The sequence below is a fragment of the Erinaceus europaeus genome, chromosome 2 (genome assembly GCF_950295315.1).
Source record: "Erinaceus europaeus chromosome 2, mEriEur2.1, whole genome shotgun sequence".
NCBI lineage: Eukaryota > Metazoa > Chordata > Mammalia > Eulipotyphla > Erinaceidae > Erinaceus > Erinaceus europaeus.
In genome coordinates this window covers 133032093-133088557 of record NC_080163.1, presented here as the reverse complement: position 1 = coordinate 133088557, position 56465 = coordinate 133032093, and the positions used below count along the sequence as shown (strand labels likewise).

Sequence of the window (56465 nt, the reverse complement as noted above, 5' to 3'; positions counted from 1 at the left end):
TGAGGTAAAAATTTTGAAATGATCACTGAACAGAGCACAGAAATTAAACAGAAGGAACTAGTGATCCATGAAACTAAAGACATTGCAGTGTTTTTTGAAATTGTACTCTCCATTGATGTTTAGCTTATGAAGGCTAGGAAGATAGCATAATGGCTCTCCAAAAGACTTTTGTGCCTGAGGCACCACTTTTAAACCAGAGCAAAGTAGTGCTCTGGTAAAAACAAAATGTGTGGAGGTCAGGCAGTGGCGCAGTGGGTTAAGCCCATGTGACGGAAAGCGCAGGGACCAGCCTAAGGATCCCTGGCTCCCCACCTGCAGGGGAGTCGCTTCACAGGCAGTGAAGCAGGTCTGCAGGTGTCTATCTTTCTCCCCCCCCCATCTGTCTTCCCCACCTCTCTCCATTTCTCTCTGTCCTATCCAACAACGAACAACATCAACAATGGCAATAATAACCACAACGAGGCTACAACAAGGGCAACAAAAAGGGGGAAAAATGGCCTCCAGGAGCGGTGGATTCATGGTGCAGGCACCGAGCCCAGCAATAACCCTGGAGGGAAAAAAAATGTATTATGTATTGGACAGTAATATTCATGGAGTTAGAGATTTATCTCTTCGGGTAAGGTGTCTTACCATGCAGGCTGTCCAAACTAGAGCTCTGGTGAGAGTTGCCACAGCTCTGGTATAGCAGTGAAATGATGCATGTGTGAAAACAGATGTCTGTACTGTTGACATTCAAACCAACCACTAGTTCCAGGTTTTTTTCTAATAATATATAATACATATAATAATAATTTATCCAAAAGTAAATACTTTTTTTTTTTTTGCCTCCAGGGTTATTGCTGGAACTCCGTGCCTGCACTACGAATCCACTGCTCCTGGAGGCCATTTTCCCTCTTTTGTTGCCCTTGTTGTTTATTACTGGATAGGACAGAAATTGAGAGAGGAGGGGGAAGGCAGAGGGGGTAGACCTGCTTCACCGCCTGTGAAGAGATCCCCTACAGGTGGGGAACCGGGGGCTCGAACCAGGACCTTACACCAGTCTGCCAGTTCTTGCGCCTTATGCGCTTAACCCGCTGTGCTACCGCCTGGCCCCAAGTAAATACAACTTTTTAAAAGGTGGAACCAGGCAGTGGTGCACCTGATTAAGCACTCACATTGCAATTTCAGCTTCCCTCCTCCCATACACTTTACCTATTTCTATCCCTATTTCACAATTAGAACTACTGTAGAGAAGTCCCTTGCCCTACTGAACACTGGTGCCAGAAGTGTCTGAGGCAAAATAATCCAACAATAGAGGCTGGAGAAAATGAAGACAGAAAGTAATAAATATCTTCTTAGCAGATCCTCCCCTTGACCTTCACTTCCCTCTAGGTGCTTGAAAGTTTTCTGGGGAAGCTCTCAGATTTTGGATTAGGAAAGCTGGGTGCTGGAGAATGGTAGTATCAGCCCCTTAGGTTCCCTTATTTTCAATGTATTGTTTTTGGAAGATGCTGCAATCTGAGGCAACAAAAAAAGGAACATTTATTTTCAAGCAGAAAAGCAAAATCAGATAAAATTACAGGGGATTCCCAGAAACCTGGTTTCTACGTCCAGGACTAAGAAACATATAGTGGTGGTGGGAACTGTGTGGAATTGTACCTTTATGTGGAATTGTATCTTACAGTCTTGTTAATCATTATTAAATTACTATTAAAAAAAAAACATGTAGAAAGCCCCTGATTTACTGTTGAATGCAAAGCATTAATTCCCCAATAAAGAAATAAATTATTAAAAAAAAAAAAAAAAAGAAAGCCCCTGATATCTAGTAGCTTGGGTAGTACTGGTAGAGAAACCTTACATCAGCCAGATGCTATCTGTTCTTCCCAAACCTTCCTTTTGGACTTGTCCCCAGAATTACTTTGTATAGTGAATTTTTTGGTAATAGCAGGGCCTTGTGCATATATAATTCCACTGCTCCTAGAAAACATTTTATTAAAAATTTCAGATAGAGGGCTGGGGAGACAGCATAATAGTTATGCAAAAAAACTTTCAGGACTGAGGCCCTAAGTTTCCAGGATCAAATCTTCTGCACCACTTTAAGTCAGAACTAAGCAGCATGTTGGTCTTTCTCATTATTTATTAATTTTGCTAGATCACTCCTCAGCTCTGACTTATGGGGTACAAAAAATTTAATCCGGGATTTCTGGGCTTCAATCATGAAAATATTTTGCGTAACTACTATGCTATCTCCCCCCCCATTCTCTCAAATAAATAAAAATATCAGACAGGAGTTGTGCTAGGTCTTAAGCCTGAATCTGTGCACATGGAAAGTTGTGCATTCTGCCTGGGGAGCCATCTCCTGACTTCCCAGAGCATTTACTTTTGTAACCAAGAGTTCTACTCAGCTTTGTCTTATGGTGGTGCAGGTGATTAAACCTGGGACCTCAGATCCTCAGGCATGGAAGTCTCTTTTGCATAACCATTATGCTATCTCCTAACTACAGTGCATCTGATTTTAAAAGCCACAAACCCTCTTTGGAAAAACAAGTAAGCCTTCTATTCTCCCTCTACAATATACTTCCAGTACATTTTTCTTTTACATCTAATACATCTAGTGCTATTCTGACACTTGTTGTGTAATGGGGCTGATGCAATAATCTTTGTCAGACGTTTCTTTTATTGGATAAAAACAGAAATTGAAAGGGAAAGGGGAGATAAAGATGGGGAGAGAGACACCTGCAGCATTTCTTCACTGGTCATGAAGCTGCAGGTGGGGAGCAGGGGCTTGAACCAAAGTCCTTTTACACAATAGCATATGCACTCAGCCAGGTGTGACACTGCCCAGCCCCTTGGATGCCCCCCCCCTTTTTTTTACTAGAGCACTACTCAGCTCTGGCTTATGGCGGTGTGGGGGATTGAACCTGGGACTTGAGAGCCTCAGGTATGAAAGTCTCTTTGCATAACCATTATACTATACCCCCACCCTCTTTCCTTCCTTTCCTTTTTCCTTTCCTATCCTATCCTATTACTAGATACAGAGAGGCAGAGAAAGTGAAAAGGATTGTAGCACCAAAGCTTCCTTCAGTACAGTGAGAGCTGGGCTCAAACCTAGGTTGTGTACATAGCAAAGCAGCACACTATCCAAATGAGCTATTTCACTGGCTCACCCATCTTTTTTTTTTTTTTTTCTAGTTCCATTATATTTTGTATGCATCTACAGGGCCTTTTTTTTCTAAAACAATGTTATCACTCCCTTTAAAAATAATCTATGGGGAGTCGGGCGGTAGCACAGCAGGTTAAGCGCAGGCGGCACAAAGTCCAAGGACCAGCATAAGGATCCTGGTTCGAGCCCCCGGCTCCCCACCTGCAGAGGGTTCACTACACAGGCGGTGAAGCAGGTCTGTAGGTGTCTGTCTTTCTCTTCCCTTCTGTCTTTCCCTCCTCTCTCCATTTCTCTCTGTCCTAGCCAACAATGACGACATCAATAACAACAACAACAACACAAAAGGGAATAAGTATTTTAAAAAATAATCTATGATAATAAATTTCACACAGTAGACTTAATAGTAACAATTCAAATACTGGGTGGGGAAGATAGCATAATGGTTATGCAAAAAGGCAATCATATCTGAGGCACTAAAGTCCCAGATTTAACCCTGGTACCCCCATAAACCAGGGCTGACTAATGTTTTGGATATATATATATTCAACCAGTCTTCATTTTTAAGATGTGATCGGGCATGTTCAGGGGAGGTATGGCTGAAGACTAGTCTAATTCATCTGCCCCATGTGGCCAAGCTGCTTTCTACACCACACTTTCAATACACTGTGCACTTAGGTTGTTTGAACCTATTTTTCCCTTCCTCTTGCGTGGAGCACTCTTCTTGTCACTTGGAACCCCATTTTCTTTTTTATAAACAAACTCTACTTGCATAAAATGTTCTGTAACTTCAGAAATATTTACCTTCCAAGTACTAATGACACAATGAATGTTTCCTGTTAAATAATAAAGGGAAACAGCAAAGAGAGAAGACCTTTTTCCAAGCCCATTTCTACTCCTTTCCCAGGACTAGAAAAATAGACTGTAAGGATTTTGTATTTGTTGACATCTATCGTCTCTCTAAGTAGTGTCATCTGGTTTATTAGCAAGGAAGCAAGTCATGTGAAGAGTCCTCTGGCAATTGAGGAGGGCTGTTGATATGTCAATTGCTTATGCTGAGGCAGTGCTAACTTTCTGAAATGATATAGTGATGCCTAGGTGAAGCTAGTCTATGAAATAAAATAATCTTCACTTACATTCAATTACTAGTAATAGCAACCAAGAACATGCTGCTGTTTCCCTCTAATAATCATAACATGAACACTTCATAATTTTGTTAACATCAATAACAAAGTACATCAACAGTTGATTAGATCTTATGCATACAGCCATGGATAACACTAGAAAAAGAAAGTAAAAAAAAGACAATAAAATCCATTTGTAATGGATTATGGAAATAAGCAGAATTTCCCATTAGATAAAAATATTTTCCCAATTGTTTCTATGTCCCATAGCAGTTTTGTCATTCTATACATAGGAATTTACTAACAATAGTAAAAGAAACCCTGGAACTGATACTCACCAAGGCCTCAATATATTTTTATCACTGATGTCCCAAGGCTGGACAAAGTCACAGATGTGGGCCATTAAGTCCTGGAAGCCAGGCATTGGCAGGAAAATACAGACTATGAAGGAATGTGAACTGTAATCTCACTGGGGTGATATTCCAGAAGCATCCATAACAGTCTTGCCTTTTTTCTTAAATTATTTTATTTATTTTCCCTTCTGTTGCCCTTGTTTTATTGTTGTAGTTATTGATGTCATTGTTGCTGGATAGGACAGAGAGAAATGGAGAGGAGGGAAAGACAGAGAGGGGGAGAGAAAGATAGACACCTGCAGACCTGCTTCACCACATGTGAAGCGACTCCCCTGCAGGTGGAGAGCTGGGGCTCAAACCAGGATCTTTACACTGGTCCTTGCACTTTGCACCATGTGCACTTAACCCAATGCACTACTGCCCGACTCCCACAGTTTTGCCTATTTAAAAGACATTCCTTTGGAAGTTGCTTCCTTGAAATTGCATTTGATCTAAAATTTTTACATAACTGCACAGGCATAATAAGACCCATCAAAGGAATTCTTAGGGGCCCAACCCCCCAGATTAAGACCACTGATACAGATTTCTACCAGGTACCTATTTACTTCTACTAATGAAAAGTTTCGTAACCATTTGCTCATATTATTGAAGACTCTGAAGAATATCCTTTCCCATTTTCTTGCTTAAGTTTGAGACTACTCAGTAGATAGGATGGTAAGAGAAGGTAGAGACATTGTCAGCTACAGCCTTTTGAGGAGCCTCTACTTCTTTAGTTACTGTCTTTGTTTTGAATTACTTCACACTTGGCCCACAAAACTTTGGGGTAGCATAGTTTCATCTCAGTAGACTCACCAGCTGGATCAAAGTTTGGCTAAAAGCATTTAAGACTCTACACAGGCAAGTACCCGTTTGGGCAATGTGAATTTGACCACCAATGGCTCCCTATAGTATCTGGAATATCAGAGTAAGGAAGACACCAGGGGATAGACATTGGCTCATTCCTTTCTCAGGAGATAAACCTAGCTCTGAAACACAGAAACATGTAAAAGGATGATCAGGGACTGAAATAATTCTCATCACAGAAATCCCTCTTCCAGGTTTGGTCCAAGGTAAAGTGTCCATTCTGTATCAAGGTCAAAGAGATAAAAAGGACTTATTTTGTCTGGGGTTTCATACTGCCCATGCAATTAAATTTCATCTCATCTATGCTTTGTCAATTCTGTAGGTACCAATTGCTTTGACTAAATGTGAGAAAGTGTCCATTTTACTATTATTTGCTGACTATATAGATGTCAAGCAAGAATGGAGAATAGGCCTTAGGTATTACTCTTGCCTTGGACAGATAAATGGCTATATTCCATCTATCCCCTTTATAGCACCTATTAATATTCCAAACACTTAAAACAATTGTTCAGAATGTCTTTATAACCAACATGCCAAATTTCTGAATTTGCCCTAGTTCTGACAAAAATTGCTTTTCTGGGATTCTGGAAACAGCAAGGGTCTATGTCTACTGCTATTAATATCTGATGCTACCTTGAAGTAGGCCATTGTAGAAGACCATTATAGACTTTAAACCACAGTTTTGACTGAGGATCTAAACTTCAAATCACCTTCTATTTGTTTGAAATACTAAGGGGTCAAGATGATATGAAGGATGTGACTTATGACCCAAGAGCCAGTGACACTAGGTGGTAAATGGTTTCCTGGCAAGCAAGGGTTACCACTAATTCTCCAAAATGACTTCTGCTCTACAGGACTTGTTCAAGCACAAGCAAGAGACACCAGTAATCAGATGTGCACTATACACAGACTATACCTGTTGAGAAGAACATGTCAAGCCCAGCAGCACAAACCTGCAAATAGCAGCCGTTGCAAGCTAGCATTTTTGTACATGCTAGCAAATTCCTGCTGTAGGCTTCAGGAGAGAGGGAGCTGACATTACTTAAGTGAGCTGCCCTACCCCAAATCCAAAATAGTAACCCAGGCCTCTTTTACTGTCTCACAACATGTTCCAAATGGATGGAATGTTTTAGATTGCTATATTATGACCTCTCTTTCTGTATTCCCTCTTCATATCTATTCCATTACCACCACATGGTCTAGAAATGGGCCCAAACATTATAGCAACAGAGTCAGGGGATCCTGAGAAAATGATTAGCCACAGTATCTAGATTAGCATCAAGATGGGGAAAATGCTGACCAAAAAAAGACGGAATTTCCAAAAGGTAAATTTCTGTGTATTCACGCCTAATCTTCAAAAGTTGTGTAAACATTTTTTCTCTACCTTCCCCCATCATTTTGTTCAATTTTGGTCAAGTCCAAACGTAATTTAAAATGAGGTAGGTAGTTTCTCTCTACTTCAGTCTTCATCTTGTGGTTGGTGACTGAAAAGGCAGATGCCATGAAATCACTTGTCTCCCATGCAGGGTCAGTGACAAGTTGGGCACCAGTGATTGGTGGGGCTTCTCAGTTGGCAATTTTCTCAATCTCATCCAAATCATCTGTGTCCAATCTTTCTATTTTCTTATCTGAGGAAAAAGAAAAAAAGATTCATGGATCAGTATGGGACTACCTTAGAGACACACACTGAGGGAGGGCCAGTACTACAGGGAGAGAGGATACACATGGGCCTCTGGTGCCTGACAAAAGTTCCTGACAGCACAGAGGGAGCCCCAGCCCCTCTGCCTGGTCATTGAAGGGGCTGTCACTATAGTCCCTGACCCCAAACTCTCCAGCTTCAGATGAGAAATAACAAATTATAGGAGAGGAGGGGAATGCAGGACAAGCCTCTCTCAGGGCCACAGGCAAGCCTGCCCTTTAGCTCTGCTTCCTCACCCCACCCTGACCTGTCCCCATAAGGAAAGTCCAGCAGAAGACATCCCCACAGACTCACTAAAATGCTCCTGGATTCTGTTCAGGATGTTCATGCTGTGCTTGCTGTCAACCATGTTCACTGCCAGGCCCCTCTTGCCAAAGCGGCCAGTGCGTCCAATCCGGTGCAGGTAGGTCTCATTGTCTGGATTCCCATCCTTGTCCACGGGGAGGTCAAAGTTAATGACGATGGACACCTGCTCAACATCGATACCTGCATGAAAGACAGGTGGAGAGGACTAAGGAAAGCAGACACAATCCACTGCTGCCCACACTCCGGTCACCATACCAGCTCTGGATGAAAGGAAAGTCTGGGATAGACCGGCTCTGAGATTTGGGGACAAGGGGCATGTTGCAGGATCCAGAGTGAAAAAGTAGGACCCTGGCAGGTAGGAGAGCCTCTGGTGGAGACAAGTGTGTGAGAGCAGCTATAAGCTCAGTGAATGTCCCTGGATGAGCAGGTGCCATTCTACACTTGAGACTCGAATGCCTTCTGTTTCCTTCTGCCAAATCAGCACTCCTGGGTCCTGTGAAAGTTCTTAATTGCTGAGGGAATCCAGTCTCTTTTAGAGAAGGAGGTCACCACCAATGGCAACTGCTTTCTCCCAAGCCATGGCAGTTTCTTGTATATGACAGCCTCTTCAGCTATTGGAACCTGGCAGCCCAAGATACACTCTCTCTCTTTTTCATTTTTTAATATTTATTTTACTAATGAGAAAGACAGGAGAGACAGAAAGAACCAGACATCACTCTGGTATATGTGCTGCCCAGGATTGAACTCGGGACTTCACACTTCAGAGTCCAATGCCTTATCCAATGCGCCATTTCCTGGGCCACGCGCAGGATACTCTGCTCACCTCGGGCACACACATTGGTGGTCACCAGAACCTTCTCTTTGCCCTCTCGGAAGCGCTCAATCACTGCAGCCCTCTGCTCCACCATCATTTCACCACTCAGCAAAGCTACCTGATGGCCTTCTTTAGAGAGCTCTGCTGCCAGCCAATTAGCTGTTTTGCGGGTCTGGAGTGAAAAGAATTGTTTTAAATAAAGATACTTGTTAAAAAAAAAAAAAAATCGAGCCCCCGGATCCCCACCTGCAGAGGGTTCGCTACACAGGAGGTGAAGCAGGTCTGCAGGTGTCTTTCTCTCCCCCTCTGTCTTCCCTTTCTTTCTCCATTTCTCTCTGTCCTATCCAACAACAATAACATCAATAACAACAACAATAAAAAAAAAAGGCAACAAAAGGGAATAAATATTTTAAAAAATGAAGATAACTGCAAAAAAGTGACTCATTGCCATTAAAATGCACAAAAGTTCCATTATGCTCAGCATGTTGTGCCTTTAATTTATCAGATAGAATCTTAGTTATTTTTTATTGACTTTTTTTTGCACTGCTCAGCTCTGGTTTATGGTGGTGCGGGGGATTAAACCTGGGATTATGGGAGCCTCGGGCTTGAGTCTCTGCATAACCAGTATGCTATCTACCCCCACCCTGCAATTGTAAATTCTAAATTGTCTCTAAAAAGTGGCCAAAAGAGCACTGCTGAGCTCTGATTTATAGTGGTGTGGGGGACTGAACCTGAGACTTTGGAGCCTTAGGCATGAGAGTCTCTTTGCATAACCATTATGCTATTACCCACACTCCCACTCTTTTTTTTTTCTATCAGCAGGGCTTCACTGCTCTGGGCTTACATTTTCAACAGAAAGATAGTGAAGGAAACAGAATAATGGTTATGCAGAAGATTTTCTTTTTTTTAAGTATCTTTTAAAAATAATTTATTATTTTACTTTATATTTAATTAGACAAACACCATAGCAGAGGCTGGATGGTAGTGCAGTGGGTTAAGCGGTTCAAGTACCCAGCTCCCTAACTGCAAGGAGGGGGGTCACTTCACAAGCAGAGAAGCAGGTCTACAGTTGTCTGTATTTCTCTCCCCCTCTGTCTTCCCCTCCTCTCTCCATTTCTCTCTGTCCTATCTAACAATGACAACATCAATAACAACAACAATAATAACTACAACAATAAAAAACAAGGGCAACAAAAGGGAAAATTAATAATAATGATACTAAAATTTAAAATTAAGGCATTCCTTTGTCTTGGTCTGGGAGCTGGCATAGTAGATAAAGCATAAGACTTTCAAACATGAGGACTTGAGTTTGACTCCTGATATTGTATGTGCCAGAATTATGCTCTGGTTCATTTTCGCTCGCTCGCTCGCTCTCTTTTACATTTTTTTTTATCTTTATTTATTTATTGGTTAGAGATAGCCCAAAATCTGAGAGGAAGGGGGAACTAGAGAGGGAGAAAGACAGAGATACCTTTAGCACTGCTTCACTGCTTAAGAAGATTCCCCCCTATAGGTGGGGACCAGGGGCTTGAGCCCAGATCCCATTGTAACATGTATGCTCAACCAGGTATGCCACCACCCAGCCCCCTGGTTCTCTCTCTCACTGGAAAAACAGCTCACTTGGATGAAGCACCTGCTTTGAGATGTGTACAACTCAGGGTCACACATAAGAAAGCAGGCACACTATTCACATGAGCTATTTTGCCCGATCCAGTCTCCCCTTAAAAATCATTGCAACCTGCAAATATACCTTGGGGCAGGTGACAGTCATCATTTCCTCTCTGGCCACACAGAGGGAAGCACGTCCTCCTCAGCACTTCAGTGGATCTGGCTGAGTGGGAGGGGAAAGACCTACAATCTCCAAGGTGCTCCTTGGCCACCCACCCCCATAGGCCTCCTGCAGCTTCTGTTATTTCTACTCACATGGCAGAAGATCATAGCTTGAGCAATGGTGATGGCCCCGTAGAGGTTACTCAAGGCCTGAAATTTCTCCTCTTTGTTATTACACACGACATAATATTGCTTGATGGTGTCCAATGTCTCCTCCTCACGCTTCAGTTTGATAATATTTGGTTCTGGGACAACTTTCTGGGCAAATTTCCAGACAGACTCTTCAAAGGTGGCAGAGAAAAGCAGCATCTGGCAGTTCCTGGGAAGCATCCTGCAAGGAGACGCACAGGTGTTTGGTACTACCATGGTCCTGTGGTTTTCACATCCACTGTGTCACCTACTGGACTACACCCAGGACACTCCGCTAACTTCAGGCACAGACATTGGTGATCACCAGAACCTTTGCCCTCTTCGAAGTGAGAGGAAGGACCAGAGCCTCCCCAGGCCTGTATGGTCAGCATCCCCAGGAAGTGACAAAGTAGAGGAGCCCAAGCACGGTAGGGAGGTGGTAGGAACAGAAATGGAGGCAACACTGGGAATGGTGTTAGAGTCCCTGTCTCTTTCCTCAGCCCCCTGCTACACAGAAACAGCCCATCAACAAATGCTTCTGAAAGTACTGGAATGAAGAACCTGACAGGAGCAAGGAGAGTTTGAAGTAAAAACAGAAGATGCTGCACTTAAGGAGAAAGAGAAGTCCCTCTTGGCTCAGGAGCTCCTACCTCTGGATGCGGATGCTTTGGTCTTGGTGGCCTTGAGTAGCTATCATCACATCAGCCTCATCCAGAACAAACACTTTGATCTTCTTGGGATCAATGAACCTGAGTTTAGAGCACCAGTCCAGGACAGTCCCAGGGGTGCCAATGACAATTTGTTCACTGATCTTCTGACCTCTTTCCACTGTGGAGACAAGATGGTTTCTATGGCTATTTCCATGGGCAACCTTGTTTCCCTACTTAAAAATACTAAAACTATAATGTATTTTAATGCAACTATAAATTTTTTAAATTTAAAATAGGTTTATTTATGAGAAAGAGAGAGAAGGCCAGACCACAAAGATTAAGAACCAAAGTATCATTCTGGCATATGCAGTACTTGGTCTCAAAGTCAGGACCTCATGCACACAAGCATGACCCACTACCCACTAGACACAACTTCCTGGTCTGCTATTTCTATATATATATATATATATATATATATATATATATATATATATATATATATATATATATATATTTAAATATCTATCTATCTAAATATCTATTTAAAATATCTATTTAAATATCTATTTATTCCCTTTTTGTTGGGAAAAAGGGAATTTTCATTGTTGTAGTTATTATTGATGTTGTTGTTGGATAGGACAGAGAGAAATGGAGAGAGAAAGGGAAGACAGGGGGAGAGAAAGATAAGACACCTGCAGACCTGCCTCATGTGTGAAGTGACTCCCCTGCAAGTGGGGAGCTGGGAGGGGGGGTGGTTCAAACCAGGATCTTTATACTGGTCCTTGCACTTTGCGCCGTGTGTGCTTAACCCGCTGCGCTACCGCCCGACTCCCGTTTCAATATTTTAAGGTTAAGATAACACTATAGGGGAGTCAGGCAGTAGCAACAGCGGGTTAAGCGCACACGGCGCAAAGTGCAAGGACTGGTGTAAGGAACCCAGTTCGAGCCCCCGGCTCCCCACCTGCAAGGAGATCCCTTCACAGGCGGTGAAGCAGGTATGCAGGTGTCTTTCTCTCCCCCTCTCTGTCTTCCCCTCCTTTCTCCATTTCTCTCTGTCCTATCTATCAATGATGACATCAATAACAACAACAATAACTACAACAACAATGAAAAACAACAAGGGCAACAAAAGGGAAAATAAATATAAAAAAATAAAGAAAAAAGAAAATCCTTACTTTAAAAAAAATGATAACACTATAATGTGGTCCAGGTGGTGGCACAGTGGATAAAGTGCTAGGCTCTTAAGCATGAGGTTCCAAGTTTGATCCCTGGCAGCACATGTACTAGAGTGATAGTCAGGTTCTTTCTGTGTTCTTCCTCTTATCCCTTTAATTAAAAAATACAATGTTGGGAGTCAGGTGGTAGCATAGCGGGTTAAGCACAGGTGGCACAAAATACAAGGACCAGCATAAGGATCCCGGTCTGAGCCCCAGCTCCCCACCTGCAGGGGAGTCACTTCACAGGCAGTGAAGCAAGTCTGCAGGTGTCTATCTTTCTCTCTCCCTCTGTCTTCCCCTCCTGTCTCCATTTCTCTCTTTCCTATCCAACGATGACGACATCAATAACAAGAATAATGACTATAACAATAAAACAAGGGCAACAAAAGGGAATAAATAAATATTAAAGAAAAAAAAAAAAACAGAAACAGTATCAGGCCAGGAATCAGCTCAAAGGTGCCATGGGTATGTGTGGCCCTGGGTTCACTCTCTAGCATTTCATCAAAAAAAAAATTAGACACACACACACACACAGACACATGTGTGTGTGTGTATGGTAAAGCAATTATGCCAAAATATTAATTTTGTGAATCTAGGTTGAGGGCACAAATATTTATTACTATTTAAACATCTGTGCATTTTTGAAACATTTCAAAATAAATAGTAATTCATTTAATAAATTGGAATTACATATCCATTACTCACCTTTGTTACCTCGAACAGCATAAGCCAGTTTCAAATCAGGGTAATATCTGCCCATCTGTTCAATTACTTTTCCCGTTTGAAGGGCAAGCTCATATGTTGGGGATAGACACAGACACTGGTAGAAAAGAGTACACAGTAAGAATATAAGATAATACCTCTTATATGGTGGGGAATTACCACTAGCATCTTAGTTATTCTTCTTTTTTTTTATTTTTTTATTTATTTATTCCCTTTTGTTGCCCTTGTTGTTTTATTGTTGTAGTTATTATTGTTGTTGTCGTCATTGTTGGATAGGACAGAGAGAAACGGAGAGAGGAGGGGAAGACAGAGAGGGGGAGAGAAAGATAGACACCTGCAGACCTGCTTCACCGCCTGTGAAGCCACTCCCCTGCAGGTGGGGAGCCGGGGTTCGAACCGGGATCCTTATGCCGGTCCTTGTGTTTTGCGCCACCTGCGCTTAACCCGCTGCGCTACAGCCCGACTCCCAGTTATTCTTCTTTTTTAAAATACTTATTTATTCCCTTTGTTGCCCTTGTTGTTTTAGTTATTGTTGTTATCAATGTCCTCATTGTTAGGACAAAGAGAAATGGAGAGAGGAGGGGAAGACAGAGAGGGGGAGAGAAAGATAGACACCTGCAGACCTGCTTCACCGCTTTATAAAGCGACTCCCCTGCAGGTGGGGAGCTGGGGGCTCAAACCAGGATCCTTACACCGGTCCTTGCACTTTGCACATCTTAGTTATTCTTCTATATATGGCTGAAGCAAAGAGCATGAATATTAATTAATGTGCACAAAATTTGATTACATAAGCTAGAATTCTTAGTGATTAGGACTCTGGTTGGGTAAAGATACTTGAAAACAGCTAATGGCCATTGGAGTACCAAACCCATCTGAGTAGTAATCTGAACTCTTATTAGAGAATACTTTGCTTTTCATTTTTCTCAGAGTTTTCAAAATTTCCAGATGGAATATACTTTTGTAGATGAATGAGGTTTTTCCTACAAGTCAAGGAGTCAAGTCTTTAGCAGTATCTCAGATAGCAAATCAAGGAAAGTGGAACAGGATTTTTGTTTCTATTAGGAGATCAACCATATTGTTTGTGCTTAACTTAATGGGCTCTAGTTTATATAAAGCTTGAGTTTAAATTTTTATTTCATTTATTATTATTATTATTACTTACTGAGAGAGAGATATCAGAGTGACACTCTGCCACTTTATGTATACCTAGGACTAAATTATGTATTCCTCCTCTGCCCTCTTAACTCCCATTAAGTGATCATTCCACTTATTAGTTGGAATTTTCCTTTTTAGCTACATGTAATCAAAAAAGCCAAATTCACTAAGTCCTTACCTGGGGGTATCTGTTTGCAGTTTCTACTTGGCTGAGCATGGCCAACACAAAGGCAGCTGTTTTACCAGTACCAGACTGAGACTGAGCAATTAAGTTCTGTGGGCTGTGCAAGAAAACAAACTGCTTAGGTGCTTAAATCTCAAATGTCCTTTGTTAATAAAATGAATACATCTTAATTAAATTACTCAATATAAGTGCATATTAGTCAAAATCAATTTCTAGAAGGAGGCAGCCTTGGATTCTGTACCAGTTTTTTATATATATGCTAGCTTCACAAATGACAGATTTTAAAAAATATATATTTTATTTATTTATTAATGAGAAACATAGGAGGAGAGAGAAAGAGCCAGACATCACTTTGGTACATGTGCTGCCGGGGATTGAACTCAGGATCTCATGCCTGAGAGTCTGATGCTTTATCCACTGTACCACCTCATGGACCACAACAAATGACAGATTTTTAAGGTGGAATTTACAAATATTCCATTTCTTTTATCTATTCTCAATACAGCAGACAGAAATTTCTTTTAAAATGTCCTTTAGGGGTGGGGGTAGATAGCATAATGGTTATGCAAAGAGACTTTCATGCCTGAGGCTCTGAAGTCCTAGGTTCAATCCCCGCATCACAATAAGCATGTCATGCCTCTGCTCAGAAACCTTCCAATCAGTCACCATTTCCTTCACAGTAAAAATTAAAATCCTTATAGTATCCTGCAAGAGTCTGATTACTTCTGATTATTTCTTCTTCTTATTATTATTACTTCTGATTATTACTGGTCTGATTACTTCTCTCTCTCTTACCTCTCAGGCTGTGAATCTGGGTCTTTGTGGCTAAGTATATGCTTTATGGGGTGAGCTATCTTCCAGCCTTTTTCAATATTTTAGTTTTTATTTATTTTGTTATTGTTACTGGGACTTCACTGCTCCAGATAGACTTTCTCAGATATAAAGACAGATACAGAAAGATGCCATAGCACCGAAGCTTCCTGTAGTGTGGTGGGGACTGGATTCAAATTTGGACAAAGCAAGTGTATTATCCAAGTGAGCTATCTTGCTAGCCTCTAAATTTTTCCTTTTTTAAATATTTTATTTATTTATTAATAAGAACAAAAAAGAGGAGAGAAAGAACCAGATGTTACTCTGATAAATGTGCTATCAGTAATGAACTTGGGACTTCATGCTTGAGAGTCCAATGCTTTATCCACTGTGCTATCTTCCCAGACCACCTATAATTTTTCTTTATTTTAATAAACCTTTTTAAAAATTTTTATATTTATTTGCTTTCTTGTTTGTTGTCCTTGTTTTTTTATTGTTGTTGTAGTTATTATTGTTGTTGTTACTGACGTTGTTGTTGTTAGAAAGGACAGAGAGAAATGGAGAGAGGAGGAGAAGACAGAGAGGGGGAGAGAAAGACACCGCCAGACCTGCTTCACCGCCTGTGAAGCGACTCCCCTGCAGGTGGGGAGCCGGGGGCTCGAACCAGGATCCTTATGCTGGTACTTGTGCTTTGCACCACATGTGCTTAACCCACTGCACTACCGCCCGACTCCCATAATTTTTCTTTAAAAAAATATCCATAGGGAGTCAGGTGGTAGCATAGCGGGTTAAGCGCAGGTGGCGTAAAGCACAAGGATCCTGGTTCAAACCCCCAGCTCCCCATCTGGAAGGAAGCTGCGTCACAAGCAGTGAAGCTAGTCTGCGGGTGTCCATCCTTCTCTCCCCCTCTCTGTCTTTCCCATCTCTCTCCATTTCTCTCTGTCTTATCCGACAACAACGACATCAATAATAACTACAACAATAAAACAACAAGGGCAACAAAAGAAAAAAGTAGCTATAAGTTTATGTAAAAAGTAAATCCAGGTATTAAATTTCAATAGTGTATGAGGTTACATATTATTCCTTTTTCTTATTTTCCAGTTTTCTAATTTTTATAGAATTCAGTATGAATTATTAGAATAGCTTTTTAAAATGACAAGAGAAAAGTAGTATAAAATGATGTCAAGACACATACGGTTCTGCAAGCATCAAAGGCAATGCATTTTCTTGTATCTTGGAGGGACGGTTGAAGCCCATGGTATAGACTCCCTGGAGAAGTTGTGGTTTCCTAGAAAAGTTGATGAAAGTTACAGTTTCTTTGGTTGTACTAACTAGATATCTGGGTAATAATTTTCTCTCTTATTTACTGCTGTTACATATACTTTACATACTTTTTAACAGCTTTTTTTTTTTTTCTTTACCAGAGTATTGCTCAGTTCTGGCTTATTATAGTGAGTAAATTGTGTTGAACTGAGCACAATATGCAAGGGCATTTCACTTATTAAATTTTATTTATTATCTCAGAGCAACTGAATTCTTCTTTAAAATATTTTATTGAGAGAGAGAGAGCTATAGAGAAAAAAGAAAAAGAAACAGCAGATAACTGCTAAGCTCTTGCTTAAAATGGTACCAGAAATAGGATTTGGTATTTTAGAGCCTCAAGCATGAAAGTCTGTTTTAGGCATGAAAGCATTATGCTGTCTCCACAACCCAAAGCAGCTAAGTTATTTTACTAAGCAGTATTAGCTAAGAAGTTCTACCATGAGTGGGAAAAAAAGATTCATAAAACAGGACTAATGGCGGCTGGGCGGTGGTAGCGCAGCAGGTTAATAAGGATCCCGGTTACAGCCCCTGGCTCGCCACTAGCAGGGGGGTCGCTTCACAAGAAGTGAAGCAGGTCTGAACGTATCTATCTTTCTCTCCATCTCTTTGTCTTCCCCTCCTCTCTCCATTTCTCTCTGTTCTAACAACGACATCAATAACAAAAACACTGAAGGATGATAAATGACATAGTGGGGGTTGTATTGTTAAATGGGAAACTGGGGAATGTTATGCATGTACAAACTATTGTATTTACTGTTAAATGTAAAACATTAATTCCCCAATAAAGAAATAAAAAAATAACAAAAACAATAATAATTACAACAAAGGCAACAAAAGGGAAAATAAATAAATAAGGTCTCTACAACAAATGGTGCTGAGAAAGTTGGATAGCCAATGTAGAAAAATGAAACAAGACCACCACCAAACACCATACATCTAGGTCAAATAAAATGATTAAAGATCTAGATGTCAGACCAGAAACTCTAATTTTTTTTTTTTGCCTCGAGGGTTATTGCTGGGGCTCAGTGCCTGCACCATGAATCCACTGCTCCTGGAGGCCATTTCCCCCCCTTTTGTTGCCCTTGTTGTTATAGCCTTGTTGTGGTTATTATTGTTGTTAATGTCGTTCGTTGTTGGATAGGACAGAGAAAAAGACAGAGAGGGGGAGAGAGACACCTGTAGATATGCTTCACCGCCTGTGAAGCGACTCCCCTACAGGTGGGGAGCCGGGGCTCGAACAGGGATCCTTACGCCGGTCCTTGCACTTTGCACCACATGTGCTTAACCCTCTGTGCTACCGCCCGACCTCCAACTCTAAAAATTTATAGAAGAAAATGTTTGTGAAACTTGATAGGACCTTCACATCAAAGATGTATTTGGATACTCAACCCCCTGGGGCATGGGAAATGAAAACAAGAGTAAAGAAATGGGATCACAGGGCTGGGTGGTAGTGCACCTGGTTGAGCTCATGTATTACAATGCTCAAGGACCCAGGTTGGAGCCCCCAGTCCCCACCTGCAGGGGGAAAGCTTTACCAGTGGTGAAGCAGGGCTGCAGGTGTCTCTCTGTTTCTCTCCCTCTCTGTCACCCCCCCTCTTGATTTCTGGCTGTCTCTATCCAATAAATAAATAATAATTAAATAAAAAGAAATGGGATCACATGAAACTAAAAAGCTTCTAGTGAGGGTTGATAGCATAAGGGTTATGCAAAGAGACTCTCATGCCTGAGGCTCCAAAATCACAAGCTCAATATCCCATACCACCATAAACCAGAACTGAGCAATGCTCTGGTTAAAAAAAAAGTTTCTATACATTAAAAGCAAACTCCACAAGGATAGCTAGGCAACCCAGTAAATAGAAGATATTTACACATCACACATCAGACAAGCAACTGATATCAAACATCTATACAGAATTGGTACAGAGCTACAAAAGAAGCAAAAATACCCCAATAAAAACGTGGATCAAAGAACAGTTTCTTCCTTTCTTTTTTCTTTTTTTTTTCTTTCCTCCTCCAGGGTTATTGCTGGGCTCGGTGCCTGCACCATGAATCCACCGCTCCTGGAGGCCATTTTTCCCCCCTTTTGTTGCCCTTGTTGTAGCTTCGTTGTGGTTATTATTATTGCCCTTGTTGACGCAATTCGTTGTTGGATAGGACAGAGAGAAATGGAGAGAGGAGGGGAAGACAGAGAAGGGGAGAGAAAGATAGACACCTGCAGACCTGCTTCACTACCTGTGAAGCGACTCCCCTGCAGGTGGGGAGCTGGGGGCTCGAACCGGGATCCTTACACCGGTCCCTGCATTTTGCGCCACATGCGCTTAACCCACTGTGCCACCGCCCGACCCCCCTTTTTTCATTTTTTAAAGTTTATTTACTGGATAGAGACAGCCAGAAATTGAGAGGAGAGGGTGATAGAGAAGGAGAGACAGAGAGACACCTGCAACACTGCTTCACCTTTTGCAAAGCATTCCCCCTACAGGTGGGGACTGGAGGCTCAACCCTGGGTCCTTGTGCACTGTTACATGTGTGCTAAAGCAAGTGCACCACCAACTGGCCCCCTAAACAGTTTTCTAAAGAAGAGATACGCATGGCCCACAAACTCATGAAGAAATGCTACTCTTGGGAGTCGGGCGGTAGTGCAGCAAGTTAAACGCATATGGTTCGAAGCCCAAGGATCAGTGTAAGGATCCTGGTTCGAGCCCCGGTTCCCCACCTGCAGGGGAGTCACTTCACAGGTGGTGAAGCAGGTCTGCAGGTGTCTGTCTTTTTCTCCACCTCTGTCTTCCCCTCCTCTCCATTTCTCTCTGTCTTATCTAACAACGACGACATTATAACTACAACAACAATTTTTAAAAAAGGGCAACAAAAGGGGAAATAAATAAACACAATTAAAAAAAATGCTGCTCTTCACTTATCATTAGAGAAATGCAAATTAAAACTACACTGAGATTCCATCTCACACCTGAGAGAATGGCTTACATAAACAAACCAGGAAATGACAGGTATTGGTGAGACTGTGGAGAAATAGACACTCTGCTACATTGTCGGTGGGAATACAAACTGGTACACTGCCTTTGGAAGACTGTATGGAAAGTTCTTAAACAAAGGAAAATGTAATTTACCTTATGATCTAACAATATCACTATAAGGCATTTATCCAAAAGACATGCAAACACTAAAGGGACATATGTACTCCTATGTTCATAGCTGCATTATTCACAATAGTCAAAGAATGGAAACAGCCTAAAGGCCCACTGGCAATTGACTGGCTTAAATTTTGGGACATGTATTCCATAGAATACTACTCTACAGGGGGTCGGGCGGTGGCACAGTGGGTTAAGCAAGTGCATGTAGCGCAAAACGCAGGGACCAGCGTAAGGATTCCGGTTCGAACCCCCGGCTCCCCACCTGCAGGGGAGTCGCTTCACAGGAAGTGAAGCAGGTCTGCAGGTGTCTATCTTTCTCTCCCCTTCTCTGTCTTCCCCTCCTCTCTCCATTTCTCTCTGTCCTATCCAACAACGAATTGCGTCAACAAGGGCAATAATAATAACCACAACGAAGCTACAACAAGGGCAACAAAAGGGGGAAAAAAATGGCCTCCAGGAGCGGTGGATTCATGATGCAGGCACTGAGCCCAGCAATAACCCTGGAGGAGGAAAAAAAAAAAAAAAGAATACTACTCTACAATAAAAAAGATGATATTGTGGGAGTCCAGCAGTAGCGCAGCGGGTTAAGCACATGTGGTGCAAAGCGCAAGGACTGGCCTAAGGATCCCGGTTCAAGCCCCTGGCTCCCCACCTGCAGGGAAGCTGCTTCACAAGCAGTGAAGCATGTCTGCATGTGTCTGTCTTTCTCTCCCCCTCTGTCTTCCCCTCCTCTCTCTCCATTTCTCTGTGTCCTATCCAACAACAATGACATCAATAACTACAAAATAAAACAACAAGGGCATCAAAAGGTAATAAGTAAACATTAAAAAAAAGATGATTGCATCTTTTGGGACAAAATGGATGGAACTGGAAGTGATTATGCTTAGTGAAATAAGTAAAGAGATGAAAGATAACTACAGATGGTTTCACTCATATGTGAAATCTAAAGATCTGATATACATAAACTTGTGAAAAAAAATAAAACAGAAGCAAGCAAACTGTTTCTAAGACTTGTGAGAACTGGGTGGGGGTATAGCAAAATGGTTATGCAAAGAGACTTTTATGCCTGCTCTCAAATCCCAGGTTCAGTCCCCCACACTGCCATAAGCCAGGGCTGAGCAGGGTCAAAAAAAAAAAAAAAAGGGAGTCGGGCTGTAGCGCAGCGGGTTAAGCGCAGGTGGCGCAAAGCACAAGGACTGGCATAAAGATCCCGGTTCGAACCCCGGCTCCCCACCTGCAGGGGAGTCGCTTCACAGGCGGTGAAGCAGGTATGCAGGTGTCTATCTTTCTCTCCTCCTGTCTTCCCCTCCTCTCTCCATTTCTCTCTGTCCTATCCAACAATGACAACAACAATAATAACTACAACAATAAAACAACAAGGGCAACAAAAGGGAATAAATAAATAAAATAAATATTAAAAAATTTAAAAAAATTTTTGTGAGAACTAGAGGGTGGGTATACAGAACTTTGGTGGTGGGAGTGTGATGTGGAACTATACAATGTAATATAACAATATTACAACCTTGTAACTATTAGTCACAAATAAAAAAAAAAAAAAAGTAAATCCATACTCACAGCCGAAGCTCCTCAAAGGACTTCACTGAGTAGAGAGGGGAGTTTGGATCCCGCTGTAGGACTTCCACTTGGTTTGTGTTGTCCACAAGGTTACTTCTAATCAGCTTGTTGAGTAAGGACTGTGCAGCTTTATCCTCTATAAGAGCAAAGGTGTTGTGTTTTTCTCTTTTTTATTACTTATTTTGTATAGAGACAGAGAGGTGTTGAGAGGGGAAGGTTGGAAAGGAGAAAGAGACACTTGCAGCACTGCTGCATTGCTTGTTTAGCCTCCCCTCTGAAGATGGCAACTAGGGACTTGAACCCAGGCCCTTACACACTGTAATATGTGTGCTCTACCAGCTGTACTACCACCTGGCCCCCTAACTAAGCAAAGCTTTTATTTTAAAGTTCATAAAACTCATGAATTCTTCTGAATTCAAGTACCATTAATATTTTCAGCATTAACATTCACTTGTACTAAGATATCTAACTGAAGGCACATTACAGTTTTGATTTAAGCTATAACTAAAATTGTTTTATGAAAGAAAATTGAGGGGTCAGGTGGTGGCACACTTGGTTAAGTGCACAAGTCACCATATACAAGGACCTGGGTTCTAGCCCCCATTCCCCACCGGCAGGAAGGAAGCTTTACAAGTGGTGAAGCAATACTACAGGTGTCTCTCTTTCTTTACTTCTTTTCTTGAAACCTCTCTGTGTCCTAGCAAATAAATAAATAAAATTAAGGAGTTGGGCGGTAGCGAAGCAGGTTAAGCGCACGTGGCTGCAAAGGACCAGTGTAAGGATCCCGGTTCGAATGCCGGCTCCCCACTTACAGGGGAGTCGCTTCACAGGCGGTGAAGCAGGTCTGCAGGTGTCTGTCTTTCTCTCCCCCTTTCTGTTTTCCCCTCCTCTCTCCATTTCCCTCTGTCCTATTCAACAACGAAGACATCAATAATAACTATAACAATAAAACAACAGGGGCAACAAAAGGGAATAAATATTAAAATTACCAGCAGCATCTTATTCTTTTTTAAAATATTTTAAAATTATATTTATTTATTTTCTCTTTTGTTGCCCTTGTTGTAGCCTTGTTGTGGTTATTATTGTTGTTGATGTCGTTCGCTGTTGGGGAGGACAGAGAGAAATGGAGAGAAGAGGGGAAGGCAGCGAGGGGGAGAGAAAGAGACCTGTAGACCTGCTTCACCGCCTGTGAAGTGACTCCCCTGCAGGTGGGGAGCCGGGGCTCGAACCGGGATCCTAATGCCGGTCCTTGCACTTTGCACCACGTGCGCTTAGCCGCTGCGCTACTGCCGAGACTGCCTCTTCTTCTTTTTTTAAATATTTATTTATTTATTCCCTTTTGTTGCCCTTGTTTTTTATTGTTGTAGTTATTATTAATGTTGTTACTGATGCATCATTGTAGCTATTATTGTTGTTATTGATGTCATCGTTGTTGGCTAGAACAGAGGGAAATGGAGAGAGGAGGGGAAGACAGGGGGAGAGAAAGACAGATACCTGCAGACCTGCTTCACCACCTGTGAAGCGACTCCCCTGTAGGTGGGGAGCCGGACACTCGAACCCAGATTCTTCCGCTAGTCCTTGCGCTTTGAGCCACGTACGCTTAACCCGCTGCGCTACCGCCAGACTTCCGGAATTTTAAGTATTTTATATTTAAAGTATAAAACATTCAGGAAATATTTATTTCCTCCTGCTGCTAAAGTTCATTAGTTCAAAATAAAATTTCTTTGAAATGTAAGCCACTAATTATTCACCAGTGATAATGTTAAACTTTTGTTAACAAGTCCTTCCCCTTAAAATCAGGACAAGTGCATGTTAAAAATGAAGCCTCAGGATGGGGGTAGATAGCATAATGGTTATGCAAACAGAATCTCATGGCCTGAGGCTCCCAAATCCCAGGTTCAATCCTCCACACCACCAGAAGCCAGATCTGAGCAGTGTTCTGGTCTTTCTCTCTGTAGTTCTCTTAAAATAAAATAAAATAAAATAAATAAAATGTCTTACAATTTATCCTTCTTAGAATATAGAACCCTCATGTATATATCTATGTGTTACCTTTATCTTCTTCATCTGTCTTCTCTGCAATAGTATTGGCCTTGACAACAGCACCTTTATCAGACACAAAGTCGTCATCATTTAAAATCACATCCCCCCCAAAAAATAAAATAAAATCACATCCCATACCCAAGAGCCAAAATAGTTCAAATTCTATGAAACACTAGAAATGTAAAGGCTTAAGGAACAAAAAGATAAATGAGGCTATCAAGACATAGATAAAACAAACAAACAAAACCATTTGATTGTGTTGGTGTATTCCACCAAATTAAATGACTCTGGGTGTGTGTGTGGGTAAGTGTTCAAGTCCTGGAACATAAGTCCTGGCAGAGGAGGACCTGGGGAGGGGGGAGAAGTATAGACTGCTATGTGGAAAACTGAGAATGTTAAGTAATAGGTTATGCATGGCTTGGAGGGGAAGAGAGAACTAGTCCTGGAAGAAAAAGGGGGCAATTGTGTACAAACATAGACAGATAGTTGTAGAGATGATGGTTAACCTACGTCTGCAACCTTGGGAGAACCGGACTGCAATGGAGGAATCAGGGATTCAGAACTTTGGTGATGGGAATGCTGTGGAATTATATCCCTGTTGACATGTAATTTTGTAAATTAATATTGAATCACTAATTTAAAAAAAGAATATATATAGATAGATAGTTATAGAAATAATAGTCAACCTCTATCTGTGATCTTGAGAGAACTACTGCCTTTTCCAATGGAGGGAATGGAAACACAACTCTGGTGGTGGGAAAGGTGTGGAATTATATTCTTGTTATCTTATAATTTTGTAAATCAATATTAAATCACTAATAAAATTATTAAAAAATAAAATAAAATAGAAATGTTACACATATACAAAATACTGTATTTTTTGTCAACTATAAACCATCAATCCCCTGAAAAAAGGAAAAAAAAAAAAAAAGGAAAGCTGGGGAGACAGCACAATGGTTATACAAAGAGACTTTCATGCCTGAGGCTCCAAGGTTCCAGGTTCAATCCTCCACCACAATAAGCCAGAGCTGGGCAGTGCTCTGGTCTCTCTCTCCCCCCTCTGTATCTCATTAGAATAAATAAAAAATATTTTTTAAAAAGCTACAAATTAAAAGTTAGAAGGTAAATATACCCAAAAAAAACCCCAAAGGCATGAAATACTGTTGTTTATATTCCAAATCTTATTCCAAGTTCTTTCAATCTACCTCCAAAACCAATGCTAATTTTCCTTAATCTTCTCTCTCTCTCTCTATCGCTCTCGCCCTCTCTCTGTCACCAGGGTTATCGCTGGGGCTGAGTGCCTACATGAGGAAACCACTGTTCTTGGTGACCATTTCCCCCCCCCCATTTTATTTGATAGGACAGATACAAGAGAGAGAGAGGAAGAGAGAAATATACACACTTGCAGACCTGCTTCACCATTCAGCATCCCCTTTATAAGTGGGGAGTGGAAACCTGGGTCTTTGTATGGTAATGGACTATGCCATTGTCTTTTGTGCCTCCCTCAATATTTCTCAAATGTTATAGCTGATTATACCAGTTAGTGATCAGAAACTACCTTGATGCTCAAAAGAGGAATATCTATACAAATCATATTTTATTGATACGTGAACACAATGACATTAATGATATCTATATAGTTAAATAGAAATATGCATTCAAATAATGTGATAATTATGAGAAATATACAGAAAAAGATTATAAGTGAATTCAAAGTGAGGTAAATGTCCTATTTTTTTCTATCATATTAGAACATTAACAAAAATTTAATGGAAAACTTTTGATTTTTGACAGATATGACTTCAGAGTACTGAAGTAGCTCTCAAGTAGCTCATATTTTATTCCATCTCCCACTGAGGATTATTGCTACTATTATTTTTTTTGAGGTGTTGGGACCCCAATCAAGTGCAATTTCACTGCTCCAAGGCTGACATTTTCATTCTTCTTATTTCACAGAGAGGGAGAGAGGAGAGAGACCCCCCCAGCACTGGAGCTTCTTCCCCCATGGTACTATGGTCCTTCCTCTCTGCGGTAATAAGGCTCGAATCTGGATTAGCCACATGGCAAGGCACAAACCCTACAAGGTCAGCTATCTTCTGGTCCCTGATTAAGGATGATGCTTATTTATTTAAATAATTTATTTAATGAGAGATAGCACAGTAAGAGAGACAACAGAATACTGCTCAGCTCTGGTGTCAGTGATTGAACCTATGATCTCTGGGGCCTCGGTCTTGTAAGAATGCCTAAACATTCCTCAGGTCTGAAGGTTATTTTTAAAACACAACATAATCTTCCACAGTATATTCACATGACTAGTAATAAATAATTTTTAGTCAGTTGGGCATCTTTATGTTTATATTCAGCACAACAGAAAACAAAACAATCGTAAGGCTGGGTGGTAGTGCACCTAGCTGAGGGTACACTTACCAAGTGCAAAGACCTGGGTTTGAGCCCCCAGAAGATTCATGACTGGTGAGGTTTGTGGGCAACTGTCTCTCTTTCCCTCTCCCTATCTACTCTCAATTTCTCTCCGTCCTATATAATAAAAATAAAGAAATAAAAATACAAAGGAGAAATTTCCACTAAGAGTGGTGGATTTGTCTCATAGGCACCAAACTCCAACAATAACCATGGTGGCAATAAAAAGGAAAAAAAAAAAAGTTTGACTTTTTACCAGTCCCATCTGATGTGTGTGTGTGTGTTGTGTGATTTTTCTCTTAGAACACAAAAACTAAAGGAAATCATATTTGTTTTCAAACTAGTTTCCAGTTACTCACCATTGGCATCTGGTTTGGTTTTCTCTTCTTTAAGATGCAAGTTGCTCAACTAAATGGAGAATATGGAGGGGAATTGTCAGGAAAACCACTTAAGGACTGGAGAGACAGCATAATGGTTATGCAAAAGACTTTCATGCCTGAGGCTCTGAGGTCCCAGGTTCAATCCCCAGCCAAGTCAGAACTGATCTCTCTGTATCTCTCTCATCAAAATAAGTGAATAAGGGGCTGCGTGGTGGTCCACCTGGTTGAGCGCAAATGCTACAATGAGCCAGTTTGAGCCCCTGGTCCTCATCTGCAGAGGGAAAGCTTTCCAATAGGTGAAGCCATGTTGCAAGTGTCTCTCCGTGTCTCTCCCTCTCTATCACCCCCTTCCCTCTTGAGTTCTGGCTGTCTCTGTCTAATGATTAAAGATAGTAAGAATAAAAAATAAAATAAGCAAATAAATACACATTTTAAAAAATAAAATAAGTTAAAGGATTTTTTTTTTTTACTAATTTGATAAAACAGAAAGAAATTGAGAGGGAAAGAGGAGCTAGAGTGGAAGCGCTGCTTCACCACTAGTGAAGCTTCTCCTGTACAGGTGGGAGCTGGGAGCTTGAACCCAGGACCTTGTACACTGTAACCTGTATGCTCAAGCAAATATGCCACCACCAGGTTCTACTTAAGATATTTAGAATCAGCACAACATCCTCAATGGACCTGGAGAGAAATGTGCAAACCTGAGTTCAAACCCTGGCAGCACATGTACCAGAGTGATGTCTGGTTCTTTCTCTCTCTCTCTCTCCTATCATTTCTCATGAATAAATAAAAATCTTTTTTAAAAATGCAGTCATACTTCAGACAGAACATGGAGGTGGGACAGCAATGAAAAGCATCTGTGTTGGCATATCGCACCAAAGTAAAAGACTCTGGCATGGGTGGGTGGGGAGAATACAGGTCCAAGAAGGACGACAGAGGACCTAGTGGGGGTTGTATTGTTCTATGGAAAACTAGGAAATGTTATGCATGTACAAACTATTGTATTTACTGTGGAATGTAAAACATTAATTCCCCAATAAAGAAATTTAAAAAAAGAAAAGAAATGCATCTGTGGGGTAGGAGTCAGCTCTGTTGCAGAACAGAACTGAGTCACAGGTGGGGGAGATAGCAAAATAGTTATGCAAACAGATTCTCATGCCTGAGGCTCCAAAGTCCTAGGTTCAATCCCCCCACACCACCATAAGCCAGAGCTGAGCAGTGCTCTGGTATTTCTCTCTCTCTCTCCATCTATCTCAAAAATAAAATAAAATATTTAAAAAAAAGAATTGAGTCACAGGACCATGGTATAGATCCAAGGTATCTTTGAGCTGGGTGTCTGATATTTTAAACTAGGTCATTGTGAGAGACTGTATGATCAAAACACTGTCAAGCTGAGGTGGGATAGAAAGGAAGGGACATGGAGCTCCGCTTCCCCAGAGCCCTGCCCCACACTAGGGAAAGAGAGAGGCAGGCTGGGAGTATAGATTGACCTGTCAATGCCCATGTTCAGCGGGGAAGCAATTACAGAAGCCAGACCTTCCACCTTCTGCACCCGATAATGACCTTGGGTCCATATTCCCGGAGGGTTAAAGAATAGGAAAGCTATCAGGGGAGGGAATGGGATATGGAGTTCTGGTGGTGGGAATTGTATAGAGTTGTACCCCTCTTATCCTATGGTTTAATAAATGTTTCCTTTTTATAAATAAAAAATAAGAAATAAAAGGAAGTAAGGGACAGGGAGTCTGACAAGTAGCACAGCGGGTTAAGCGCACATGGTGCAAAGCACAAGGACTGACGTAAGCATCCCGGTTCGAGCCCCTAGCTCTCCACCTGCAGGGAAGTCGCTTCACAGGCAGTGAAGCAGGTCTGCAGGTGTCTATCTTTCTCTCCCACTCTCTGTCTTCCCCTTTCTCTCTCCATTTCTCTGTCCTATCCCACAATAATGACATCAATAACAACAATAACTACAACAATACAACAAAAAGGGCAACAAGAAGGGAATAAATAATTTTTTAAAATTAAAAAAAAGAAAGGACAGAGAAAAAAAGCTTTCTTTCAGAAAAAGAATAAGGACTTTGATTAAACAAGTAAATTATGGATATTCTGGGAGGGTTTATCTCCCCTACAAGAATGAAAATACCCTTTTGTTTCTTAACATCTCAATAAAGGTAAAAAGGAAAATATCATAAAGATAGGATATATTTATTTCAGGGTATTTTTAATGAGGTTTTTTTTTTTTTTTTTTTTTAGATTTTATTTACTTATTAATGAGAAAAATAGGAGGAGAGAGAGAAAGAACCAGACATCATTCTGGTACATGTGCTGCCAGGGATCGAACTCAGGACCTCATGCTTGAGAGTTCAATGCTTTATCCACTGCACCACCTCCCAGACTACTGTGGTATGTTTTTCTATTTATTTATCTTTGGATCTAGTGCAAAGCAGGTGCTGTAATCACAGAATATTAAATGGAATTTATGACATCATCTACTGATAAATTAAAAAAAAAAATGAAAACCATCACAATTAAATAGAGCCCTCCCCTCAATTTCTGGGGCTTTTTGTTGTTGTTGTTGTTCTTTCCCGGATATATACACAGAGAAACAGAGGACAACAGCACAGAATTAAAGCTTCCTTCAGTGCAGTAGGGGCCAGGCTCAAACTTAGGTTGTGCACATTGCAAAGCAAACACACTATCCAACTGAAATTTGTTATTAGCTCTCTTTTTCTTTTTTGGTAAGATTTATTTTTATTTATTTCATATTAGAGTTTCACATTGAAAGAGACAAGGATAGGGATAGGGGTAGGGGGAGAGGGAGAGGGGTAGGGGGAGAGAGAAGGAGAGGGGGAGCGGGAAAGAGAGAAAGGGAGAGGGAGAGGGAGAGGGAGAGAGAGAGAGAGACAGAGAGACTGACCAGTATCACTCTGGTACATGTGATGTTGGGATGTTGGGGCTGGAACCAGGAGCCTCAGGTATAAAAATTTCTCTGACCTCCAAACAGCTATTTCTTTTTTTTCTTCTTTTTTTTTTAATGAGAAAGATAGGAGGAGAGAGAAAGAACCAGACATCACTCTGGCACATGTGCTGCCAGGGATCAAACTCTGGACCTCATGCTTGAGAGTCCAAAGCTTTATCACTGTGCCACCTCCTGGACCACCAAACAGCTATTTCTTAAAGCACTACCATCACTGGTTCTTTATTTTGAGACTCAATTCTAGCATTCTATTAAGTCCAAGAAGAACAAAGAATGAAAATTATTTGTTAGGTGGTTATCTGGGAATAGGAACCTTATTTTTATTGATGAAATTTTACATTAATTTATTATTTTTTGCTGGGGCCCAGTACTAGCACTAAGAATCCACTGCTCCTGGAAGCCATTTTTTCCACTTTATTGGATAGAATAGACAAAAATTGAGAGGAGGGGGAGATAGAGTGGGAGAGACAGAAAGAGAGATAGACACCTGCAGACTTTCTTTGCATTTGTGAAGCATCACCCCTGCAGGTGGGGAGCCAGGGGCTCGAACCTGGATCCTTGTGCAGGTCCTTGCACTTAGTACTATGTACACTTAACTGGATGTGCCATCACCTGGCCCCTTAATGAAATTTTAAAATGGAGTTTCTGGTGTCTCTTTTGCTGTTGGTAGTAGTAACAGGGGAAAAGTAAAGACTGGCCAAAAACAAGCAAAGAAACAAAAAAAGTCAATGGGATCTTAGGGCGGGAGTAGATAGTATAATGGTTAAGCAAAGAGATTCTCATGCCTGAGGCTCCAAATCCTAGGTTCAATCACCCTGCACCACCATAAACCAGAGCTAAGCAGTGCTGTGGGAGGGAGAGAGAGAGAGAGAGAGAGAGAGAGAGAGAGAGAGGGGGGGGGGGAGAGAGAGAGGATGAGAATAAAAGGAAATGTATAAAGGAAAAGTTAATAGCAGCAATGTAAATAAAACCAATAAATGTTTTGAGTACACTGTATCAGAATTTTGGAGAGGTTCTAGCAGAATCATAAAGCATTCAGTCCTCACTTGGATCTATCTCAAAGTCTTTAAGGCAAAAGAAGCAGGACTTTAGTGAAGTTCTGAAACTTACACTAAAAACAGTTAGTTCAGATACCTTCCTTTGCTCTATTTGTGTGAACCAAAAAGGAAAAAATTGTTTTTCTTAAACATCCATTGAAGAGCTGGGAAGATAGCACAGTAGTTAGGCAAAAGACTAAAAGACAGTGTCAGGTTCAATCCCCAGCATCACTGTAAGCCACGGCTGACCAGTGCTTGGTCTCTACCTCTCTTTCTCTCTCATTAAAAAATTAATTAATTAATTATTTTTAAGAAGTTCATTGAAAAAGGTTGTTAATTAGGGTCCCAAGCTGCTGAAGTAGCTCATTTGAGTAATGTGCCGCTTTGACATGTGCATAAGCCAAGTTCAAGCCTGGAGCCCATTACATTGAAGAAAGGTTCAGTACTAAGATCTTTTCTACTCTCTCTCTGCATCTCTGTTTCTTTCTTTTTTTTTTTTTTATCAGTAACAACAACAACAACAATAACTACAACAGTAAAACAAGGGCAACAAAAGGGAATAATAAATAAATTAAAATATTAAAAAATAAAATTATTTTTAACTTATTTTTTCTTTTTAAAATATTTTTTATTTGTTTATTCATGAAGATAGGAGAGAGAGAACCAGACAACACTGGTACATGTGCTGCCAGGCAGTGAACTCAGGACCTCCTGCTTGAGAATCCATGGCTATATCCACTGTGCCACCTCCTGGACCACCTTAATTTTTTTCCCCTTTTAACTTTTTTACCAGAGCACTGCTCAGCTCTGGCTTATGGTGGTGCTGGGGGTTGAACCTGGGACTACAGAGCCTCAAGCATGAATATTATTTTCTTTTGCATAAATATTATTCTCTCTCTCCAGCCCTTGCTTTTAAAATTAATAAAGGGTGTATAGCAGGCAATGGGGCCCTCTTGCTAGCTGGCTGTGTGCATCTCTGTTTCTATAAAATAAATAATTTTAAAAGTCCCAAGATTCAATTTTGTGAAATATATGGTAGTATGCTTTGATGAGGTAAATAAAATAGTACAGACTTGCTGAAAATGAAAGAAACCAGTATTATCTCAAATGTCATTATCACAGGGTACAACATAATGAAATTTCTCTTGTATCTGACAGCCTAAGGATACAAACTCAAGCAAAATAAAATGACAAAGCTACCTGCTCCTTACAGATTCTCTTAGATATATTAATAGGTTAAGATAATAATAATCTAAAAATAATCAGGCAAAAATTAGCCAAATAATCCAAAAATATTTGGAATATGTAGTCATAACTATAAAAGCTAATGCTATTAATTTTTCATAGTGTATATATTGTGTCTTGGGACACTAATGAAAGTTTGAAGCCAGCATGGGAAAATATTTTTATTATTTTAATTTTTTTAATTATCTTTATTTATTATTGAGAAATCAAGACAGAAGGGGAAGATAGGGAGAGAGGCAGAGATACACCTGCAGTCCTGCTTCACCACTCATGAAGCTTCCCCCAGCAAGTGGGTACTGGGGGCTCTAACCTGGGTTCTTATGCATTGTAATACATGTTCTCAATCAGGTGTACCACCACCCAGTCCCATGGGAAAATATTTTTATTATTATTTTTTTAACATTTTTTTCTTTATTGGGGAATTAATGTTTTACATTCAACAGTAAATACTATAGTTTGTACATGCATAACATTGCCCAGTTTCCCATATAACAATACAACCACTAGGTCCTCTGTCATCCTTCTTGGATCTGTATTCTCCCCACCCACCCACCCCAGAGTCTTTTACTTTGGTGCAATATGCCAATTCCAGTTCAGGGGTGGGTGTGTGTGTGTGTGTGTGTGTGTGTGTGTGTGATTTTTTTTCTGATGTTGTTTTTCAACTTCTGCCTGAGAGTGAGATCATCCCATATTCATCCTTCTGTTTCTGACTTATTTCACTCAACATGATTTTTTCAAGGTCCATCCAAGATCAGCTGAAAACGGTGAAGTCACCATTTTTTACAGCTGAGTAGTACTCCATTGTGTATATACACCACAACTTGCTCAGCCACTTATCTGTTGTTGGACACCTGGATTACTTCCAGGTTTTGGCTATTACAAATTGTGCTGCCAAGAACATATGTGTACACAGATCTTTTTGGATGGATGTTTGGGTTCCTTAGGATATATCCCCAGGAGAGGAATTGCAGGATCATAGGGTAGGTCCATTTCTAGCCTTCTGAGAGTTCTCCAGACTGTTCTCCACAGAGGTTGGACCAATTGACATTCCCACCAGCAGTGTAGGAGGCTTCCTCTGACCCCACACCCTCTCCAGCATTTGCTGCTGTTACCTTTTCTGATGTATGACATTCTCACAGGAGTGAAGTGGTATCTCATTGTTGTCTTTATTTGCATTTCTTTGACAGTCAGAGACTTGGAGCATTTTTTCATGTGTTTCTCGGCCTTTTGGATCTCTTCTGTGATGAATATTCTGTCCATGTCCTCCCCCCACTTTTGGATGGGGTTATTTGTTGTCTTGTTGTTGAGATTTGCAAGTTCTTCAGATATTCTGGTTATTAGCCTTTTGTCTGATGCATGGCATGTAAAGATCTTCTCCCATTCTGTGAGGGGTCTGTCTCTTGGTTTGGGTAGTAGTTTCTTTAGCTGTGCAGAAGCTTTTTAATTTGATGTAGTCCCATAGGTTTATGCTTGTCTTAGTCTTCTTTGTAATTGGATTCGTTTCATTGAAGATGTCTTTAAAATGTATGTGGAAAAGAGTTCTGCCAATATTTTCCTCTAAGTATCTGATAGTTTCTGGTCTAACATCCAAGTCCTTGATCCACTTGGAATTTACTTTTGTTTGGTGAAATACAGTGGTTCAGTTTCATTCTTCTGCATGTTTCAACCCATTGTTTCCAACACCATTTGTTGAAGAGACTCTGCTTTCCCCATTTAATAGTCTGAGCACCTTTGCCAAAGATTAGATGTCCATAGGTGTGGGTTACTATTATTTTTAAAATATTTATTTATTCCCTTTTGTTTCCCTTGTTGTTTTATTGTTGTAGTTATTATTGTTGTTATTATTGATGGATAGTACATTGTTGGATAGTACAGTATCATTGTTGGATAGGACAGACAGAAATGGAGAGGGGGGGGAAGACAGAGAGGGGGAGAAAAAGACTCCTGTAAACTTGCTTCACAGCTAGTGAAGTGACTCCCCTGCAGGTGGGGAGCCAGGGGCTCAATCAGGTGTCCTTACGCCAGTCCTTGTGCTTTGCGCCACATGTTCTTAACCCGCTGCATTAACGCCCAACTCCTGGGAAAGTATTTTTAAATCACTATTTCACCTTTATCTCTGTCTTTACAAGTTTTCTGTGTTTTTAATTATTATTATTAGTTGTAGTTGTAGTAGTAGTACCAGAGTACTGCTCTGGTTTATGGTGGTGCGTGGGACTGAACCTGGGACTTTGGAGCCTCAGGCATGAGAGTCTCTTTGCATAACCATTATGCTATCTAACTGCACCTGTGTTTTATAATGTAAAATACTATAGGTATATAATATCAAAGGTTTTATTTGAGCTTTTGGAGGACTCAGTAAATAGAGCTCAGGCCTTACCATGCATGAGGCCTTGGGTTTGATCCCTGGTAGCATGTTAGAATACCAAGCACAGTGAGAAGAAAGAAAACGAAAGAAAAAAAAAATCAAAAAAAAAAAAAAATCAATGTGATCCACCACATCAACAAAAGCAAGACCAAAAACCACATGGTCACATCAATAGATGCAGAGAAAGCCTTTGACAAAATACAACATCCCTTTATGATCAAAACACTACAAAAAATGGGAATAGATGGAAAATTCCTGAAGATAGTGGAGTCTATATATAGCAAACCTACAGCCAACATCATACTCAATTGTGAAAAACTGGAAGCATTTCCTCTCAGATCAGGTACTAGACAGGGATGCCCACTATCACCATTACTATTCAACATAGTGTTGGAAGTTCTTGCCATAGGGATCAGGCAGGAGCAAGGAATTAAAGGCATACAGACTGGAAGAGAAGAAGTCAAACTCTCCTTATTTGCAGATGACATGATAGTATACACAGAAAATCCTAAGGAATCCAGCAAGAAGCTTTTGGGTATCATCAGGCAATACAGTAAGGTGTCAGGCTACAAAATTAACATTGAAAAGTCAGTGGCATTCCTCTATGCAAACACTAAGTTAGAAGAAATTGAAATCCAGAAATCAATTCCTTTTACTATAGCAACAAAAACAATAAAATATCTAGGAGTAAACCTAACCAAAGAAGTGAAAGACTTGTATACTGAAAATTATGAGTCACTACTCAAAGAAATTGAAAAAGACACAAAGAAGTGGAAAGATATTCCATATTCATGCATTGGGAGAATCAACATCATCAAAATGAATATACTACCCAGAGCCATATACAAATTCAATGCTATCCCCATCAAGATCCCAACCACATTTTTTAGAAGAATAGAACAAATGCTACAAATGTTTATCTGGACCCAGAAAAGACCTAGAATTGCCAAAACAATCTTGAGAAAAAGAACAGAACTGGAGGCATCACACTCCCAGATCTCAAACTGTATTATAGGACCACTGTCATCAAAACTGCTTGGCACTGGAACGTGAATAGACATACTGATTAGTGGAATAGAATTGAGAGCCCAGAAGTAAGCCCCCACACACCTATGGACATCTAATCTTTGGCAAAGGTGCCCAGACTATTAAATGGGGAAAGCAGAGTCTCTTTAACAAATGGTGATGGAAACAATGGGTTGAAACATGCAGAAGAATGAAACTGAACCACTGTATTTCACCAAATACAAAAGTAAATTCCAAGTGGATCAAGGACTTGGATGTTAGACCAGAAACTATCAGATACTTAGAGGAAAATATTGGCAGAACTCTTTTCCACATACATTTTAAAGACATCTTCAGTGAAATGAATCCAATTACAAAGAAGACTAAGACAAGCATAAACCTATGGGAATACATCAAATTAAAAAGCTTCTGCATGTTAGAGGCAGTAACTCTAGAATAGTTATAAGTATAGTTGCTTTTTGAGTTTGAGTTTTAAGAATAGTTTAAATATAGTTGCTTTTTGCCCTCCTGCCCAGTGAGGTGGGAAATTCCTTGCCCTTTTCCCCTCAACAGAACCTAAAAGGCCATCAATTATTTTGACAGACCCTGCAGTGAACAGACCTCCTCTTGACCTTTCCATAGGAATACTGTCACCAGGTAGTTTCAACAGATGGCCTGATGAATTACAAACAGATGGCTGGGTGGTCCCAACAAAGAGCAAAGGAATGTGGTGACCCCCACTTTGGCCGGGACCTATTGGTCTGGTTTGATTGAATTAGCCCATGCTTTGCTCTGAATAGATCAGGCTTTTGCTAAGTTTGAAATGATTGGATATAGGCTGATAAGGTGATGTGTTCCCCCCTCCCTGAGTGGAGTATGAATTCCTATAAATTGTGTGGTTTGAGCCTTGTTCAGGGTCGAGCTGGCAGACTGCTGTCTGTTGCCACTCGGCCCGGATTGCAATTCATGAATAAACATCTTTTGCTTCCTTGCAGTGGATGGTGGTTTGATTTTGCTCGCTAACACTGCACAGCAAAAGAAACCACTACCCAAACCAAGAGACCCCTCACAGAATGGGAGAAGATCTTTACATGCCATGCGTCAGACAAAAGGCTAATAACCAGAATATATAAAGAACTTGCAAATCTCAACAACAAGACAACAAATAACCCCATCCAAAAGTGGGGGGAGGACATGGACAGAATATTCATCACAGAAGAGATCCAAAAGGCCGAGAAACACATGAAAAAATGCTCCAAGTCTCTGACTGTCAAAGAAATGCAAATAAAGACAACAATGAGATACCACTTCACTCCTGTGAGAATGTCATACATCAGAAAAGGTAACAGCAGCAAATGCTGGAGAGGTGTGGGGTCAGAGGAACCCTCCTACACTGCTGGTGGGAATGTCAATTGGTCCAACCTCTGTGGAGAACAGTCTGGAGAACTCTCAGAAGGCTAGAAATGGACCTACCCTATGATCCTGCAATTCCTCTCCTGGGGAAAAGTACCCATCCAAAAAGATCTGTGTACACATATGTTCTTGGCAGCACAATTTGTAATAGCCAAAACCTGGAAGCAACCCAGGTGTCCAACAACAGATGAGTGGCTGAGCAAGTTGTGGTATATATACACAATGGAATACTACTCAGCTGTAAAAAAAATAGTGACTTCACCGTTTTCAGCCGATCTTGGATGGACCTTGAAAAAAATCATGTTAAGTGAAATAAGTCACAATCAAAAAGATGAATATGGGATGATCTCACTCTCAGGCAGAAGTTGAAAAACAACATCAGAAAAGAAAACACAGGTAGAACCTGAACTGGAATTGGCATATTGCACCAAAGTAAAAGACTCTGGGGTGGGTGGGTGGGGAGAATACAGATCCAAGAAGGATGACAGAGGACCTAGTGGGGGTTATATTGTTATATGGAAAACTGGGCAATGTTATGCATGTACAAACTATTGTATTTACTGTTGAATGTAAAACATTAATTCCTCAATAAAGAATTTTTTAAATAAATAAAACCTCCAGTTAGCATATTAAAAAAAAAAAAATCTGGCCAAGGGAAAATTCTCAGAAGACTATTCTGAACCCCATACCCTGGGTCCATACTCCTAGAGGGATAACGAACAGGGAAGCTATCAGGGGAGGGGATGGGATACAGAGTTCTGGTGGTGGGAATGTGTGCAGTTGTACCCCTCTTATCCTATGGTTGTCAGTGTTTCCTTTTTATAAATAAAAATTAAATAAATAATAAACAAATAAAAAATATAGTTAAGGTTGGGTGGGGTAGATAGCATAATAGTTATACAAAGAGACTCTCATGCCTAAGGCTCCAAAGTCCCAGGTTTAATCCCCTGTACCACCATCAGCCAAAGCTGAACAGTGTTCTGGTAAAAGAAAGGAAGGAAGGAAGGAAGGAGAAAAAAAAGAAAAAGAAAAAAGAAATGCAGTTAAAATTGAAATTAATAGGGTCCACCCAAGAGCTTTCACTTACTTTTCAGTGTCATTCTTAAATATGGGTAGATGGTTAAGGTTTAGACATTTGAGAAGTTTTTTTTTTTTCTTTGCCCCTAGGGTTTGGTGCCTGCACTATGAATCCACTGCTCCTGGAGGCCATTTTTTCCCATTTTGTTGCCCTTATTATTATTGTTACTGTTGCCACTGCTGTTGTTGTTGTGTAGGACAGAGAGAAAATAAGAGAGGAGGGAAAGACAGACACCTACAGATCTGCTTCACCGCTTGTGAAGTGACACCCCGCAGGTGGGTAGCCTGGGGCTCAAACCCAGATCCTTACTCCAGTTTGTGCAATTAGTGCCATGTGCCCTTAAACCTGCTGTGCTACCGGTAGCCTCCCCCGGCCCCCAACATTTGAGAAGCTTTCATCATGAAAAACAGTAGATACTGGGGGCCAGGCAGTGGTGCACCCAGTTAAACAAACATATCATAGGCAAGGGCCAGGGTTTGAGACCCTGCTCCCCACCTGCAGGGGGGGTGCTTCACAAGAAGTGAAGAAAGGCGGTGTCCTTTTCTCTCTCCTTATCTCCGCTCTCAATTTTTCTCTGTCCTATCAAGTGTGAAAGGAAGAGAGAGAAGGAAAGAAGGAAAGAAAGAAAGAGCAGAAAGAAAGGAAAAATAGCTGTCAGAAGCAATGATGAGTACCAGCACCAAGCCCCAACGATAAAAAAAAAGTAGATACTGAGATAAAAATACATTACAGGGAGTCGGGCTGTAGCACAGCGGGTTAAGCGCAGGCGGCGCAAAGCACAAGGACCGGCATAAGAATCCCGGTTCGAACCCCGGCTCCCCATCTGCAGGGGAGTCGCTTCACAGGCGGTGAAGCAGGTCTGCAGGTATCTATATCTATCTTTCTCTCCTCCTCTCTGTCTTCCCCTCCTCTCTCCATTTCTCTCTGTCCTATCCAACAATGACAACAACAATAATAACTACAACAATAAAACAAGGGCAACAAAGGGAATAAATAAATAATATAAATATAAAAAAATATTTAAAAATACATTACAGGAAAAAGACAGCAGAAAATAAGAAAAAATTAATATCCTCAAAATGATATTACAGTTATGAAAGCAGTAAAGTTTATAATAGAGGAAGCAGATAAAATAAAACCGCTCTTGATGGAAAATAGAAAAAAAAAAAAAAGAGGGAGTAGGCTGGTTGTGCAGTGGGTTAAATGCACATGGTGTGAAGCACCAGGATTGGTGTAAGGATGGTGCTTATAGCCTCTGGCTCCCCAACTGCAAGGGGAGTCGCTTTGCAAGCAGTGAAGCAGGTCTGCAGGTGTCTTTCTTCCCCTCTCTGTCTCACCTCCTCTCTCCATTTCTCTTTGTCCTATCCAGCAACGACGACATCAAGAACAACAACAACAGCTACAACAATAAAACAACAAGGGCAACAAAAGGGAATAAATAAATAAATATTTTTAAAAAGAGGGGCTGGGTGGTGCACACATTACAGTGGGTAAGGAAGGACCTGGGCTCAAGCCCCCAGGCCCCACCTGCATGGGTAAAGCTTTGCGAGTGGTGAAACAGGGCTGCAGATGTCTCTCTATCTCCCTCTCTATAGCCCCCTTCCCTCTTGATTTCTGGCTTTCTCTATCCAATAAATAAAGATAATAAAAAAAAATTATAAAGAAAAAAGATAAAGTTAAAGAACTCTCTTCAGGATGGGGAAAATAACGACTTTTTTTCCCCCTTTTGTTGCCCTTATTTATTTTTTAAAAAATATCTATTCATTCCCTTTTTGTTGTCCTTGTTTTTATTGTTGTAGTTACTATTGTTGTTATTGATGTCGTCGTTGCCAGATAGGACAGAGAGAAATGGAGAGAGGAGGGGAAGACGGGGAGAGAAAGACATCTGCAGACCTGCCTCACTGCCTGTGAACCAACGCTGGAGCAGGAACCCAGATCCTTACTCCAGTCTTTGCTCTTCGCGCCACATGCGCTTAACCCGCTGCACTACCTCTCAATTCCCAACATTTTAGAGCACAGTGTTAGCATGCCTGAGACCCTAAGGTCCCAGGTTTAATCCTTAGCATCACACTACCATAAGCTAGAGCTGAGTATCCTCTCTCCCTCTCCTTCTCTTCATGCCTCCCTCATTAAAAATTAGTAAATAGGAGTCGAGCAGTAGCGCAGCGGGTTAAGCGCACATGGCGCAAAGCCCAAGGACCGGCATAAGAATCCCTGTTCGAGCCTCCGGCTCCCCAACCTGCAGGGGAAGTCACTTCACAGGAGGTGAAGCAGGCAGGTCTGCAGGTGTCTGTTTTTCTCTCCCCCCTCTGTCTTCCCTTCCTCTCTCCATTTCTCTCTGTCCTGTCCAACAATGATGACATCAACAACAACAATAACTACAAACAACAAAAAACAAAGGCAACAAAAGAGAAAATAAATAATAATTCAAAAAAGTTTAAATTAGTAAATAATATGTATTAATTGATTAAAAGTACAAAGGGTGTCAGGCGGTGGTACACCTGGTTGAGTGCACATGTTACCATGTCCAAAGACCCAGGTTCAAGCCCTCAGTTCCCACCTGCAGAAGGGATGCTTCATGAACAGTGCTGCAGGTCTCTCTCTATATATATATCCTATCAAAATTAATTAATTAAAAATAAATATTTAAAAAATGAAATGAGTATATACATTATATGGAGAGTCACAAAAATAAAAAGCTCTGTTCAAGAATGGTGGGTGGGGCAAGGAGAAAATAAAAGGTTTGGTTCATAGTTTTAAGAAAATAAGAGATTCCATTTGATTCCCTTGACTTTACACTTGTTGCCTTATTTCAGGAGACTTGGGATATATGATAGACAAGGGGGTGGGGGTGGAGAATCCACTAGGAATGGTGGAATTGCTCAGGTATGAAGCCCAGATTCAAAACATAAAAGAGAATACTCAAAAATCGATTTAGGAAACAAGGAGGTCAAGAGTATAAATCATTTTAAGGAAAAATAATAATTGGGAGTCGGGTGGTGGCAGCCAGTTAAGTGCAAGTGGCGCAAAGCACAAGGACGGGCCTGAGGATCCCGGTTCGAGCCCACGGCTCCCCACCTGCAGGGGAGTCACTTCATAAGCGGTGAAACAGGTCTGCAAGTGTCTTGTCTTTCTCTCCCCCTCTCTGTCTTCTCCTGCTCTCTCCATTTCTCTCTGTCCTACCCAACAACAACGACATCTTGCTTATTGTGTGTCAGACTCAAAACAAGGTTAAGAGCATGAGGAGGATTAACTACTGGCCTATTCTGTGAATCACTGATCATCACTGAACTAGCCGAGGAAACACACAAATGAGTAAATCATGGTCCCTGAGCCTAAGAAGTTCAGAAAGGGGAGGTGGAGAATAACACCTACAAAAGTAACAAGGATCTAGGGTGATGGAAATAAGTGCAAGCTAAAATCCATCCTACTCCTGAAGACGGGCAGAGGAGCTGAAGTCTGTAGAAGTCACCGCGGTTACATAACACAGGAATGAGGGTAAACAAAACAGGTCCAGGCTCCCGTACCCACAAGGCACCCCATCCCGGCTCTGACCAAACTAGGGAGAATTCTTTCCCAGAGAGAGAGCTCACTCTTGGATCAAGTTGATTTTCATGGCTTAAGTCAGCTCACCGACTCAGCAGCCGCTTCCTGCTCGTCCACCGCCAGGGCCCAGGAATCAGTGGCCATGGTGCTGGCTGAGGGTGGGACGATAGTGCTGGAGGACTGGTAGGCTGGAACTACTGGATCATAGGCTCCCGGGGGTCTCAGCGAACCCGGTAGCCGACCCACTGAAGGGGAAGTCATTAGCCCCGGTCTGGGAACCGGAACCAGCTAGTCGCGGTGACGTCAGTGTCGGCGCCCGCCCTCAACCCCGCCCCTGGACTCTCCCGGCTGTCACTGCATGGTCACCAGACACACCTCCATCACAGTTATTACATGTTTTCTTACTCAACATCCAGAGGCATAGATAGAGGTAGTTATCTTAAATGTTTGGGGTCCTCGCAACTGGCTATCCAAAGAGCAAAACCACATTCCTACTTAGCGTAGTGATACAGAAGATACTGGGGGGGGGGGGGGCGTGGGAGAGGTGGGGAGGGAACGTTGGGGTCCTGGTGCCTGATCCTCGTAAAAGACCGGGCAGGGGTAGATAGCATAATGGCTATGCAAAGACTCTCATGCCTGAGGTTCCAATGCCCCAGGTTCAATCCTCTGCACCACCATAAGCAAGAACTGAGCAGTGCTCTGGTAATAAAAAGTGTTAGACTCAAGCATGGTATGTTCAATCCCCAGCAGCACATGTACCAGAGTGATGTCTAGTTATTTCTCTTTCTCCTCCTAACTTTCTCATTAATAAAGAAAATCTTCTTTTTTTAAAGGACCTAAGTTGAGGGTGAGTGTTTGGCAGGCACCTATCACGTGGAGATGAAAAATCAAACCCATGGGAGTCGGGCGGTAGCGCAGCGGGTTAAGCGCACATGGCACAAAGGGAAACGACCTGTGTAAGGATCGCGGTTCTAACCCTTGGCTCCCCACCGGCAGAAGAGTCACTTCACTATCTTTCTCTCCTCCTCTCTCCATTTCTCTCTGTCCTATCCAACAGTGAAGACAGACAATAAAACAAGGGCAACAAAAAGGGAATAAATAAATAAATGATTGAAAACAAAAATCAAACCCATGTGTCAACAACTCTACTGTAAACTATTAACCCCCCAATAAAATGATTAAAGAAGATGCTCATAGATTGTATAGAGTTAAATAAAACCAGGGAGTTGGGCAGTAGCACAGTGGGTTAAGTGCAGATGGCACAAAGTGCAAAAACCAGTGTATGTATTTATTTGGGTAGAGACAGAAATCAAAAGGCAAGGAAGAGATAGAGAAACAGAGAGACACCTGCAGCACTGCTTCACCACTTGTGAAACTTTGCTCCTGCAGGTGGGGGTCTGGGGCTTGAAACTGGGTCCTTGTGCATTGTAGCATGTGCACTTAAACCAGGTACACCACCAACTGGCTCCCAAGGTTGACAGTTTTAAATGTCCAGATGTTGGGAACCAACCCTCTCACACAAATTAAACATTTGTCCTGTAGATTATGTGATAACATCACTTAGATAAGTTGAGCTTTGAAAACTACTCAACACCTTGGGTACAAGTGGTGGCATACCCGAACAAGCACACACATCAACATGCACAAGGATCTTGATTCAAAGCTCAGGTCTCCACATGCAGGGAGGAAGCTTCAAGAGTGGTGAAGCAAGTATCGGAGGTCTCTCTCTTTCTCTCTCCCTCTTTTTCTTTCCCTCCCCTCCCAATTTCTCTCTGTACGATCAAAAGAAAAAAAGGGGGGGAGGGATGACCACCAGAAGTGGTGGATTCAAGGTGCAGGCACTAAACCCCAGTGATAATCCTGTTGGCATAAACAAAACCAACAAAAACTCAAGAAAGGTGCAGAGGAAATGTTCCAGTTAGAGGACTGAGCCAAACATGAGTGAATATAATGGGATATATGTTCCATGCAATACTACTCTGCAATCAAAAAGATAATATTGTGATCTTTGGGACAAAATGGATAGAACTGGAGGTGATTATGCTTATCGAAATAGAGATGAAAGCACACATGTTACAATGCACAAGGACTCAGATGTGAGGTCCCAATCCCCACCTGCAGGGAGAAAGTTTTGTGAGTGGTGAAGCAGTGTGTCTCTCTGTCTCTTTTCCTCTCTACCATGCCCTTCCCTCTTGATTTCTGGCTGTCACTATCCAATAAATAAATAAAGATAAAAAAATGGCTTCCATGGGCAGAGGGTAGATAACATAATGGTTATGCAAACAGACTCTCATGATTGAGGCTCCAAAGTCCCAGGTTCAAGCCCCCACACCACCATAAGTCAGAGCTGAGCAGAGCTCTGGTAAAAAAAAAAAAAAAAAAAAAAAGGGACCGGGTAGTGACACAACAGATTGAGTGCACATGTTACAATGCACTAGGACCCAGGTTCGAGCCCCCAATCCCCACCTGCAGGGGGAAAGCTTCACAAGTGGTAAAGCAGTGCCACAGGTGTCTCTCTGCCTCTCACCCTTTCTATCTTTTCCCTCTCAATTTCTGATTGTCTCTATAAAAGGAAAATAAATAAATAAAGATAATAAAAAATAAAAATAAAATGTTAGGAGCAGTAGGCTTGTAGTGCTTGCACCCAGCCCCAGTGATAACCCTGCAGGAGGGATGGAGGGAGGTAGAGAGAGAGAGAGAAAGAGAGGAGAAAAGAGACCAGAAGAGAAGAGAAGGGGAAAGAGAGATAAGAGAGAGACACACACAGGAGAGAGAGAGAGAAAGGAACAAGGCAGAGCACTGGGATATATGCAGGATCAGATCAGAGATCAAACTAAGGAGCTCCAGGGGAGCAGTCGGTTAGCGCATGGTACTCATACAGAGATCAAACTAAGAACCTCAGACATGAAAATCCAACATTCTGTCAACTGAGCTATCTCCCAAACCACACTAATGTCCTGTTACTACTTCACTAGAAAGAAACTGAGGATTTTCTTGCAAACAAAAAGAAAATGAAGTGGTCTGGGAGGTGGTGCAGTAGACAAAGCATTGGACTTTTAAGCATGAAGTCCTGAATTCAATCCCCAGAAGCACAGTAAAGAACCAGTAAAAGAACCAGTAAAATCTGGTTCTTTCTTTTTTTTTTTTTAATTTTTTAAATATTTATTTTATTTATTTATTCCCTTTTGTTGCCCTTGTTGTTTTATTGTTGTAGTTATTGTTGTTGTCGTTGTTGGATAGGACAGAGAGAAATGGAGAGAGGAGGGGAAGACAGAGAGAGGGAGAGAAAGATAGACACCTGCAGACCTGCTTCACCACCTGTGAAGGGACTCCCCTGCAGGTGGGGAGCCGGGGTTCGAACCGGGATCCTTATGCCGGTCTTTGTGCTTTGCGCCACCTGCGCTTAACCCGCTGCGCAACAGCCCGACTCCCACTGTCTTTTTTTTTTTTTTTGCCTCCAGGGTTATTGCTGGGGCTCAGTGCCTACACTACAAATCCACTGCTCCGGGAGGCTATTTTTTCCCTTTTGTTGCCCTTGTTATTTATTGTTGTTGTTATTATTGTTATTTTTGCTGTCAATGTTGTTGGATAGGACAGAGAGAAATGGAGAGAGGAGGGGAATATAGAGAAGGGGAGAGAAACATAATGCACCGGCAGATCTGCTTCACCGCCTGTGAAGTGACTCCCCTGTAGGTGGGAAGCCAGGTGCTTGAACAGGGATCCAGACACTGGTCCTTGCGCATTGCACCATGTGCGCTTAACCTACTGCACTACCGCCCAGCCCCCTCTCTCTATCATCTTACCTTTCTCATTAATAAATAAATAAAAATCTTTTTAAAAAGTCAATAAAATGAATCCCCCACTTTTTTTTTTTTTTGACAGAAGGCTAGTAGTGACAGATAAAAAGAGAGAACTACAACAATGAAAACAACAAGGGCAACAAAAAGGGGAAAATGAATAAATATTTTTTTAAAAAATTAAAAAAAAACTTAAAGAGAGAGAGAGAGGTAGAAGGAAAGGGGCCGGGTGGTGGTGTACCTGGTTGAGCACACATGTTATAATGCACAAGGACCCAAGTTCAAGCCCCCGTCCCCATCTGTGGGGGGGGGGGGAAGCTTTGCAAGTGGTGAAGCAGGGCTGTAGGTGTGTTTGTCTCTCTCCTCTATCACCCCCTTCCCTCTTGATTTCTGGCTGTCTCTATCCAATAGATAAATAAAGATAATGAACAAATAAGAGAGACAGAAGGAATGACATCTGCAGTAATACTCCACTGCTCATGAAACTCCCCTACACACTGTAGATAGGTACTGGAGGCTTTGGACCTAGGTTGCCAACTGTGATAATGTGTGCTTTTACTGGGTGAGCCACCAGCTGGTCCCCAGGATTCCCACTTCTCAAGATTTTGACAATATATCACCACAATAAGTCAATTGCAAGCAAAAGAGGACTCTATGGAATTTGGAATTTTATCTAATTTTATTGTTTTAATCACCAGGGCTTCACTGCTTTGGGTCAATATTTTCAGGCAGAGAGGAGAGAGACACCATATTATCTAAGTATCTTGCAGAGTGCTATTGGGGAGGTTGACTCAAACATGCATTGCAAAGTAGGCACCTTCCCAGGTCAGCTATTGTGCCAGCCCTCTATAGTGTATTATTAAGAATGTTTAGGGGCAGGGGTAGAAAGCATAAAGGTGGGTGGGGGTATAGCATAATGGTTATGCAAAGAGACTTTCATGCCTGAGGCGCTCAAGTCCCAGGTTCAATCCCCCATAAGCCAGCGCTGAACAGTGCTCTGCTAAAAAAAAAAAAAAGAAAGAAAAGAAAAAAAAAAGAAAAGAAAGAAAGGATAAAGGTTATGCAAAGAGGGGGCAGGCAGTAGCACAGAGGGTTAAGTGCAAATGGCTCAAAGCACACCTGGTGGGGGGTTGTCACTTTGCAAGTGGTGAAGCTAGTCTGCAGGTGTCTTTCTCTCCCCCTTTCAGTATTCCCCTCTACACACACACACACACACACACACACACACACACACACACACAGAGTCAGGATGCAAGTGCAGGCAAGGGTAGATAGCATAATGGTTATGCAAAGATACTCTCATGCCTGAGCCTCCAAAGTCCCTGGTTCAATCCCCTGCACCACCATAAGCCAGAGATGAGCAGTGCTCTGGTTAAGAAGAAAAAAAAAAATCAAAAAATACCTACAGGTACTCTGGCCTCTAAGTAAATAAATACATCTCTAAGTAAATAAATACAAACAAAAACGGGCAGGGGTAGATAGCATAGTGGTTATGCAAAGAGACTGTCATGCCTGAGGCTCTGAAATCCCAGGTTCAATCCTCCCTACCACCATAAGCCAGAGCAGAGCAGTGCTCTGGTGTTTTCTGTGTCTTTCTCTCTCTGCATCTCTCTCAAAAATAAATAAAATAAAAATAAAAATGAGGAGCAGGGTTTAATAAACCAGATGAAAGTGGACAGTTGTATGAAAGATAGAACTGAACTGGACTTCTACTGCGGAGCTTAATGTAATATATACAGGTGCTGAATGTTTCCCCTTTCACTGGTGCTTCATCACTCCAGGTTAACTTTTTTGTTTTTTTAATATTTATTTATTTTCCCTTTTGTTGCCCTTGTTGTTTTCCAGGTTAACTTTATTCTAGGGGAAAGGAGAAGGTAAAGCACGACAGCACAGGCTCTTTCCGCAGTGTGGTGGTGGGGAGGAGCCCAAGTTTGGGTCTTGTGCCCGGCAGCCTGGTGCTTTATCCACGGGCCTTGCCGTGCGCGCCCCACACCGGTATTTGCTGGTTTCTAGCAGAGCCGCACAGCCCCGGCACACCAGCGTCTTCTGTGTTAACTACACTTCGCTGCCGACTCCCCCCACCACACTCACCGACTCTGAACTGAAATTTACATAGTGCACCAAGGCAACTACTTTGACGGAAAACTTTAAAAGAGCTGGACTGAGGAGATAGCGTAGTGGTTTGGTGGTTGCGCAAGAGACGCTCATGCCTGAGGCTCTGAGGCCTCCGGTTCAATTCCCAGCACCATCAGCCCGAGCTAAGCAGCCGGGTCTCTCTGTCTCTATTAAACTAAAGGAAATACATTTAAAAACAACAACAACAACAACAACAGGGAGTCGGGCGGTGGTGCAGCGGGTTAAGCGCACGTGGCGCAAAGCACAAGGACCGGCGTAAGGATCCCGGTTCGAGCCCCCGGCTCCCCACCTGCAGGGGAGTCGCTTCACAGGCGGTGAAGCAGGTCTGCAGGTGTCTATCTTTCTCTCCTCCTCTCTGTCTTCCCCTCCTCTCTCCATTTCTCTCTGTCCTATCCAACAACGATGACATCAACAACAACAATAATAATTACAACAATAAAAAACAAGGACAACAAAAGGGAATAAATAAATAAACAAAACCCAACAACAACAAACTTTAAAAGAGATGGGCCAGCAAAACAGCTCACTCACTTTGCCATGTTTGAGACTCAGGTTCGATTCCCAACTCCTACCACATTGAAGGAAAGTTGAGGTGCCATGGGTCTCTTTCTGTCTGTCTGAAAATGAGTGAGCCAACCAGGCATCACAATTCCAGAGCTTTCAAGTCCACCCGGACACTGGTGTCCACAGAGGGGCGTGGAGCGAGGAGCTGGGGGTAAAGTAACCCCGGGATTGAAACCAGCCTCCCGCACCTTCTCCACGCAGAATCGGGCAAAGGCTCCGGCTCTTATCACCGCTCTCCACTCCTCGGGCTAGAGACTAGGAAGGCGCCAAAAAAAACAACAAACAAAAAAAAGGAGACGGGCTTATTACTACTCTGAGAAATACTCACGTCGCCCACAGGTAGGGTGAGTGGAAAGCGCCTCAGGACGTGGGCTCGGAAGCGGCCAGGGGAGCCGGCCATGGCCCCTCTGCATGGCCGTTACTCCGCCAACCGCCGCTCAGCGCCTGGCTGCGGCGGCAGGGGGCGCTGGCCCCGCCAGCCAATCAGCACAGGGGACGCACGACGTGGGGTTTGCTCGCCGCCACCCCGAGCGGAGGGGACCCCAAGGCCTTTAGCGCCCTGTAGGGGGCGCATTAGAGAGTTGCGGTTTCTCACCTTTTTGCTGTCTGGCTAGACTGAAAACCCCCAAGCAGGCAAGGCAGTGTCTTCGCTTCTTAAGGCTGATCCTCAGGGTAATTTCCACTTATTTGGTGAAGAAATCAATTTAGAATGCAGTCCCCTAGATAGAGCAAACTTTTTGTTTTGTTAACTGAGGCAATCTAGGCAATTGCAACTCTCATCAGACTTAATTTTTCTAGATAGAGCACCTGTTGTGCCCCCTCTAGACTGATTACTCTCAGGTTCTGCACTTATTTACTTACTATCAACACTCAGACCAGCACGATTCCACCATTCTTGTACCCTTTTTCCCCCCTCATCGCTGGGACTTCACCATTGGAAGCTTGCTTTTTTTTTAAATAAAATTTTAACTTTTAAAAAAATTTATTTTCCCTTTTGTTGCCCTTGTTTGTTAAAAAAATATTTATTTATTCCCCTTTGTTACCTTTGTTGTTTTATTATTGTAGTTATTATTGTTGTTGTTATTGATGTCATCATTGATAGGACAGAGATAAATGGAGAGAGGAGGAGAAGACACAGGGGAAGAGAAAGACACCTGCAGACCTGCTTCACCGCCTGTGAAGCGACGCCCCTGCAGGTGGGGAGCCAGGGGCTCGAACCGGGATCTTTATGCGGGTCCTTGTGCTTTGTGCACGTGCGGTTAACCTGCTGCGCTACCGCCGGACTCCCACCCTTGTTTTTTCTTTTTATTGTTGTTGGAGTTATTATTGTTGTTATTGACGTCACCATTGTTGAATAGGACAGAGAGAAATGGAGAGAGGAGGGGAAGACAGAGAGCGGGAGAGAAAGACAGACACCTGCAGACCTGCTTCACCACCTGTGAAGCGACTCCCCTGCAGGTGGGGAGCTGGGGGCTCAAACCGGGATCCCTATGCCGGTCCTAGCGCTTTAACCTGAGCTTAACTCGCTGTGCTACTGCCTGACTTTCGTAATCTCGCTCTTTTCTCTTCTTTTTCTTTCTTTCTTTCTTTTTTTTTTTTTTTTAAGATTTTACTTATTTATTAATGAGAAAGATAGTAGAGAGAGAAAGAACCAGACATCACTCTGGTATGTGTGCTGCTGGGGATTGAATTTGGGAACCAATGCTTGAGAATCCCGTGCTTTATTCACTTCGCCATCTCCAGACCACCAAGCTGGCTTTTTCAGATACAGTGAAACAGAGAAAAAGAGAAGAAAAGATACCTCTGAACGAGGAAAGCTTTCCCCGGTTTGGTGAGGGCTGGGCTGGAACCTGTGTCTTGCACAGGACAAAAGCAGGTGCACTATCCAGATGAAATATCAGTAGGCCCTCTGACACCCCCCCCCAGTAGGTGAGAGGTGGGGATTTGGGGGAGGAGCGACTTCACAGCACTGTTTCACTGTTTGTCTCATATATACAGACTGAAAATTAAACAATCTATATGTAAGATTGTAATACAGTACCTCACATAAAGTTATGAAATATGGTTTCTCTTTTTTACAAACATTTGTTTTATTTTTTTTCACTGCTTTTTTAAATTTCTTTATTGGGGAATTAATGTTTTACATTCAACAGTAAATACAATAGTTTGTACATGCATAAAATCCCCCAGTTTCCCATTTAACAATACAACCCCCACTATGTCATTTATCATCCTTCATGGGCCTGTATTCTCCCCACCCACCCACCGACCCACCCCAGAGTCTTTTGCTTTGGTACAATATGCCAATTCCATTTCAGGTTCTACTTATGTTTTCTTTTCTTTTTTTTTTTTTTAATTTTTTTTAATTTTATTTAAGAAAGGATTAATTAACAAAACCATAGGGTAGGAGGGGTACAACTCCACACAATTCCCACCGCCCAATCTCCATATCCCACCCCCTCCCCCGATAGCTTTCCCATTCTCTATCCCTCTGGGAGCATGGACCCAGGGTCATTGAGGGTTGCAGAAGGTAGAAGGTCTGGCTTCTGTAATTGCTTCCTCGCTGAACATGGGCGTTGACTGGTCGGTCCATACTCCCAGTCTGCCTCTCTCTTTCCCTAGTAGGATGGGTCTCTGGGGAAGCTGAGCTCCAGGACACATTGGTGGTGTCTTCAATCCAGGGAAGTCTGGCCGGCATCCTGATGACACCTGGAACCTGGTGACTGATTATGTTTTCTTTTCTGATCTTGTTTTTCAACTTCTGCCTGAGAGTGAGATCATCCCATATTCGTCTTTCTGTTTCTGACTTATTTCACTCAACATTATTTTTTCAAGGTCCATCCAAGATCGGCTGAAAACGGTGAAGTCACCATTTTCTACAGCTGAGTAGTATTCCATTGTGTATATATACCACAACTTGCTCAGCCACTCATCTGTTGTTGGACACCTGGGTTGCTTCCAGGTTTTGACTATTACAAATTGTGCTGCCAAGAACATATGTGTACACAGATCTTTTTGGATGGATGCGTTGGGTTCCTTAGGATATATCCCCAGGAGAGGAATTGCAGGGTCATAGGGTAGGTCCATTTCTAGCCTTCTGAGAGTTCTCCAGACTGTTCTCCACAGAGGTTGGACCAATTGACATTCCCACCAGCAGTGTAGGAGGGTTCCTTTGACCCCACACCCTCTCCAGCATTTGCTGCTGTTACCTTTTCTGATGTATGACATTCTCACAGGAGTGAAGTGGTATCTTGTTGATGTCTTTATTTGCATTTCTCTGACAATCAGAGACTTGGAGTATTTTTTCATGTGTTTCTCAGCCTTTTGGATCTCTTCTGTGGTGAATATTCTGTCCAAGTCCTCCCCCCATTTTTGGATGGGGTTATTTGTTGTCTCGTTGTTGAGTCTAGCAAGCTCTTTATATATGTTGGTTATTAAACTCTTGTCTGATGTATGGCATGTAAAGATCTTCTCCCATTCTGTGAGGGGTCTCTTGGTTTGGGTAGTGGTTTCTTTTGCTGTGCAGAAGCTTTTTAATTTGATGTAGTCCCATAGGTTTATACTTGCCTTAGTCTTCTTTGTTATTGGATTCGTTTCATTGAAAATGTCTTTAAAATTTATAAGGAAAAGAGTTCTGCCAATATTTTCCTCTAAGTATCTGATAGTTTGTGTTCTAACATCCAAGTCCTTGATCCACTTGGAATTTACTTTTGTATTTGGTGAAATTCAGTGATTCAGTTTCATTCTTCTGCATGTTTCAACCCATTGTTTCCAACACATTTGTTGAAGAGACTCTGTTTTCCCCATTGAATAGTCTGGGCCCCTTTGTCAAAGATTAGATGTCCATACGTGTGGGGCCTCATTTCTGGGCTCTCAATTCTATTCCACTGGTCAGTGTGTCTATTCATGTTTCAGTACCAAGCAGTTCTGATGACAATGGCCCTATAATACAGTTTGAGATCTGGGAGTGTGATGCCTCCAGTTCTGTTCTTTTTTTTTTCAAGATTGTTTTGGCAATTCTAGGTCTTTTCTGGGTCCAGATAAACATTTGTAGCATTTGTTCTATTCTCCTAAAAATGTGCTTGGGATCTTGATGAGGATAGCATTAAATTTGTAGATGGCTCTGGGTAATATATTCATTTTGATGATGTTAATTCTTCCAACCCATGAACATGGAATATCTTTCCACTTCTTTGTGTCTTTTTCAATTTCTTTGAGTAGTGACTCATAATTTTCAGTATATAAGTCTTTCACTTCCTTGGTTAGTTTTACTCCTAGATATTTTATTGTTTTTGTTGCTATAGTAAAAGGAATTGATTTCTGGATTTCAATTTCTTCTAACTTAGTGTTTGCATAGAGGAATGCCACTGACTTTTCAATGTTAATTTTGTAGCCTGACACCTTACTGTATTGCCTGATGATTTCCAAAAGCTTCTTGCTGGATTCCTTAGGTTTTTCCATGTATACTATCATGTCATCTGCAAATAAGGAGAATTTGACTTCTTCTCTTCCAATCTGTATCCCTTTAATTCCTTGCTCCTGCCTGATTGCTATGGCAAGAACTTCCAACACTATATTGAATAGTAATGGTGATAGTGAACATCCCTGTCTAGTACCTGATCTGAGGGGAAATGCTTCCAGTTTCTCACCATTGAGTATGATGTTGGCTATAGGTTTGCTATCTATAGACTCCACTATCTTCAGGAATTTTCCATCTATTCCCATTTTTTGTAGTGTTTTTTTTTTTTTTCCTGAGACCCCCGCCCGTTAGACCCCTAACGCCCTGCCCGCAGTTGCTGAGGCGGCTCCTGCTCCAGCCCCACGCGCCTTTCTCTACCATGTGCGGCTGCGACTGCCGCCTCGGGCCTGCCCTTTATTTAAAGCCTTGCTGGGCAGTCGGGCTGCAGCCGCTTGAGGGACCGGCGTGAGGATCCCGGTTCGAGCCCCGGAGTCGCTTCCCAGGCGGTGAAGCAGGTCTGCAGGTGTCTGTCTTTCTCTCCCCCTCTCTGTCTTCCCCTCCTCTCTCCATTTCACTGTCCTATCCAACGACAACGACATCAATAACAAGGACAACAAAAGGGAATAAATACTTTAAAAAAGCCTTCCCTCCCTGATGAATAAAGACACTGCATTGCCTCGATCTCAGTCACCCGCTTATCCTGGGAGGAGGGAGGCCGGCTGTTTTCGCCGGGCTGGCTTCACGGGCGGGTAACAGACGACCAGGGACTCATGGCTGAGCTGTAGGCAGCATCTCTTTATTCATGCAGGACGCAGCACAATCTATACCAAGCTAAGCTAAACTTCTTTTGTAGTGTTTTGATCATAAAGGGATGTTGTATTTTGTCAAACGCTTTCTCTGCATCTATTGATATGACCATGTGGTTTTTGGTCTTGCTTTTGTTGATGTGGTGGATCACATTGATTGATTTACGTATATTAAACCAACCTTGCACGCCTGGGATAAACCCCACTTGGTCATGATGAACAATCTTTTTGATATACTGCTGTATCCGGTTGGCTAGAATTTTGTTCAATATTTTCGCATCTATGTTCATCAGAGATATTGGTCTGTAGTTTTCTTTTTTGGTTGTGTCCTTGTCTGCTTTTGGTATCAGGGTGATGTTGGCTTCATAGAAGCTGGCAGGGAGTATTCCAGTGTCTTTAATCTTCTGGAAGACTTTTAAAAGTAGAGGTATTAGTTCTTCTTTGAAGGTTTTGTAGAATTCATTTGTAAAACCATCTAGTCCAGGACTTTTATTTTTGGGAAGATTTTTGATAACTGTTTCAATTTCATTAGCTGTTTTGGGCCTGTTCATGTTATCTACTTCCTCTTTACTTAGTTTTGGAAGTTGGTAGGTATCTAGGAAATTGTCCATTTCTTCCATGTTCTCTAGCTTGGTGGCATATAGTTGTTCATAGACGCCTCGCATGATATGTTGAATTTCTGCGGTGTCTGTTGTGATATCTCCTCTTTCATTTACTATCCAATTTATTTGGGTCTTCTCCCTTTTTTGTTTTGTGAGTCTGGCTAAAGGTTTGTCGATTTTGTTTACTCTTTCGAAGAACCAACATTTACTTTCATTGATCTTTTGTATGGTTTTCCTATTCTCAATGTTATTTATTTCTGCCCTAACTTTAGTGATTTCTGTCCTTCTGGGTGCTTTAGGGTTCCTTTGTTGTTGTTCTTCTAGGTCTTTAAGATGTGCAATCAGGCTGTTTATTTGTGCTTTTTCTTGTTTCCTAATGTGTACTTGTATAGCTATGAACTTCCCTCTTAGGACTGCTTTAGCTGTGTCCCAAATATTTTGATAGCTTGTGTCTTCATTTTCATTGAATTCTCGAAACATTTTGATTTCTTCCTTGATTTCCTCTTTGATCCAGAGGTTGTTAAGAAATGTACTGTTGAGCTTCCACATTTTGGGACTATTACTAATCTTTTGTTGATTGTTAAGTGTTAGTTTAATTCTACTGTGGTCTGAGAAGATGCTTGGGATGATTTCAGTGCTCTTGAATTGGCTGATGCTATCTTTGTGGCCTAACATATGGTCTATCCTTGAGAATGACCCATGTGGATTTGAGTAAAATGTGTATTCTAGTTTCTTGGGATGAATGACTCTGAAAATGTCCAATAGTTCTAGTTTATCTATCTCTTCATTTAGCTCCCTTATGTCTTTATTGATTTTCTGCCTGGATGATCTGTCAAGTTGAGAGAGTGGGGTGTTGAAGTCCCCTCCTATGATTGTGTTGCTGTTAATATATTGCTGTAGCTCTTTCAGTAGACGTTTGATGTATTTAGATGGCTTCTCATTGGGTGCATAGATGTTAATAATTGTTAAGTCCTCTTGATTGACTGATCCTCTGAGCATTAAGTAGTGTCCATTCCTATATTTTTTAATCTTATCTATTTTCAAGTCTATCATGTCAGATATGAGAATAGCTGTTCCTGCCCTTTTTGTGGGCCATTGGCTTGTATGATAGTTTTCCATCCTTTCACTTTAAGTCTGTGTTTGTCTTATTGAGTTCGGTGGGAAACATTTGTTTTATTATTGGATAGAATTAGAAAGATTTGAAAGGGGAAGATACAGAGGGACTTGAACCTAAGTCCTTGCACATTGTAAAGTGTGCGCTTAAGCACCTGGTCTTTCAAGTACTTTTTTCTCTTTTTTTTTGCCTCCAGGGTTATCGCTGGGCCTCGGTGCCGGTTCCATTTTGTTAGATAGGCCAGAGAGAAATTGCGAGGGGGTAGAGGAGACAGAGCGGGAGAAAGATGGACATCTGCAGATATGCTTTACAGCTTATGAAGCGACAACCCTGCAGGTGGGGAACTAGGGCTCGATCCGGAATCCTAGAGCCAGTCCTTGCCCTTATGTGCTTAACAAGGTGTGCCACCACCCGCCCCTTCAAATACTACTTCTCAAAGGCAAATTGAGGACCCGATGCCAATTAAATTGTCTCTGGACTAGTTTTTCCACACCAAATCCAAGGTCTGACAGTGTCAAGTGGATCCACAGGCACACCATATATCAGCATTGTTAAGATCGTGCAACTTGGAACAAACATAACTATATATCAAGGGTTTTCATGTATTCCAGCACATGTCACCATTGCCCTTTCATCTACCAAGTCAACTAAAATGTCGGTTTCTAGGAGTGCACAGCGAAGCCTGTCATGTGACTGACGGACGCAGCCACCTCCTTTCCCCGCCATTGCATCAGCCGCAGTAGAGCCGCTTTCCCAGAAGCGGAGTAATGAGTCGATTCGTGCTTGGCTTGATTGGCATATTTCCGAACCAATAATCTCTCGGGAGGGTAAAGCGCGGCTGGGCCCTTTCCATCGGCGCGCTCTGATTGGAGGAGACAGTGCGGGTTGCGGCCGGTCTCGTTTTCTAGCCGGCACAGCTGCGCATCTGGGCGAGCAGGTAATCGTGGGCTGCAGGAGGTGGGCTGTGGGATGGACTAGGGCGGCGAGCCCAGGGAGAAACTGGCGGGCCTCTGAGAGCTTTGTGGCGCGGAGAAAACAGCTGAGCGGATCCTGAAAGCGTGGCTGTCATAGCGGGCTCGTGGGCCGGGCCCCGTAAGGCCTCGGGAGCCGAGACCCAGATAGTGGTGACCGCAGCCGAGGGTGGTCTGTTCTCAGACCTCTGCAGCGGCCCCCGCTGGCCCTGCTGAGAACCACGTGTCGGGAGGGTCTGGGTTGCCACTAACTACCCGCTCAAAGTCGAGGTTATTTCTTTCCCTTCTCTTATCCCTGGGGGATGGCGGGGAAGGAGGAGGGCTGGTGGTCTCTGGGTGGAATGCTACCATGAGCCATTTCCGGAATCCCTGAAATTGTGACTGAAGTGGCTGATTTTGATCAGCTTCCAGGGCTCACCTGGAAGCACTTGCTTTGCCCCATCATGTTCTGTTATTTTTCTGACAATATGCGTCTCCTCCTGGTTTTATTCAGAATTCAGATTCAGAGGATTTGGTAACCTAATCAGTGAATGTTTAACATCCAACTGTACCAAATGCTGAGAATATGCTGTAACTCTGTGTGTAGGGGAGGGGATCACGATTCCCACTGGGGTGGAACATAGAGCCTGATGAGATGAACATTAAACAGGCCTTGGAATACATTTGGGAATTATAAAGGAAGACACCTGGAGGTATAAACGTGAAGTAGAGACGACCAGAAGAAAAAAAGTGTTATTACTTTTTTTTTTTTTTTTTTGCCTTCAGGGGCTCAGTGCCTGCACTACGAGTCCACTGCGCTGGAGGCCATTTTTTTTTGCCCTTGTTACTGTTATTGCTGTTGTTGGATAGAACAGAGAAATTGGGCAGGGATAGATAGCATAATGATTATGCAAACAGAAGAACAGACAAATCGACAGAGGAGGGGAAGACAGAGAAGGACACCTGCAGACCTGCTCCACCTCTTGTGAAGCGACCCCCTCCACATACAGGTGCCAGGGACTTAAGCCAGTATCCCTAAGCCAGTCCTTGCGCTTCATGGCATGTGTGCTTAACCCACTGCGTTACCGCCGCCCCCCCCCCCCCCTTCTTAAACCTGATCACTTATTACAGTGGTGCTGGGAATGAAAGCTGAGATTTCAGAGACTCAGGCTTGAGAATCTCTGCATAACCACCGTACTATCTCCCCAACCAACGTGTCTTTAAATGTTTCTTTTGAATTGAAATAACAAAAATGAAAAGTATAATAGAAAAAGGGAAAGAGTAAGAGCAGGGTTAACCTGGTGAGTGAAAAGCAGTTTGAAAGGGCTTGTGACTGGCACCTTTAACCAAAGTCAGTGTATTAGTACTCAAGACCTTTATATAAGCCTATTGGGAAGTGGAATGTGAGATGCTTTTCTTTGTGCTACCTCTGTATCCCATTGTATATTTACATTGA

The 56465-nt window shown here is 42.0% G+C and overlaps 1 protein-coding gene across 5 annotated transcripts; it reads right to left on the bottom strand.

The window, feature by feature from the left end:
* Positions 1–4104: 4104 nt before the first annotated feature.
* LOC103116715 (ATP-dependent RNA helicase DDX19B) lies at positions 4105–47522 on the bottom strand. 5 transcript variants are annotated; one of them, XM_060185192.1, is made up of 12 exons: positions 47407–47522; positions 25901–25949; positions 23133–23186; positions 21081–21216; positions 16232–16324; positions 14221–14323; positions 12870–12984; positions 10948–11125; positions 10262–10499; positions 8348–8510; positions 7513–7704; positions 4105–7147 (listed from the first exon to the last, which is right to left on the bottom strand). In XM_060185192.1, the coding sequence occupies exons 1-12, from the start codon at positions 47476–47478 to the stop codon at positions 7086–7088; spliced, it is 1455 nt and encodes a 484-aa protein (XP_060041175.1). In that variant the 5' UTR covers positions 47479–47522; the 3' UTR covers positions 4105–7085. The 5 variants fall into 5 exon arrangements, with proteins under 5 accessions (XP_060041175.1, XP_007526731.2, XP_016045294.1 ...); XM_007526669.3 differs by lacking the exon at positions 47407–47522 and adding an exon at positions 40669–40867; XM_016189808.2 differs by lacking the exon at positions 25901–25949 and having other exon boundaries at positions 47407–47510.
* Positions 47523–56465: the final 8943 nt, after the last annotated feature.

Excerpts from the sequence above, each read along its gene's own strand:
- LOC103116715 (XM_007526669.3), bottom strand. The coding sequence starts at position 40,842 with ATGACTTCCCCTTCAGTGGGTCGGCTACCGGGTTCGCTGAGACCCCCG. Across the intron at positions 14,324-16,231 it reads CCTTTGATGCTTGCAGAACC|CCCACAGAACTTAATTGCTC; the intron begins GTATGTGTCTTG and ends TTTCTTGCACAG. Across the intron at positions 8,511-10,261 it reads AAGCTATGATCTTCTGCCAT|ACCCGCAAAACAGCTAATTG; the intron begins GTGAGTAGAAAT and ends TTTTCACTCCAG.